The sequence below is a fragment of the Candoia aspera genome, chromosome 5 (assembly GCF_035149785.1).
Source record: "Candoia aspera isolate rCanAsp1 chromosome 5, rCanAsp1.hap2, whole genome shotgun sequence".
In the NCBI taxonomy this organism is placed as follows: Eukaryota; Metazoa; Chordata; class Lepidosauria; order Squamata; family Boidae; genus Candoia; species Candoia aspera.
The window spans coordinates 62,086,303-62,147,250 of NC_086157.1; the positions used below are offsets into that span (position 1 = coordinate 62,086,303).

At 38.8% G+C, this 60,948-nt stretch overlaps 2 protein-coding genes across 4 annotated transcripts in view; one reads left to right on the forward strand and one right to left on the reverse strand.

Moving 5' to 3' along the window:
- The window catches only part of CLIC6 (chloride intracellular channel 6), a 22,062-nt gene extending 4,239 nt beyond the window's left edge, over positions 1-17,823 (reverse strand). The window contains exons 1-2 of one of the 2 annotated variants that reach the window (XM_063305400.1): positions 16,458-17,823; positions 88-197 (exon numbers count right to left, since the gene is read on the reverse strand). In XM_063305400.1, coding sequence (XP_063161470.1) covers positions 88-197; positions 16,458-17,765 — 1,418 coding nt within the window. In that variant the 5' untranslated portion in view covers positions 17,766-17,823. Of the gene's footprint in view, positions 1-87; positions 198-16,364; positions 16,431-16,457 lie in introns of those variants that run through there. The other variant, XM_063305401.1, reaches the window with a different exon arrangement.
- A 12,429-nt stretch (positions 17,824-30,252) lies between these two features.
- Positions 30,253-60,186, forward strand: RCAN1 (regulator of calcineurin 1). Of its 2 annotated transcripts, none has more exons than XM_063305384.1 (4): positions 30,253-30,614; positions 54,255-54,428; positions 57,494-57,653; positions 59,114-60,186. In XM_063305384.1, exons 1-4 carry the CDS (start codon positions 30,318-30,320, stop codon positions 59,284-59,286), a joined length of 804 nt encoding a protein of 267 aa, XP_063161454.1. In that variant the 5' UTR covers positions 30,253-30,317; the 3' UTR covers positions 59,287-60,186. The 2 variants fall into 2 exon arrangements, with proteins under 2 accessions (XP_063161454.1, XP_063161455.1); XM_063305385.1 differs by lacking the exon at positions 30,253-30,614 and adding an exon at positions 48,739-49,043.
- Positions 60,187-60,948: the final 762 nt, after the last annotated feature.

Here is a 60,948-nt window from a genome sequence, read left to right on the forward strand (position 1 = left end):
TCTGAGTAATCTGAGCTATGAATTCTGGACCTGGAAACTTCCAAAGACAATATTAAAAATAAATAGAGAATAAGTGTTATCACTCACCGTTTCAAATCCACAGTGGTAACGTTAAAAATAACACCCTTTAGCCAGAGAATCATGAAGAGGCGTTGAGAAAATGGGCAGTTTCCAATACTTTCTCCATCACTGCCAGCCTACAACAAGAACAATGTTTAGTTAAATTACTGACATTAATTTAAGATGATCAATCATTACTGCATGATACATACAGTTCAAGTCTCACATAACTGCAGCCTCACTGATACAGTTTGTTCTGCTGCAGTTTCTTCCCTTGTTTCTTCCAGCCAAATAATAATTAAATGACAGCAATACTATAGTATTTTATCTGCCAGGTTCACCTGTAGACCTTTGCAGCTTAACAGAAGAAAGAAATCTTTCAGATTAAAATGTACAGTGATAAGCAATTAAAGTCTCCAAACAATCATAAAATTAACAGTTTGTAATCATATTAAATATATTTAATTACTTTTTTTTAATCCATTCAATTGTGTCCAATTCTCGAAGACTGCCTGAACAAGTCCCTGAAGTTTTCTTGGCAAGGTTTTTAGAAGTGGTTTGCCATTGCCTCCTTCCTAGGGCTGACAGAAAGTAACTGGCCTAAGGTCACCCAGCTGGCTTTGTGCCTACTAATTACTTTAATGTTAAATTAAATTTAAATTAAATTTTGCTTATGACTGGATCCCACCCACTTCTTAGAGTATGGCCCACAGTAGAAGTCTTGGGAGCTGAAAGGCTGCAAACAAGGTAGTTTGAGGTTGGCATGTGGGTCTAGATCCTCAGGTTGGCCATGCCTGGCTTACAGCTTAACTTGTTGGGTGAACTCTACCAGCTGTAGTTTATCCAACAAACCAGTTAAAAAATGGCTCAGTGTAATGTGTGAAGCTAGCCCAAAAGGTTGTGTCAAGGTCCAGCGGGATAGACATGGAAGTGGAGAAGGCACTAGCTATCAACAATGAGTTTTACATTTACAGCATGAAGAAACATGTTAACTAGCTGCTATTCTTTAGTTATACATTCTAAACTAAGAAAAAAAAAGTGTTCACTTTTTCTTACATATATGAAGTAGTATTTATGTATGAAATACATAAATTTCAGGGGAATATTACGCTCTTCCTTGTACTGTCTGGACTATAAGGTAGAAGTTAAATTTTCATCAATCAAGGCATTCATGTTTGTGAATTTATCAGGGTTTCTTGATAGACAATAAATAGAAATAAATAGTATCAGTCTTTGGAGCACCAGTGAATATGACCACTATCATTCCAAGTACTGGTTATATGTACAGTGGGGAACACTGCATGTGCAAATTTGCTCCCAAAAGCCTACAGTGTGGCTGGGGAAATTTATATATTGGGATGGTCAGAAATGCACTACAGGTGGATAAATAAGGGGATATGTATGAATGTATGTGTACTATTTGTTAAACTTTTGGGGATCCACTAAAACTGTATGTTGTTGTTTATTCGTTCAGTCGCTTCTGACTCTTCATGACTTCATGGACCAGCCCATGCCAGAACTTCCTGTCGGTTGTCAACACCCCCAGCTCCCCCAGGGACGAGTCCGTCACCTCTAGAACATCATCTATCCAACTTGCCCTTGGTCAGCCCCTCTTCCTTTTGCCTTCCACTCTCCCTAGCATCAGCATCTTCTCCAGGATGTCCTGTCTTCTCATTATGTGGCCAAAGTATTTCAGTTTTGCCTTTAATATCATTCCCTCAAGTGAGCAGTCTGGCTTTATTTGCTGGAGGATGGACTGGTTTGATCTTCTTGCAGTCCAAGGCACTCTCAGAATTTTCCTCCAACACCACAGTTCAAAAGCATCTATCTTCCTTCTCTCAGCCTTCCTTATGGTCCAGCTCTCACAGCCATAGGTTACTACTGGGAATACCATTGCTTTAACTATGCGGACCTTTGTTGTCAGTGTGATGTCTCTGCTCTTAACTATTTTATCGAGATTTGTCATTGCTCTTCTCCCAAGGATTAAACGTCTTCTGATTTCCTGACCGCAGTTAGCATCTGCAGTAATCTTTGCACCTAGAAATACAAAGTCTTTCACTGCTTCTACATTTTCTCCCTCTATTTGCCAGTTATCAATAAAGCTGGTTGGCATAATCTTGGTTTTTTTGAGGTTTAGCTGCAAGCCAGCTTTTGTACTTTCTTCTTTCACCTTCATCATAAGACTCCTCAGTTCCTCTTCGCTTTCAGCCATCAAAGTGGTATCATCTGCATATCTGAGATTGTTAATGTTTCTTCCAGAGATTTTAACTCCAGCCTTGGATTCCTCAAGCCCAGCATGTTGCATGATGTGTTCTGTGTACAAGTTGAATAGGTAGGGTGAGAGTATACAGCCCTGCCGTACTCCTTTCCCAATCTTAAACCAGTCCGTTGTTCCATGGTCTGTTCTTACTGTTGCTACTTGGTCGTTATACAGATTCCTCAGGAGGCATACAAGATGACTTGGTATCCCCATACCACTAAGAACTTGCCACAATTTCTCATGGTCCATGCAGTCAAAGGCTTTAGAATAGTCAATAAAACAGAAATAGATGTTTTTCTGAAACTCCCTGGCTTTTTCCATTATCCAGCAGATATTGGCAATTTGGTCCCGAGTTCTTCTGCCTTTTCTAAACCCAGCTTGTACATCTGGCAATTCTTGCTCCATGAATTGCTGAAGTCTACCTTGCAGGATCTTGAGCATTACCTTACTGGCATGTGAAATGAGTGCCACTGTTCGATAGTTTGAACATTCTTTAGTGTTTCCCTTTTTCGGTATGGGGATATAAGTTGATTTTTTCCAGTCTGATGGCCATTCTTGTGTTTTCCAAATTTGCTGGCATATAGCATGTATTACCTTGACAGCATCATCTTGCAAGATTTTGAACAGTTCAGCTGGGATGCCGTCGTCTCCTGCTGCCTTGTTATTACCAATGCTTCTTAAGGCCCATTCAACCTCACTCTTCAGGATGTCTGGCTCTAGCTCACTGACCACACCGTCAAAGCTATCCCTGATACTGTTATCCTTCCTATACAGGTCTTCCGTATATTCTTGCCACCTTTTCCTGATCTCTTCTTCTTCTGTTAGGTCCTTGCCATCTTTGTTTTTGATCATGGCCATTTTGGCCTGGAATTTACCTCCGATGTTTCTAATTTTCTGGAAGAGGTCTCTTGTCCTTCCTATTCTATTGTCTTTTTCCACTTCCGCGCATTGCTTGTTTAAAAATAATTCCTTATCTCTTCTGGCTAACCTCTGGAATTTTGCCTTTAATTGGGCATATCTCCCCCTATCACTGTTGCCTTTTGCTTTCCTTCTTTCTTGGGCTACTTCTAGTGTCTCAGCAGGCAGTCATTTTGCCTTCTTGGTTTTCTCTCTTTGGGATGTATTTTGTGGCTGCCTCCTGAACAATGTTGCGAACTTCTGTCCATAGTTCTTCCAGGACCCTATCTACTAAGTCCAGTCCCTTAAATCTATTTTTCACCTCCACTGCATATTCCTTAGGAATATTAGTGAGCTCATATCTAGCTGATCTGTGGGTCTTCCCTAATATATTTAGTCTGATCCTAAATTGTGCAATAAGACATTCGTGATCTCAGTCAGCTCCAGGTTTGTTTTTACTGACTGTATAAATGTCCACCACCTTTGGCTGCAAAGGATGTAGTCAATCTGATTTCCGTGTTGTCCATCTGGTGAAGTCCATGTATAAAGCTGTCTCTTAGGTTGTTGGAAGAGAGTGTTTGTTATGCAGAGTGAGTTGTCTTGGCAAAATTCTATCAGCCTATGTCCTGCTTCATTTTGTTCTCCCAGGCCATGCTCACCTGTAATTCCAGGTGTCATTTGACTGCCCACCTTAGCATTCCAGTCTCCTGTGATGAAAATAACTTCTCTTTTAGGCGTTTTGTCCAGTAGGTGCTGCAGATCCTCACAGAACTCCTCTACTTCAGCTTCTTCAGCATCTGTGGTTGGGGCATATATTTGGATCACTGTGATGTTAGATGGCTTGCCCTGAATTCGAATTGAGATCATTCTATCGTTTTTTGGATTGTATCCAAGCACTGCTTTAGCCACTTTACTATTAATTATGAAGGCTACTCCATTTCCTCTGTGGTCCTCTTGTCCACAGTAGTAGATCTGGTGGTCATTTGATGTGAAGTGGCCCATTCCTGTCCATTTCAGTTCACTGACGCCCAAAATGTCTATCTTTAATCTTGACATCTCACCAATAACCACATCCAATTTGCCCTGGCTCATAGATCTTACATTCCAGGTTCCAATGGTGTGTTGATCCTTAGAACATCGGATTCGCCGTTCACCACCAGCACTGTTGGCCGCTAGCCATCTTTCGGCTTTGAGCTAGCTGCGTCATCACGTCTGGAGCTAGTTGAACTCATCCTCTGTTCCTCCCCAGTAGCATTGTGACCATCTTCCGACCTGGGAGTCACATCTTCCGATGGTATACCGACATATCTCTGGTTGTACTGATCCATTTAGTTTTCATGGCAAGAATACTGGGGTGGGTTGCCATTACCTTCCCCAGGGATCGCATTTAGTCTGACCTCTCTGTCATGACCTTCCCGTCTTGGGTGGCCCTTCACGGTTTAGCTCATGGCATCATTGAGGTGCTCAAGCTCCAGCACCACAACAAGGTAACGATCCTTTGGTGAAGAAAACTGTATAGCAACACTTAACTGGCATAGGCATGATAAACTTCAAATGACATGTCACTCAACATCTTGAAGGTTATAGTACTCCTTTACAGGACAGTGCATTAAAACTACATAGCTCAAGAGCAAATAATTCCATACTCACAAATTCCCCAAAGATTTAGATCACTATTTTATGATTAACATTCAACTGAACTTAGTTGGAGTTACTTCTCTGTAACTCTAAGTATTGCCCTACCGATTTGTAGAAGGAGGAAACAGTGGCTGATGGCAAGTCCCTGTTCTCCCTCCTTCCTCTTCCTTTTGGTTTTTTTTGCCAGTGGCAGGAAATCAGAAGTGATCCAATTGCTGGTGGGGGAGAAGGAAGAGCTTCAGTTGATGCCAGAGTTCAGTTGTGGGTAGGCAAGCTGCTACAACCTTCAAGACACCAGGAAGAAGCAGACAACCTCAGCCTCCACTCAGGACGCAGTCAACTGAGGCCACCCAAATGACTGTGGGACAGAGTGGGTAGGAAAAACTAGGAAGGAAGCTGAAGTGCTCAAGAGTTAAGATCCAAGATGGAGTTAAAAGGAAAAACAGATTGGGATACTTTAAATAGATACTGTATAGTATGAAAGAAGAGACAGAGACAGAAACTTTATTTTGGTCATTGACCAATCAAAAAAAGATACTGTATTGGGAATACAGGGCCATAATAAGTGGATAGCCTGCAGAATGTGAAAAAAGTAGAACTGGATAGAAAGGTGAATAGAACAACACAGGGTGAAAATAAGAATAACTCCTGGGAATAAGAAAAAAAAAATAGGGACTAAGAAAAACCAAAACAAACTCTTTTCATTATAGAGGAATTTTTATGCTGAAGGATATTTTTTAATAATATCCTTTTTGAAGAGACTTGTTCAGTCTCTTGTCTGGTTTGGGCACCATCTCCCCAACAGAATCCACAACACCATTCTTTTTTGTATTTGTCTTAAACTCAGTACAATAAAGTCGAAAGTGCACAAGCAACAAATCAAATATTATTTGCTATTTATCCTATTACAAGAATTATGGTTCCAACAGACCACTGCTATTTCTAATCCGTATTTAATAACATGGCAGGAGACCAACTAAAGATCGTACATCAATAAGGAAAAAGAAAAAGAAAAAAATATAGATTCTTAAGGGGAATTATTTTAACAAAAGAGCATTGTATTCTGGAACACATTATAGGGCTGGGAAGAGGAGATCAACTGGTATTTTAATTACATATCCTTTATCCTTTAATTACATATCCTTTATATGTTTCCCACTATCCTTCATGTAAATATAATTTAAAATAAAAATCTATAATGAGCTGTGAACAAATACCCTTAATGACATGAGAAGTAGGGAGTTTGAAAACATCAGCAGTCATGAGACAAAAATGGAAAAAATCTAACATTGATAATCCTAACCTCTGCTTTAGAACCAAATGGTGAGGTTAAACATGAAAAGCAGATAGTCCTCCTTTTTGTGAACAGGATTTTAAAAAATTTCTACTTACCTTGGTTGCATTTTATGAATAATAGTCTTCAGAGTGAGAAATTAAGAATATATTTCATGAAAAAATTAAATACTGAGAAAGCAGCTGAAAATAGTTACGAGAAATCAGTAATGGGTGATAACTGTTCCCCACACTTGGTTTTTTTCCCCCTGCTAGGAGGATATATTTTGTGGAATCATAGAGTAGGAGCGGGCCATGTAGGCATCTAGTCCAATCCCTTGCTCAGTGTAGGAATCCAGATTATAGTGTCCCAACATGTGACTTTCCAGCCTTTGCTTGCACGCATACAATGAAGGCAAGCTACCACCTCTCTGGTTGCACTATTACTTTTGCATTAGGGCTTTTTATTCTTTCAATCCAACAAATTCTGGAAAGAAATTATGTGAAAGGGCTGGGGCTCACTCTGGCTTTCTTGCTGTCTGTCAGCAGTATAACTCTCTGGAAACCATAGAACTGGACCAGATTTGGTGTCAGGGAAGAATTTGGCAAAAGAAAGATTGACTTAATCCAACTGGACACGATGGAGAAAAAAAAATCCTGAAGAATTCCCCAAATACATTTCTATGACACTGGCTCAAAATGTTGGTGACTGCTCCATTCTGAGTTCCTCACCTTCCAGGTCATGTAGCCTAGAAGAGAGCTATTATTAAGGCATTGGAAAGTATTCCAGAAGACATGCTCTGCAGCCTTTCCCTATCTTGTTTAAACATTAAATAGAATATGTCTTTGTGTAATTTAAATTCATTACAGGTAGTCCTCACTTAACAACTGCCCTGTTTAGCAACCATTACGATGGTACTGAAAAAGTAACTCTATGACTGGTCCTCACACTAACATTTTTTAAAATAATTTTTATTGGAAGTTTTTTTAAAGAATAATAAAAGACAGACTAGACTAGACTAGACTAGACTAGACTAGACTAGACTAGACTAGACTAGACTAGGAAAGGAAAGGAAAGGAAAGGAAAGGAAAGGAAAGGAAAGGAAAGGAAAGGAAAGGAAAGGAGAAACATTTAAAGAAGTGAGTTCCAATCTTCCTCACAACAAGTACAAACTTAGTAATTCTTCACCCTTTATAAGGTTACATGCAAACCTCTCTTCTTCCTGTAACCTATCCCTTATCCATATGCAAATCCATCAATCATTAGCATGTCAATCTTGGTATCAGCAAAAGTCCATAAAGGGTTCCCAGAATTGTATAGAAACATGTCTTTTTTTAACTTTGGTCAAACAAACCAACTTTGTATTCCTTCCTTTTGCTTCTAGGAATCTTAATCTTTATTTTATTCATTGTCGTAGGATTTGATCTCTCTTCAGATTTTCTTTTTCCCATCTCAGAAGCTTCTTCAAGGTTTTAACAAACTTCTTTTGTAAATCCAGTAAGAAGACACTTCCAGGCCATTCTCTTATCATTTGTATTTCCACTTTAACTGTCATCTCTGTCTTATAATCCTTTTTCCCCCCATTTTCCAGTATTTCATCAATTGCTTTATATTCTAATTTTTCTGCATCAGATAAGGCTTGTTCAACTCTTTATCCTGTAGATCTTCCAGGGTATTCTCTTTTAGATCTGTCATTTCCTTTTTAATATCTTTTGGACATAGTCTCATAATCTATCCATAGAAGCAGAGAACATTGCTGACATTGTAGCTGCTAGTTTCTATCCCCAATTACCATTTTCTATCATTTTGTCCCAATGCTGACCAAAGACAAAGGCAAGCCCCGCTCTTTTTTTTTTCCCCTTTTATGTCCAGAATCTTTAGTCCCCTCTAGTGTCCAATTTCTGAAATCATACACTCCCAAATTTCTGTTATGAGTTAATTTAGACTAAACAATTAATTCCCACAAAGGCGCTGTTTATTTATATATTTCCAAAATCTTATAGCAAAAGTCCTAATATTCCAAATTCATCTGGTCCCTTAATTCATTTATAACTTGCTTGATTTAAAATCTTATTTAGCTTTGCCATTTATTTCAAATTCTTTAAATTCTTAAGCTTATAGTTAATTTTTCTTTTCTTCTAGAATGAAGGTAAACTCACTAGGTAGCTTTGCCAACTTGTCATTTTGAAGATTTCTATTAGCCTCATGATAGTTAAATAGGTAATTTCCAAAAGTGATTAGAAAGTGAAGTTAGCGAACTCAGTGTCCTAAAAAAGGCTCCACCGCAGTTGAGAGTGTGATGGCTTCCCTTCATCTCCCAGCACTCAAACCATTATCCTGCAGTTTCCTCATGAAGAGCAGTCATCTGGAGCACAAGTGGTCTCTTATCCTCTCCTTATCCAGAGAGGTTACGTGGGACTGATCTACTCACCAGTCTTTCGGTCACAGCCACAGCAGTGTCTCCACTCATTTGGAGACATGCTAGCTCACCATTCCTCACCCAGAAGTCCACAGTCCTCACACAATCATCACAACATCCCTGCAGCCACATGATCAAGATTCGGGCACTTTGCAACCAGCCAGCATTTATGACTATCACAGCATCCCACGGTCATGTGATCACTATTTGTGTGCTTCATAGCTAGCTTCCAACAAGCACAGTCAATGGAGAAGCTGGCAGTAAAATCATAAGTTGTAGTCATGTGATGTCTTGCTTAATGACTGCTGCGGAAAATGAGGTTATAATTCTGTTGCCATCATGTGATTTTTGCTTAATGACAGTGGGTGATTCACTTAACAACCGCAGCAGAAGTGAGGTTGTAAGTTCATCTCAATCACGTGATATCTCACTTAACAACCACATTGCTTAGCAACTGAGTTGCCGATCCCAATTATGGTCGCTAAGTGAGGATTACCTATATTTCATTTAATTCGTATTCATTATTTCACTATGCAATAAAGTGAAGGAGGATAGGTCCTGAATTGGGATGTACAAATTTGGGAACAAAAGGCCTATTTCATCCAAAATGTCATATCTGGAACACATCATTCCAGTTCAGGGGGTTTACTTCCAGAAACTGAATGACCATTTTATCCAGTAGGCACAATAGGTGCAATGCCAATACCCTACAAAGATGCTTTAAGAAAAATTGTCAAACTATCCCCAGAATGGCAAGGTCCAAAGGAGATTTGGCATGGTTAAGGTGGCATGGGGGGTGGAATAGTGCTGTGAAATGAAGGTCCTACAGAAACTGTTTTAGATGCTCCGAGGCAAAGAAAGGTTTGCCTTAAGTAAATAACAGTATAATCTCATATGTCATTTGTGTGATCTAAAGTGCTTTAAGGATACTGAAAGAACACTGGACCAATGGATCTGAGAGATGTAACACCTCTATTTCAGATTCTGAGCTAACAGACTAATAAGGATACTTCCAGAGAGTGAACCAGGAGAGCCCCACTAGCAGCATACAACACAGGAACTGTTGCACATAGACACTGTTGGGTCCAGCTTCGCTCCCTTTCCCTCAAATTGGGAGTGAAAACTGACTCCCCACTAAAGCACAAAACTTTCAGTTTCATCCCTCCGACCACGACATAAATATATTTCACGCAGGTTAAGCTAAAGAAGTAGGAATATATGCTTCAGAGTTTGATAGCTGCACATGTTTTCAATGCTCCATAATTCTTTAATATATCAGAAAGTTGTATTGGCTAAGAAGTATTAGCCAATAAACCCCTCCTGTCTCAACTGACAGCAATCTACTTCACTTATGCTATCCCTGACTGGACTTCATGCTTTCATTTTCCCTGGAGGATCATATCCTGAACACATAGATTACATTAATTACTCCCCTGCACAATACTGTATAGCCTACAGTTTGTCTCCTAAGCAGGAATAACTGAGACAGAAATATTGGATAACTATGTGGTTAGCAACATTCTTTCTCAATCATTCACAGTTTAATTTAGAAGCTACAATCAACTACAACTGCAATTTAATCTAAAAGGGCAACCATATTATTCATATGCAACAAAAACAACTATTTAGCACACAGAAAAATAACATTTACTGTAGAATAAACCTACAGGAAAGGGCTTTGCTATATTTCTAACTTGGCAGCAGAATTAAAGGACAGTATAATTAAAGGACAGTATATTTCTATAGCTGCCCAGAGTCACTTGTTGAGATGGGCGGCTATAGAAATCAAATAAATAAAATAAATAACGTGTAAAGTACATAAGACTAGGTAATCATAGAGCAAAACTGATTAAGGTATAAGGTATACCACAGTTAGAATGCATCAGACTGGAGAAGGCTGCTTTATGCCTACTCAATGAAAAGGTGAAGAAACTTCCACATGCACAAAAATGATTAAGCCTTCGCCATTTTAAAAATCTACAGGAGTATTCTACCTGTAATTAAAAAAAATGTTTATACCTTGAGATATAGTATGTTTCACAAACATTTTTGCTGCAAAAATCTGGGGAACCACTAGATGGCAGCAAAGAATTTTTCCCCATCTCTCTGCTGCCATCTAGTGCCATCTGGACTTTGATAGCCCAGATCTGGTAGCCTAAAATCTGGTGGGAAAGGCATGTGTTTCCCAGTTCTCTTATTCCCAGAAGACAGGCATAAGTAAAACAAGTTTATCAGCAGCAGAACTGATGGTTTAGTAATCTTTTGGCAAAAAATATTTTACCCTTTCATTCATGCAGGTGTAAACATAGCAAATGGAAATCCATACTGTTCTTTACTGCATCATGGGTTTTTATTATCAACACAAAAATCAGATAACCTTCATATGTCATTCTACAACAGCACTCAAAATAACTTGGCTGTAAGAACAAAAGCTGTGTGATCCTTTCAGATAACAAGATGCCAGAGTTACATGGCTCCAAGGAAATGATAGACAACTGGTTTCCTATGCAGTACATTATGACTTCAAGTGACCTTTACTCTCAACATTTTCTTTGTTTGGCACTCCCCACTGTTGGGCTAGCAAGTTCTTAAATTGCTGCATACATTTGGGGGTGGGGGTGGGAGATTATTCTTTCCCCAGAATACAGAATGAACCTATACTTTTACTTCAGGGCAGCAGAAGTCTGTTGCATACTGTAAATACTGAGTGAATGATGCATCTTCCTTAAGAGGATACCCTCCAGATACAAGCTGGAAACTATGAAGCTGACACCCAACAATTTTGTCCAGTATCAGGTTGAGGAAGGCTGCTGTAGTTTGATAATATATCTGAGAGAAATGCTAGAAGAAATGTAGTGGAACTCTTAGGCATCACAAGAGTAAATTATGGGAAATCATTTTTACCAGTGTGGATACAGAGAACTACCGAATTTCTCCTAAATACTTGTTCCTATTGAGGCATATGGGACAGAATTTCCAGGCAGTATGGCCTTTCACCTTTTACAAATCAGAGACAAGCAAGACAGCACCTGTGGATGCCACAATATCTATACTACCTCTATTTGGTATCCCAGAACTTCATAATGAAATAACACTTTTTTTAAAAAAAATGTCAAAAATCTTACAATATGTCAATGGTCAGGTCATGGCTATTTGTTTTTAAAAAAACTGATGCCCACCACCTGAAAGTTTGCTAACTCCTACTATAAAATTACTTACTAGCTCAAAACCAGAAGTATTTTCATTCTTAGAAGTCAAAGAAGTACTTTGAAATCACATAAGCCAACTTGCATAGTTCACTTAATAAAATTTCTCCATCTTCCACCTAAAGCTTGCAATTAAATACGTTCAGTGCCTCAGTGAGGAAATATTTAAGAAGTCTATGTAGTTGCCTTGACATATACTAGAGAAAAAGTGGAATTTTAAATGCAACATAATGCAAGATAAATTAGCACCAGTAATGTCACAAAGCTTGGGTTATTTTAACACAGCACATTGGAGACTAAGACCCAAGCCTTCAGATATAACAAAGCTTAAAAAAAATTCCTATGATGCATTTAACATTCTAAAAAAGAGAGAGGAGGGTTCAAACTAACCAAATATAGCATGTCCATGAGCACAGCTGTTAAGTTTTTACGTGATTTGGTTAAGCATATTGTTTAAGCCCACTTGACTAAGACAATAGCTGTAATAAATCATGTGTGTTAAATATATGGGTGGGAAAAGGTAATCCCTATCAAATCATATCAAAACTCTACTGACTTCAATGGAACTTTTGGGGGGGGGGTGCCTTCAAATCATTATTGACTCCTGGCAAGTGCGTGGACAAGTCCCTGCAGTTTTCTTGACAATATTTTGGAAGTGGTCTGCCATTGCCTGCCTCCTAGGGCTGAAAGAGTATGACTGGCCCAAGGTCACCAGCTGGCTTTGTGCCTAAGGCCGGACTAGAACTCAGTTTCTAGGCCATTACCTAAACCACTACACCAAACTGGCTCTCTCCGATGGAACTTCCTTCTAGTTTAAATGTGAACTCAATATAAATTCTAAATAAATACATCTGTAAGCATTTAAATTCTCAATTTCAAATACGTAACAAATAATTTTTAACAACTTAGTAGTTGAAAAGAAATGTCAACAGATTATTAAATAAATGACCAGATACTTTATGCATATGTAAATTGGGAAAATCACTCTATTTTAACAAACAAATGAACAGCTAAATAAATAATGCTATAGGAAGCAGCCCAAAGAGCTTAAAATACCACAGTCACATGAAGGTTATGAAAGGAATTCATAATTCCAGCTTTTCCTAAGCTACATTATGGAGCCCCAGATTTTCTGTTGGGATTTTTTCCATTCTCTAATACAGGCTTAATATTTGAGAGAGGTTAACCATAAAATTGATGTGTTTGGCATCTAGAATTATGATGTTCATTGGCTCAGTTCTATCCAGCCCCCACAGCCTCTAGGCACTGGAAGAGTACCTTGATGGTATCACTTGGATGGCCAGAGGCAGATGTACAACTAAGTATCATCAGCATACTGACATTTAACCCCTTGCTGACAAATGACCTTATCTAATAGCTTCATGTATATGTTCCATAGGACCTACACAGCCACAGTCTAGCTCTGAGCAGATCTGAGTGATTTATCCAATAAATTCCTAGAATAGTCTTAAAAGTGGCCCCCTAAAGGTTTACACAAGAGGGATTGATCCACCCTAAACAGGGCTGCTGCAGGTTATCTGCAAATGCAATAAGAGCAGAAAAATAAGCAAGTTTTACCACTTTTATCACCACAAGGAAATCCTTAAGAAAGATTCTTACCTGTGCTCAGTTAGATTTGGTCTTTGTTTTCTTTCAGCAGTGTTCTAGGCATCTTTTCTGCCATTTAACCTCTGAAATTCTTCTGAAAACAACCTCACACTGAAAGTCCAGATGGATCCAAGCAACCATCACTTTTATTCCAAGCAGTAACTAAGGCCCCAGTTATGCTGAACAACCCTGAGCTCCCTCTGAAACCTATCCAGATCCATCAAGTATCTGGGGTGGGCTAGTTGAATAGGTTCTTCCTCCTTGCAGCACAAGAAGCCACAGAGAACTTTGAGTGCTTTGTCCATGACCAGGGACTGATGGTAACATCCCCCAACTCCAGATCACTTTGTCACTTCCCTGAGTCGAAAACCAGATCTAGAGTGTGACCCCTTCTGTGAGTCAGGCCATCAGTAAACTTGATCACATCCATGGTGGCCATGAAATCCCGAACCACCTCATATTGGGCAGGTTGAAGTCTCCCAGAACCATAAATCTAGGGAACAGAATCACCAACTTGGCCACAGCATTGAAGAGCTCAGGCAGGAAAGCAGCTATGCAGCATGGAGGCTGGTACAAAAGTATCAATCCCATCTGATCCATAAAGCCCAATTTTACAAACAAGGTCTCACATCCAGTTATAAGGCACAACCTTCTCATATTGGGGTAGTTTGTGTGTGTGTGTATTTGCCTAATACTTTAACTGCAACTTTCCAAAACAAAAATATATAAGAATATATTTTTATGGGGTGTTCTGTGGAAACAGCTGACCCAGATTCTTCCTGGGAAACTAACCGTAATATATGTGCCAATTTAAATGCAAGTGTAAGATTTACTTTTGAAATAAGTAGAGTATATCTGGATCTGAATTTTTGTCAGTAGGAAATATGATTCTACAGTTACAAAACAAGAAAGTTTTTTGTTGAATGAAATTCTGGAACCAGCACTTTTATGGTCAATATGCCATGCCTATCTTTACCATTATTCACTTTCAGGTGGTCACACAGTCACAAAGGAAAGCCTTATCCTTAGGTTATTGACCTTGCATTATTATATATACTTAGCACAAACATTTTCCTACTCATGCTGTGCCAGTTACAAGTCTTTAAATATTTCTTAACTTGAAGCATAGCAATTTATGCCTCTAAATTGAAATGTTAGTCATCACCGCTGTGCCTGCCCTTGAGAAAACAATTCAGAAAAAAACGCTTCAGACCTTACACTTGTGCAGCACCTGTCTGTTCATTAAGCTGCTCAACTTTTTTCATGTTTCCAATGAGCCCAAATAAAGACATGGATGCTTTAACAAACCAAGCAGCAGTACTTTTTAAAGCAGCAGTACTTTTTACAGCAGCCTGAAAAAAATTAGAGTACTTTATTGAAGAGCAGACAGGTACTCTTCTTTCATGAGGTCCAAAAATTTTCTTCTGAACTATTGTATGTAACTTTGTATTTATTTATTTAACATATATAGTCACCTGTCTACCAAGGCAGTCTGGGCAGAAAATAGAGAAAAGCAACAATCACAATCCATAATGTTAAAAAATAGCATAAAAGAAATAGCAGTTGAGGTCCCTAAACCTGTACCCACATCAGAGCTTCATTAGCACCCGGGTCCCAGTGCCCAGGGCAATATCCAGGTCCTTACAGCCTTGAGGAAGGCCAGCAGGTTTGGGGCGGCTGTTCTACCAGACAGGTGTCATGAGAGGGGATCTCACTGTTAGTTTACAAATACTGTTCAGTCCAGAGTATAGAGTAGCAGAGTATATAAGAGTTGATTATTAAAATCACTGAAAAGTTTTCTCACTGCTACTTATGTTAATCTTAGTAGTACGGGATGACTCTGGATAATATTCTCGTGTCTGGGTAAAGCATTCCAAATAATATTCACATAAATACACAAAATGTAATTCTTTTGTAAAGCTCTGTATTGAACACCATGTCCATGCTTTTAAAATCATGTCACCCATTTGAACCATCTACACGTTTGTAAACTGTAACATCAAAAATAATATAAATCTGACAATATTTGGGTTAAAGGTTCTCATATTTTCCACTACTTTTTTGCTATTTATGAGATTACATACTCCATGCGAGAATAAATAAGATTTTTGTGTTACCATGAATATATGTCCTAAACTATCAAGTTGATGAAAAAAGTACAGATTTGTATTGCAGTCCTCTAGAAACTGATGCTCTGTCTGTTCTCCATATGTACTGCTGGCTGGCAATTCTGGAAGTTTTACTCTGAATACATATTGAAGATTGGAAAATATTGATTGGAAGATGTAATATGTAGATAAACACCCCATTTTTATGCCATGTCTCCCACAGCATAAACAGATTACACGCCTCTTATATTTTTTCCTACTATTTCTAGTGAACATTCTGATTGATGTACACTCCTGGGGATTTTTTCAACTCAACTTATTTCTAAAGGTATTCTTTGGGATTCAAAATGACAGTTATTGACACTTTAGAAAAACAAAACTAAAAACTGTTATCCGCCGTTAGATTCTTCTGAAGCTCAGCAGTAGAATTTGGTCCCAAGTTTGCTATACTTCCCCCTGCCCTGCCAAATTCAAAACCAGCAATGAAAGCCCTCAGAATCTTACTGGGAAGGTGAGCACAATCCAAATAACTACACAATGTTTAGTTTCTCACATATTTCAAATCTCTATATTTAATTCATTGAATAGTAAGTTGATTATGCCCCCCACCCCACCCAAATGCTGTGGAAATTCTAAACTAGATCCCCAGCATAAATTTGTAATCAAAGCTTTAGAGGTGATCTCTCAAGCACCGAAGCCAACAATACATAACTTTCAGGCAGGCACGCAGGATCCCCACTCAGTAGAATGCGTTATAGAACCAGCAAACAAAACACGGTTTAACGAAAGAAAATACTAACTAAAGAGAGGCTCTTTAAGTCCAAAGTCTACAGTTACCTAAGTTGCGCAAAGTTGTGGCTTATTCAAGTAGCTTCATTAAAAAGCAGCAACCTACAATATCCCCGTTTTCATTATTCCTCATTCCAGAAGCTGCCGACCCGAGAACACCATTCTGCAACCTCCAACGACGCTTATCCTGTAGCCTTACCTTTACGAAGAGAGAAATGTCATGCTCCTGTTTCTCTTCCTCGGGCGCCTCATGGAGGGGCGCCTGCTCCCCTTCTGCAGCCGCTTCTTCCTCTGCCCTTCTTCGCAGGCCATTCAGCCCCAGAGCATCTACTTCTTCAGCCCCTGCGGCGGGTCCGTCGACCGGCTCGCCCTGCTGTACGCGGCTGCTGCGCTCATCAGCCTCCCCCAGAGATCCCGTCGCCCCAGAACCCGCGGGCTGCAGCTCCTGCTCCTCTTCTTCCTCGGCGCTCGCCTCAGGATCATCCTGTGCGCCAGCTTCCTCCGCAATGGCAGCCTCCGCTGCTTGGGTCTCCTCGTTTACTTCTGCCTCTTCCGCAGAGAGGTCCTCCTCTGCTGCCGGAGTTTCTTCGACCGGGGTACAGCTACGAGGGCTGTCTCCCCGAGGAGTCTCCTCTCCGCTCGGCGCTGACCTCTCCGCGGGCGGCCGATGCTCCTCCGACTGGACGTTACCATCTACCTCGTCCTCCTCTCGTCCGCTTCCTTCAGCAACCTCAGGAGATTCTTCTTCGGGGCGTTTTTCCTCCGCGTGTTCCTCTTTCTCACCCCAGGCGCACTCCTCCCGCCCTGGGATTTGCAGCTCCTCTTGCTCAGCTGCGCTCCTTTCCTCCGGGGGCTCCTCTCCTTCAGGGGCGTCTTCTGCGTCGCCTGGCTCGGCTTGGCTTGCCCTTCGGCCCTCTCCCGCTGGCCGCGGAGGCTCCTCGGGGACAGCAGTCTCGGCACAGGCGTCGCTTTCAGACTTTTCCTCGGGGCTTTCCGAGCTGGTTGTTTCTTCTGCTCTCGGACTGTCTGCTGACCCAACTTGCTCTGCAAGGCGCCCCGCTAAACTCGCCTGGTCCGCGTCCTCGGTCTTTGGGGTCGCCTCTCCGCTGCTTTGGCTCAGGGGACTCGCCCCGTGGCTCCCGCCTTCTTCCTCCCAGGCTTTCTCTTCAGATGCTTCTTTCAGAGGGTCGCCCTTCCCGGCTGGGGAGGCAGGGCGCTTCTTCCTCTCCTCTTCGTCTGCGTCCACCGGCGCTCCATTTTCGTTCCCGCCTTTCTTCAGCGCTTCTTCACCATTCTCTGCCGGAGCTGGCGGTTCAAGCGACCCTCGCTCCTCTGCCATGCTGACCTGCTTGGGAAAAAGACTGGCCAACCGCAGGTGACAGGTGTGAGTGCCCGAGCTCTCAGCCGGCTTGCCCTCCCGCAATGGCGACTCTGTCCGCCCCGCGCTGAGTGTGGGATTAAGACTAAGACCTGCCCAGCCCCAAGGGTCACATTCTTTACTCTCCATTAGGTAGCCGGCCCGAGGGGTGCGCGCATGCTCAAGAGCAGCCGGTGAAACTGCTGTCCTCATCTTTGAGGAAGAGACCAAAAAGGAAAAGGATCAAGGAGGGCCAAACATTTATCCCCAACCTTCCTACTAAGAGTACACTTTTCTCCAAGTATTCTTTAGGGTTCTACCTGATTTTGAGTTCCTCATCTAGGAACATTGTAATATGTTCTACAGCTAGTCCTTGCTTAACTATCACAATTGGGACCTGAATTTTGGTTGCTAAGCAAAGGGGTCATTAAGCAAATCTGACCCAATTTTATGACCTTTTTTGTGGTGTCCGTTAAGCAAATCACCACAAGCATTAAGCAAACCATGTGGTCATTAAGCAAATCATGTGGTTCTCCATTGATTTTGCTTGCTGGAAGCCAGCTGGGAAGGTTGAAAATGGTGATCATGTGACTGCAGGATGCTGTGATGGCCATAAGTGCAAGGACCGGTCATAAGTCAGTTTTCCCAGCACCGTCATAAGTCCAAACCATCGCTAAATGAATGGTTGTTAAACGAGGACTGCCTATACATGGGACTGCCTTTGAAGATACCTGGAAGCTGCAATTAGTGCAAAATGCAACAGTCCACATCTAAACTGAGGCAACCCATTATTTTCATATAACACCAATTCTGTAAGAGCTGCATTGGCTGCTGGTTGGTTCCAGGTGCAATTCACAGTGCTAGTGACTACTATACCTTTAAAGTCCTACATGGCTTGGCACCTGGCTACCTCTGATACTACCTACTCCAAAGGGAATCAGTCTGGCAAGTTGTGCCTGTAGAGACTGCTTGCTGAGTGTCCCAACTCCTCATAAGATACAAAAAGAGGTGAATGTTCTCTATCGGAGCTTCCCCCCTGTAGAATGCCTGCTCCCTAGACTTAAGATCCATGCTCTGGCTTTAGAAAGGTATTGAAGACCTGACTCCTTCAAAGCATGTTTGGGAACTGAGGTGTGATTGGGTATGCAATAAGTTTCTTTACGTTCAGATGATTTACAGTACTCTGGTTTTATTATTATAATCATTATTTCATTATGTTAGTATGTATTAAATATCTGGATTATATTTAATAATAATGCTATATAATTAATATTGTTTATATAATTATTGCTTTATTGTGTATTAAGTTACAAGCCACTTGATATTGAAGCAGTATAAAAAACCTTTAATAAATGGACAAACAAATAGAATTATACTGAGCCGTGGTGTCCCCGAACACTAAATTAAAACCCAGCAAGCAGATGATGGTTTAGCACATAAATTATATAGTGGGAGTTTGCCAGTAAATCCACATCACTAAGTTCAATCTCTGTTTTTTATAGATTCCTTATAGGGCAGTCCTAGAAGTATTCACAGAAGAGAGATGTGCCATCACTGAATGATGTAACATATCACTGGATGCAGAAGGAATCTGGCTTAGTTCCTGTTGTCCTGTTTGTTTTAAAGATAAAATGGCAGGTAATGGAAAAGATTTCTGTCTGAGACCTTGGGCAGGCACTGTCAAGTCACAATGCAACAACTGGATTACAAGGACAAATATTCTGACCTGGCAGAAGTGACATCCACCAAGAAACTTTCCCAGTTAAGGGTGTATACAGTTTACTCAACAAAGCTCAGTGGGACTTCTAGGGAGATATGGAGATATGAGTGCCATTGGTTCTTTGACTCATCATTATCACCCTAAATGGAGAAACCCCTATTTGGCTGATCCTTTTGGCAGTAAAGACTGCATCTATTCTTTAATGTGTTGATTCCTGTAATTTGTGCTTAATAGTATTAATGTCATGCGTATCAGAATCCAGAATATTTTTCTCTTCTGGGAAGTTAAAGTTTTATAAAATGAGGTACAATTAGGAAATGAAACCTTTGGTAAAGGCATGTAAAAGTGAGAGGAGAGATTCAACGTGCAATTAATGCTTCTTGCACTCTTTTCATGATTGCCTCCTTTTCTGTTTTGCAGTATAAAGTAGAGTCCAGCAGTACCTGAAAGACTAACAGTTTCAAACTGCAGTTCTAAACACAGGTCCACCAAAGTAAGAAAGAGTTATATTGCATAAAAATGCACACAATTGCACAGTTATGGCAAAATCTTTTGTGGCTAATAATGTTTTATATAGTGCAATGTTAACTAGTGATGTGGCTGCTGCAACTACAGAAGTGTTACTCCCAAAATATTCCTTCACAGATGCCATCTAATATGGTATCACTGAGTTATTTGAAAGTAGAGAATAATATTGCATGCCATGGATTCCACTAGCACAGTCATCACTGAATAATTGATAACATTGTTGCTTGTTTATTAATATAGTGGCCAGTATAATCAGATGCGGTGGCACTGCGGGTTAAACCGCTGAGCTGCTGAGCTTGCCAATCGGAAGGTCGGCGGTTCGAATCCGCATGACGGGGTGAGCTCCCCTTGCTAGTCCCAGCTCCTGCCAACCTAGCAGTTCGAAAACATGCCAATGTGAGTAGATTAATAGGTACCGCTTCGGCGGGCAGGTAACAGCATTCCATTTAGTCATGTCAGCCACATGACCACGGAAGTGTCTACGGACAAATGCTGGCTCTTCAACTTTGAAACGGAGATGAGCACCACCCCCTAGAATTGGACATGACTGAACTTAATGTCAAGGGAAACCCTTACTTTTACCTATAATCAGATTGTAGGATAATTAAGTGACTCTTATTTTGTCATGTGAACATCTCAGAAGAACCTCTGTGAATAACATAGACAAGAATACTTGAAAGGTTGTAATCTTGAGGAGATAGCCTTGCAAGTAGTTGCAGTGATATTAATGCAGCTACTTAAATACTTAGAATTCCTATATGATTCAAATTAGTTAATCCATACATAAAATACAACTTAAAACCCATCTGTTTTTTTCTCTGAAAATATGAAGGCTATAACTAACAAGTAGGTTACAAATGAGAGACAGAATTTCAAGGACAGACACATACAATCTTAAATAAGATAGCAATATTTGCTTATGAATGTTCAGGAGTTTTTTGTGAAACAATAGATTAGCTTTACAAATAATTGCTAGAGTCAGGCAAAGTGTTGTTTGAAAGTAGTTTAAAAATTACCTTTGCAACAAGGAGAATAATGTAGGACATTGATACAGACATCAGTTTTCAGGAGAGGTTAGTAAACGACTTTTCAGAGGTTATTTTGGTCGTATAATATGTTGTTGTTGTTTATTCGTTCAGTCACTTCCGACTCTTCATGACTTCATGGTCTAGCCCATGCCAGAGCTTCCTGTCAGTCGTCAACACCCCAGCTCCCCCAGGGACGAGTCCATCACCTCTAGAATATCATCCATCCATCTTGCCCTTGGTTGGCCCCTCTTCCTTTTGCCTTCCACTCTCCCTAGCATCAGCATCTTCTCCAGGATGTCCTGTCTTCTCATTATGTGGCCAAAGTATTTCAGTTTTGCCTTTAATATCCTTCCCTCAAGTGAGCAGTCTGGCTTTATTTACTGGAGGATAGACTGGTTTGATCTTCTGGCAGTCCAAGGCACTCTCAGAATTTTCCTCCAACACCACAGTTCAAAAGCATCTATCTTCCTTCTCTCAGCCTTCCTTATGGTCCAGCTCTCGCAGCCATAGGTTACTACTGGGAATACTATTGCTTTAACTATGCGGACCTTTGTTGTCAGTGTGATGTCTCTGCTCTTAATTATTTTATCGAGATTTGTCATTGCTCTTCTCCCAGGGATTAAACGTCTTCTGATTTCCTGACTGCAGTCAGTATCTGCAGTAATCTTCGCACCTAGAAATACAAAGTCTTTCACTGCTTCTATGTTTTCTCCCTCTATTTGCCAGTTATCAATCAAGCTGGTTGCCATAACCTTGTTTTTTTTGAGGTTTAGCTGCAAGCCAGCTTTTGCACTTTCTTCTTTCACCTTCATCATAAGGCTCCTCAGTTCCTCTTCGCTTTCAGCCATCTGCATATCTGAGATGATTAATGTTTCTTCCAGCGATTTTAACTCCAGCCTTGGATTCCTCAAGCCCAGCATGTTGCATGATGTGTTCTGTGTACAAGATGAATAAGTAGGGTGAGAGTATACAGCCCTGTCATACTCCTTTCCCAATCTTAAACCAGTCCGTTGTTTCGTGGTCTGTTCTTACTGTTGCTACTTGGTCGTTATAAAGATGCTTCAGGAGGCAGACAAGATGACTTGGTATCCCCATACCACTAAGAACTTGCCACAATTTGTTACGGTCCACGCAGTCAAAGGCTTTAGAATAGTCAATAAAACAGAAATAGATGTTTGTCTGAAACTCCCTGGCTTTTTCCATTATCCAGCGGATATTGGCAATTTGGTCCCTAGCTCCTCCGCCTTTCTAAACCCAGCTTGTGCATCTGGCAATTCTCACTCCATGAATTGCTGAAGTCTAGCTCACTGACCACACCGTCAAAGCTATTCCCGATATTGTTATCCTTCCTATGTAGGCCTTCCGTATATTCTTGCCACCTTTTCTTGATCTCTTCTTCTTCTGTTAGGTCCTTGCCATCTTTGTTTTTGATCATGGCCATTTTGGCCTGGAATTTACCTCCAATGTTTCTAATTTTATGGAAGAAGTCTCTTGTCCTTCCTATTCTATTGTCTTCTTCCACTTCCATGCATTGCTTGCTTAAAAATAATTCCTTATCTCTTCTGGCTAACCTCTGGAATTTTGCCTTTAATTGGGCATATCCCCCCCTATCACTGTTGCCTTTTGCTTTCCTTCTTTCTTGGGCTACTTCTAGTGTCTCAGCAGACAGCCATTTTGCCTTCTTGGTTTTCTCTTTCTTTGGGATGTATTTTGTTGCCGCCTCCTGAACAATGTTGCGAACTTCTGTCCAGAGTTCTTCCGGGACCCTATCTACTAAGTCCAGTCCCTGAAATCTATTCTTCACCTCCACTGCATATTCCTTAGGGATATTAGTGAGCTCATATCTAGCTGATCTGTGGGTCTTCCCTAATCTCTTTAGTCTGATCCTAAGTAAGGATCAATAAGAAGTTTGTGATCTGAACTACAGTCAGCTCCAGGTCTTGTTTTTACTGACTGTATAGATGTCCACCACCTTTGGCTGCAAAGGATGTAGTCAATCTGATTTCGGTGTTGTCCATCTGGTGAAGTCCATGTATAAAGCCGTCTCTTAGGTTGTTGGAAGAGAGTGTTTGTTATGCAGAGTGAGTTGTCTTGGCAAAATTCTATCAGCCTATGTCCTGCTTCGTTTTGTTCTCCCAGGCCATGCTTACCTGTAATTCCAGGTGTCATTTGACTGCCCACCTTAGCATTCCAGTCTCCTGTGATGAAAATAACATCTCTTTTAGGCGTGTTGTCCAGTAGGTGCTGCAGATCCTCATAGAACTGCTCTACTTCAGCTTCTTCAGCATCTGTGGTTGGGGCGTATATTTGGATCACTGTGATGTTAGATGGCTTGCCCTAAATTCGAATTGAGATCATTCTATCGTTTTTTGGATTGTATCCAAGCACTGCTTTAGCCACTTTACTATTAATTATGAAGGCTACTCCATTTCTTCTGTGGTCCTCTTGTCCACAGTAGTAGATCTGCTGGTCATGTGATGTGAAGTGGCCCATTCCAGTCCATTTCAGTTCACTGACGCCCAAAATGTCTATCTTTAATCTTGACATCTCACCAATAAGCACATCCAATTTGCCCTGGCTCATAGAGCTTACATTCCAGGTTCCGATGGTGTGTTGATCCTTAGAACATCGGATTCGCCATTCACCACCAGCACCGTCGGCCGCTAGCCATCCTTTCGGCTTTGAGCTAGCTGCGTCATCATGTCTGGGGCTAGTTGAACTCATCCTCTGTTCCTCCCCAGTAGCATTGTGACCATCTTCCGACTGGGGAGTCTCATCTTCCAATGGTATACTGACATATCTCTGATTGTACTGATCCATTTAGTTTTCACGGCAAGAATACTGGAGTGGGTTGCCATTACCTTCCCCAGGGGTCGCATTTAGTCTGACCTCTCTGTCATGACCTTCCAGTCTTGGGTAGCCCTTCACGGTTTAGCTCATGGCATCATTGAGATGCTCAAGCTCCAGCACCATGGCAAGGTAACGATCCTTTGCTGAAGATAATATGTTAACAAGCTAGAATATTAAGCAAAATAAGCCACACATTAAAAAAAATACAGCATTATTGTGGAAACTAGTTCTGGAAACTACAAAGTGCTTAACACTGAACAAGCCCAATTTTTTTTAATAAATGTGGAATCCTGTTGAAATATGGATCTAAGAAGTATAGAAAATGATCCATATTTTAAAGAGGTCTCTTTGCAGGTTGGATTAGGATACTTATACTGAAGAGAGTGAAACACTGAAGAGAGCATAGAAGGGTTATGGCTGAAGTGCAATTCTTCTAGCACCACCATTACTATAAAGAACTTGCATATAATGATTCAAAGAGAGAGGTGAAGTTGGTAGAACACATTTGGTATAGGCAGAAGGTTACAAAAATTGTTTGCACAGCAATTCCTGAAAGATGTTAGGAGATAAGAATTTGTTTAACCCATGTGCTACCATGCAATCTTGCCAATATGATGAAGCTAGAGTAACCAACCAAACGAACAAAAAACCCTGAACAAATGTTGAACAATCGGTTGTTATGCTTTATAGTTTATGTGGTATGTGTAAAAAAAATTCAAGTCAGACTTGCTCATTAGCTTTATATGCATTGAGACATAAACATTATTTAGGATATGGAGCAAGCAATGCAGGATTTTCATGAATAAATATGCTAGAAATGGTTAGGTTGGCAGCATACTATGGCTTACTAGAGGGTACAGTAATCCAATCAAAAGGGAATGGGAGATCCCCAAAAGAGAGATATTGAAAGCACAGCCACAAGTGATCAAATGTGACTGGTTTGTTTAATGTCTATGCTAAGCAAGCGAGTAGAACAGATTATGAAGCAGCATATTTGAGACTCTTTAGAAAAGCATGCTGCCAGCATGGATTTGTTAAGGAGAAGGCACGTCAAACTAAGCTTATCTCTTTTTATGACATAATGACTAGTTTGGTAGACCAAGGGAATGTTGTGGATGTAGTGAACCTTGATCTCAGTAAGGCATTTAGATCTTACAATATGCTCATGGCCATGGATAAACTTGAGCCAGACAGTGGATTTGCACCTGGTAGAACAACTACACCCAAAGGGTTCTGCTTAGAAATAATTTTGCATCAATATGGAAAGAAGTATTAAGTGGGGTTTCCAGGGCATAATCTTTGGCTCAGTGCTATTCAATATTTTTATACCTAGAGAATGGAATGGAAGGTATGTGATAGCTTAGTGGATTCCTGCATTGATTAGTATTTTAGGACCTATAAGGTTTCTTCTGGCTCAAGCATTCAATTTTTTTATGATGTTCAAAATGTAGACATCAGAGGATTTTAAGTATTTTTAATAAAAAAGAAAACTAGATGCATTGATTTTACTACTTTGTTTTTCTTAGTAAAACCAACTAAAAGACATGTCAGCTTTAGGTTTAAAAATGGAAAATGAACTTGTGGCACTTTAAAGGCTAACAAATGTATTGTGTTGCAACTTTTAATATATTAAAGCCTGTTTAATCCAGTGTTATTCTCTCTCTTCTTTTCTTTCCATAAAGAAAGAGAGAGAGAGAATGTAAACAGTGGGATTAAAAGACTAAGAAATAAGTGCATCCCTGGTGTTTCTATGTAAAGCTAAAATATATACAAGATAAGCATGAAACCATACACAATTCACAATATCAGTACCTACTGATAGTGCTACCTTTTTAGTTTTCCTATGCTAATTTTCTGTAGTGGGACTTACACACAAAAATGCTTTTGATTGTTCCTAAATACACTCAGACCACTGATAAATTCTGATTGAAGTGTTATAAAAGTACTTAAAAATATTTTAAAAGTGGCAAAATTTGATGAATAAATAAATAATGTTGAAATACTCCTTTCAAGTTTCTTACCCTTAAAAATGTTGACTCTTAGCTGAACAGGAGAGTGTTATAGAAAACCAAACTTTTCCCCACTGGCTTCTGAATGTTGTCTGAGTTTATGCCATTTATTCCTTTGAATGGAATTCTTTTAGTCTGTGTAGACAACAGAATTAAATGTGTTAGCCTAGCATAGCAAAACTAGTAGAAAGAATGTATTATGACCAGTTACTGCTGTTGCAAATAGTCAGAATGCTTACCTTATATACAGTTTAATGTTATATAGTAATTATCAGAGACTACAACTCCACCATTTTAGGCCTTGATTGATTGATTACATGCCATCAAGTCATTGTTGATTCTGAGTGACCATATAGATTTTCTCCATGATTTCTCCCTAACCTCACCACGGGATGAGGTATCATCAATATGCTGATGATACTCAATTATACATCTCCATCCCAGGTGAAATAAGTGATGCCATGACCACCCTCTCTAGGTGCCTGTCTGGATGGGGAACAACAGGCTTCAGCTGAACCCTGGTAACACGGAGTGGCTGTGGATTAACAGCTCCTTGCTGTCCTGGAATTTAGTTCTGGATGGGGTCGCACTGCCCCAGACAGACCTGGTACAGAACTTGGGGGTCCTCCTGGACTCACAACTCCTGCTTGAAGAGCAGGTGGCAGTTGTGGCCAGGAGGGCCTTTGCTCAACTTCATGTTGTGCACCAGTTACACTCTTTCCTGGATCGAGAGGCCCTTCGAACAGTCATTCATGCCCTGATCATCTCCCATATAGATTATTGTAATGCACACTACATGGGGCTACTCCTGAAGAGTATCTGGAAGCTACAAGGGTCCAGAATGTGGCTGTGCAGGCAATTCTAGGTGCCCCAAGATCAACACACACACACACCTTTGCTGCGCAAGCTGCATTGGGTTCCAGTCTGCTTCCAGATCCAATTCAAGGTGTTGGTCATCACCTTTAAAGCCTTACATGGCATGGATCCAGGTTACCTGCAGGGCCGTCTATCCCCATTACATCAACCCATCCCACCTGGTCATGCAGAGAAGGCATGTTACAGGCCCCATCTGTAAGAGAATTCCACCTGGCGGGGTCCAGGAAGCAGGCCTTCTCTGCAGTAGCTCCCACCCTCATGAACATTCTTCCCCTGGAGGTGAGGGAAGCCCCCTCTCTCCTGAACTTTTGTAAAAAACAGAAGACCTGGTTCTGTCAGCGTGCCTGGGGCAGGGAGGGGAATAGTCATTCTTGGAGATGGCTAGCACCTTAGAATGGCCCCTTGTATATTCACAGACTGAAGTAGAACCTTACTGCCATCTGGATTTTAATGCATTTTATATTTTTACCTTCTATTTATATTTATATTTAATATATTATTTATAGTTTGTATTGAATTTTAAATTTTATTTTTATTGTAAACTGCCCAGAGTCTCTCCTTGGCCATGATAGAAATTTCATAAATAATAATAATAACCTGGTGCGTCACCTCTTTCAGTGGTGCACTCATCACTACTGTAATTGAGTCTATCTGTCTTGCTGCTGGTTGTCTTCTTTTGTCTCATAGTGAGGGATTTGAAACAATCAGATAGGGCAAGGACCCTTCCAACAGGAGGCAGGATCAGAGAAGACCTTGTCCACTTTCTCAAGCTCAAATACAGTATCTCCCAGAAAATATTATAAGACACCAATCTGTCAATTCCTTGGATTGTAGCCATCTAGTCTCCAGTTTTGAGCAAATATGAGCAACTTTATCTATGAAATGTCTGACCAGTTGTTTACAACATGCACTTGACTGTTTTTTTAGCACTTCGTCTGGGCTATAAAAAACAATGCTGGTGGCCCTGTGCAGTAAGGTCATAGAAATACCTCCACTTCACTATCTTTAGTCACCATGACATAGGTTCATATCTGTGTCTGATAATCATCAATATCAATAAAAGTGGAGCAAACAGAAGAAAAGAGGAGTGAAAAAGCAATAGGAAAAAGCATTGTGGTTCAAGCAACAGGAAAACAGGGTGAAAGTTCATGAGATTGGGATACAGAAGGTGATTTGATAATGTGTGCACATGTATCAAAATTAAACAGATATTCTCCTTTGGATATATATAGTTTGGCCATATATAGTTTGAACAGTTATATCAGGATTTTGATAATTCCTCTGCATTTTTGAAGTGGATAACCAGATATTAAGTGCGTAAAATTAAACATAGGTAGACTTATCAAACGGTATATTATTACAGATCATAAGTTTAAATGCAGATTAAAAGTTATAAGTGTAAAAGTTTAAAATTAAATTATTTTAATGGCTCCATTATCTCATAATGGAGAGCCATAAACGAATTTCCATTTGTATGTATAGTTCACTGACTACCACTAGATGGTAGTATTTTATCATCTGTGATATCCTGATATTCTGAATGTTGTTTATCCAGTTTAAGCTGCTCTCACTCCTTGCTCTCTCTCCAGTGAAATCTGTGTGACTTGCTTCAAAATAAACATATTAAAGATCATGTGTGTAGGCTTTATTAATACATTTCAAGATAATTATATTTGTATCTAGGGCATTCCAGAAGGATCAATATACCTTTGGCATTAGTATCTAATAATGCAGTATGTATTGTTCTGGGTTAAGAAAAGTTTCAGTACTTCAGATAGCATTTGATTTGATGATCAGACCTCCCATAATTATCTGGGAAGTACCTCTGCCCAGAATGTTTACTTAAGTATTAATTCAGAAATACTACTACAATGATTTATCAGAAAGAAATATTTAATCAAAATGATGCATCAGATGTAAATAAGAGATATTCCATGTCTAGAAAAGAATGATAAAATGTTGAGTTTCTGATGTGTATGAGTATTTCTTATTTTAATATCTGGAAATATTTAAAAATAGTTTCTCAGTGTGAATTAGAAAACAGCCTATTCTGACAGATCCATCTGACTGATTGGTCTTTTGTTGCTTCATTTTTCAATATCAGATTTCATTCTTTATCAGCTAAGCATGCTTACTTTGATAGTTCCATTCCCTTTATTTTTAAAAAAAAATCTATAAACCTGTCATATACATTTGGTGACTGGGGCCAATCACTTTTTCTGAGCCCACTAACTCACAAGAGTTGCTCTGCTGTTATGGGGATAGAGTTTGAGGAAAGACTGGATAGAAATCTAAGTGAATAAACTTTGTTGCTTCCATTTGTGGGCCTTAAACAAATAAAAGTATCCCTAGTTATCAGACTTAGATAAAACATTACCCCCATTTGCTGTCTGTGATGACTTTTTATACAGTAAATGCCTGAATGTGGAATCTTGAGTTGAGGGCACATTTATGTCAGCATATAGACTAATACAAATTGCCAGTGCTGCCTTCTATTATTTGTACATAAAAATGGATGGGCATTCGGTTTCCAGAGTAGCCAAGCTCACATCAGGGCTCCACGCCTGTTCCCTAGCAACTGGAAGGGAGACTTACTGCCTCAGATACTTAGACTTCATGAATTGTAGCCAGAGATAACTGTAGCCTCTATGGATTTGACTACTTGTACTTTATTTTTATTCCACTTTTCTAATTAAAAAAACCTACAAGTTTTAAAGCTATTCAAACTGGCAGCCATTACTGCCTTCTCCCTATCCTTCTGATGGTAATAAAAACTGTGATACAGTGATTATGGTTTAGACTATGACCAGGGACACCCAGGTTCAGATCCATCCTCTGCCACAGAAACTCACTAGCCAAGCGTGGATTGGTCTCTCTTAGTTCTAAGCTACCTCATGGAAGTTACTGTTGTGGGAATACAATGAAGGCAGATGCAAAGAAGGTAAGATACAAATGTGTCAGCCACAATTTGGAGGAGACACATACTACTATCCTCTTTGTGTTAAGCATTTGCTCCCAAGTGAGTGAGGATAAGGACTGCAATCTAATCATATTAATTGAGCAGCTTTACATAAAAATAAAAGCTTTGCAGTGAGCTCAATATACAGCACTGCAAGAAGGATTTGCATCGTTATAGGGGTATTTTCAGGCAACAGCCAACGCTGTGAAAACAGCCTTACAGTCTATGGAAAATGTATGTCTCAGTCTCATCAGGTTAAGAACCAGATAAATGACTTAAATGGAGCCTTAAGCCTTAGTAATATGGCCTAGGAAGGCTATAAAATGCCTTTCCCATTCACCTGAAAAAAACCTTCGGGACTTATAATGACTGCTTCTATGCAACCAAAGCTGGAGGAGGTTCTTTCTTCGGGGCCCGGGGCGGGGTGGCAATACTAGGCTCTATGCGAAGCAGGGAGCCGAGAAAGGGGCGGAGATGCAAAGTGGGCAGTGCCCTCACCTAAAATGGTTGCTGCGGAGTCGAGACGCTTCACGATAGGTCACCTGTTGAACTGGAGCCGAAGCATTTGATTGGCTCGGGACGGGCCTTGACGTGTCGCCCATTCGACCTCAGGGCTGAGGGGGTTAATTTTGGGAGGGCGGTGACGACTATAATCCGTGCTTCTTCCTACCTTAGTCGGGCCCAACCCGAGCGCGTTTGTTGCCACCCACCGACTCCTCCCCGCCCCTCGGCATGGAGGACCGGGGGGGCGGCTTGAAAGAGCAGGGGAAGCCGTACGAGGAAGAAGGCGGCGAAGTCGAGGAGAGGGCTGCGGCAACTGCAGGAGACGCAGAGGCAGCAGCGGCCGTTGACGATAACCAGCCAGGAGGCGACAAAAAGGCGGCGAAGCAGGAGGTGGAAGCGGTGGTGGAGCTTGATTCGGACTGGACCTTCATCGACATGGAGATGGTCTCGCTGCACGATCTGCCCACCGCGCTGATCGCCTGCAACCTACCGTTGGCCGTCTTCTTCGTCGATGGCCCGTGCAGGGTGGGTGAACCGACGGGAAGGCGAGCGGGCGGGAAAAGGTGGGGTGGAGAAGCTGCCTCACTTTCGAGTGCGGCGGTGGATGGGTGGTCGTGTGTATGCGCATGTTGCAGGGTGTCTGTTTGTGCCCGCGAGAGAACTGACAGACCAGGCAGAGAGGAGGATCATGGCCTCGAGAGAGCGGCCGAAAGGGAGGCCTGACCGCCGTCCAGGAAAGCCATCGCCGCTGTAGATGGCTCCACAGGAGGTGAACGTGTGGAAGGCAGTAGAGCTACTGCCGTGGCCAGGAACACAGCACTGTGAAATAAGGGTCTCTTTCGTGGTTGTGAATATTCTCTACGGGAGCATGCATGCCCTTCAGAAAAAGAAGTGTGCCAAGGACGCGTGAAATTCTTACTTGCTCATTCTTAAGGCAACAGTTTGGTTGGTTTGGATGTCAGCTGCTCATTCTACATGGATAGTGTGCACCCAAGAACATCTTACATTTTGAGTTGGATAAGAATCTTTTGACTCTAAACATAGCTAGGAAGGGAAAACAATTGGGCAAAATAGGATGCTGAGAATGCTGTGGTAGCATAATGTAACAAAGAAGCCTTTGAGCCTTTTAATCTTGGGATTCCTTCTTGGAGGAAATGCATATACAATCATCTCTTGTATGCTTATTTTTAATTTTTCCAACTAGATCAAAGATTCTAGTAGGTGAATTGACAATTTATTATGTTGCATTGGAAAGATATAGATTGGCTCTCACCTCATTAGGAATTGGAAATTAATGTTGTGCTGACCACTGTTGGATGTGCTACATTGCTACTTTTACAGATAGTGCTATAGGGGAGGGAGAATACAGTACAGAAATGCTTTGTGTTGTTAACAGTCCCATGCTGTTCATGATTTGAAAATAAAATCATGCCTGAATCTACCACAAGAGGGTGAAATAACACCACTTGTTTTGTAAGTTTTCTTCGAAAGAAGTTGCTTTAAAAACCCAGTTTTTATAAACTTGAAAGTCTACTTAGTGAAATACTTGCTTTCCTTGAAAATTATTTTACAGGAATTTCTAACCCTCAAAAATAATTACCAGTTAACTTACCATGTATAGCTATAATCATTTCTTTGTTTCAAAGAAGAAAATGGGCACTTATTCAGCTTTCAGAACTGTTCTGTTTAATATTTTTATTCTTTATTTGTATTTATTTAAAAAAAAGTAAAACACCTAATAGCAGAAGCTCTCAGCTAACCTGGAAAATATTATTTATTGGCTGCTTATAGCACTGTGCTGCTGTGGCGGGGGTGGGTTGCTCTAGAAGCAAGAATGAAAGAGAAACTAGGAGAAGTGAAAATGGGAATAGAATGAATGCTTTTTAGAGTCTTTGGTAGGATGATCAGCAGAACTGTTGTAAGAAGCATGGGGAGAAATAGTGATGGAATACAGCATGAGAATGAGGAGAGAGAGGTTGGAAATCTGATAAAGTGGGGAGCCCTGTGGGTCTTAGGGGTGCTTGTGAGTGGAGTGACTGGAGCAGAGGCTGTGGCAATGTGAGAATCAGCAGGTATGTTCTGTGGTGTCATGCCTGCATGGGTCACAGATATGGTATGGAGGATCCAGGATCGTGGCCAGTGGAATACCTAGTGTTTTGTTATATGCCCTGTTTGGACAGACTGGAACTATAAGTTAACTGCTACCAAATCCAAGCCTCAAGAATGAAAATGAGCAGCTATTTGACTTGAGTAACTGGATTATAAATATTGAGAGGAGTCATGTGCCATTTATTTGTCAGGGAATGACTGAGATGGGTTTAGACTAGCCCAGTTCTGAGGCTGTGGCTAGTGCTACTTAATGCCAGGTCTGCCTAAAATAAAGCTTCCCTCATTCATGACATAATTCTAGATGAGAGGGCGCATCTGGCCTGTGGTACCAAAATTGGATGGGTAATGGGGTGGTATTCCTCTTTGCAAAATTGGGTGGGCTCTCACTGTTTGTACATCCAGAGTTTGCCTTGATTTAATGAGGTGAAGTGATAGAAGAGACACCTGATGCTGACAGAAAACCAAAAGCGTATATGACTGGACATAACTATGAGCTTTGCTTCCAGGTCCCACAGAGGTAGTAAGAGTGGCAGCATACCAATACTTTTCTGTACTAATTTCATCCATGGATTGCTGTCCAACAGCATTGTTTAGAATTACTCAGACCCTGTTAGGAATAATGGGCTGGAAGAGCATTTGCAAAGCACATGAAGGATAAATTTTCGATTCACATTTAGGGCTAAAAGTTAGCTGGTCAAAATCTGTCAACAGGATGATTTCTTGTAGTGTCATCTGAGTTTTGTTCAAACTTATTGATCCAGGAAGTGGGTTCTAATTCTACCCCTGTGGACTAGATCCCTTCCTACATGTTTTATGAAAACTGTCAGGCAAGTGACAGGAAGATAGGTTGAAGCTGTGGTGAATGTTTCTTTGGGTAAGAAGATGATGCCACCTTTATGCAAGAGCTCATGATAACCAGCTATTTAGGAGAAATACTGGTATGTCTTTTTTGTGGGGAAGGTGTTGGGACAGTAATTGTGTAGGGCTCTGAATGAAGCAAATTATCTGAACCCTTTTCAGTTAAGATTCAGTCCTGGGTATGACTCAGAGACTGCATTGATTGCTCTTGTTCTAATGGGTCCTGAATGGGGTAACTAGAGAGAATAATGATGATGATACTGACAGAGCCATCCAAGCTCTGTTACTGAAGCAATGAAGGGAGATACATCTTAAATCCACCGCAGACAGAAAGTATTCAGAAGGGGATCACTCTGACAACTCCCTAATTCACAGGAGTATAGGAAGGGGGCAGAGGTACAGCACAATCAGGCTTGTAAGGTTCTATTACTGTAGCCACTCTCAATAAACGTAATATTAGCCTTACCGTGGAGTCAATTTCCTGGTCTGGTCTACCTGGTGGAGCTGATAGTAAGGCTATCTTGAACATGCTGGATCTCTCAACAGCCTTTGATATCAGCAACCATGGTATCTTTCTCAGCTATCTGTGAGAATTGGGACTGGAGGCACTGGACTGCAGCAGGTGGTTCTAGTCAGTGGTTTTGGGGGAAGGACAGGTCAAGATCTAGGGGATTCCACTGTGGGGTACTGCAGAGTTCTTTCTCTTCCCCTTGCTATGAAACATGTCTATGAAACTGTTGGGGAAGGTCATCCTTCAGTTCAGAATGAGATAGTATCAGTATGCGGATGATATCCAGGTATACGTTTCCACCATTGCCAAGCAGGGGATGCAGCCAAAGTCTTGACTCGATACCTGGTTTTCAGGGTTTGGATGGAGAAAAAGGGAATAAACTTAATCCCAGCAAAACAGAGTGGGTATTGATTCAGAAGTGCTCTTGTAAGGGTGGTGATCCCATACAGAGAGCAGACTCACAATCTGGAGATTCTCTTGGTCTCACAGCTCCTTCACAACTTCAGCTTTTCTGCTAATTGCAGCCCTTCCTGAAACAAGAAGCTTTGTTCATTATTACAGTAGTCATAGCCCTGTCACTTCATGTCTTGACTACAGTAATTTGCTCAACATGGAGCCTTTGAAAACCATTAAGAATCTACAGCTGGTCCAAAATATGACAGCCGATGTGGTAATTGGTTCTGTCTGTTTTACCCATGTGATACCTCTTTTGTGGGAGCACCATTGTTTACTGGTTGGCTTTGAGGTTCAATCAAATATGCTAGCAATCTATGAACCTGCCTAACTCAAGTGAATTCTATCCATCCAATGAGAAATAATAACACATCTTATAGGTGCTGCCCCAGGGCAAGTTGGCAAGAGGGAGCCTTGGAGGTAAGCCTTCTTGGTGGTGGCTCCCTTCCTCTCGTACGGTTTATCCTCAGAGACAAGGATGATCTTATCCCTGTTGGCATTTCAGAGGGTAGTAGTTAAGATCTGGCTCTCCTGTAGAGCCTTTGGGGAAGTGATGGGTGTTTGAGCTGTGGAGGAGAATGAGTCTGCCAGTTCTTGGCTTTTATTTGTTGTTCTAATCTTAATTTTAATCTTACCATGGTGTTTTAAATTTATTATATTAGGAAATTGTTAGCTGCTCAGGGACTCAGAATTGCAGAGGCCTAAGTCTTAGTAACTAAATGTTTAAAACTATAGTTTCTGACAAGTGTGTTGGGAAAATATTTTCAAATTATAATTAAAATATTAGCAGTTTGGGAATATTACAGAGCAATAATCAGTGGAAAGTGGAAATACGTTCATTTTAAGTCAACTGCTAAAATCTTTCCTTCCTTTGTAACTAAAACCTTTTCTTCCAAACTAATCTGTCTGCTAGGTTCCTCTTCTCACTTATTTTTATATACCCCAGTTTTCTTGTATAGAGTGGAAAGGGATATGTGAGGAAATTTTCCCAAGTATCATTAACATACTTTGGATTCTTGTGTTTACTTAAGGAAACAAGTTATTTATAGCTTTGCATTTTTTATGATTCTAAGTTTCCATTTGAAGTTGTAAGAAGATTATACCACTTATTTCTTTGTACCAGCTAGTCTCCATTCTTTGAAGTATCATATAACATGATAAAGATCAATGTGTTGTTAGTGGGTACAGTGAAGCTCTGTTCTCTAGGGAGACATTCCTTTAATGGCACTTAATAGAATAAATGCCATAGAATAACACTTTACTTTTTTTTTAAAATGGCAGTGCTACACATAAAAGAATGAGATTATAACTAGTTTTTTTCTGGAATGGCAAATAGGGAAGAAAAATTTATCAAAAATATTTAAAGTCTCTAAGAAGAATATTAAAAATTCTGTGGCACAAATAATAAGCAGAAAAATTACTGGCTGTGCACCAAACTATTTAACAGATATTTCGTACTGAATTCTAGCTAGAACTAATTTAATTCTAGCTAGAAATAATTTTAAATTATTTTCTACAAATATTTACTTGGTTAACATGAGTAAGAAATATATATGCATGCATGCATGCATACACACAAACGTGTGTGTGTGCGTGTGTGTGTAATGCCATCTGACTTGGCTTCAAATAAGTTCTCAAAGTCTTGTTTTCTGTAATACCTTTGGTAGAATCATGTCATTTTCCAATTTGGGTGGTAGCTTTCAGCAATACTGGGAACGAAACACACAAGCTGGCAGTTGTTGTGTAGCAGTCAATGTCCCACTTCTGGTATATGCATTTAATGAGAGATTTTAAAGTTCCTTGCCTTTTATATTCTATTGGGGGCTGTCTGGATTGATAGTATGATAATAGAAAAATAACCTACTAGTAGATTTTAAAATCTACCCAATATGGCAGCAGTGACCCAGCTGATTCATACATAAAGCTAAGCCAGAATTTAGCAGTGTATACATGAGCAAAAAATGCATCCAAGTATGCCAGGTTCAAACTCTTTTCTTGTATAGCCAGAGAAATAAACCAGAATTAGTTCTGCTTTAGTAGATTGCTAGCTTTGTGTTAAAATGTTTTGTTTAAAAAGCCAGGAAAACAATTGGCTGTGAAGTATATTTATTGAATTATTGAATTATTTCTTTCAAACAATTCTTGGTTTGCACATGAAAAATCAGGAATCAGCTAAAGCAAAACAATTCAGATTATATCTTCTCCCAGTCACAAAAAAAGAGAAGGAAGAACATGCAAACCCAGCAACTCATGAAAGGCTCATTCCTACTTATGTGCACAATACTAAATTATAATGATAAATACAATCTGAATGCAGATATGTATCAGTAGAAAACAAAATTCAACAAGAACCAAATTGGAATTAACTGAAAATAATGCACTGCTTCTTTTTGTTGTTTGTTTTATGAAATAAGTATTGCAGTTGTACATCTGCTTTAGAAGTAGAAATCAACTGTAAACATAAGATTTATGCCAGCTATGATAGTATGAGAAGAAAACTTTATGGCCTGGGAATGGATACAGGATCACTTGGAGCACTTCTGACCTAACTGCCTCTAACTCTGGTAGCAATGATGCAAGCTTCAAAATTTGATCTTGATGGTGTAATTAAGAAATTTTATAGAATTGGATGTTTATCTCAAATAGCTACTTGCTCCACTTCTATGGAAAAATATAGGACAGAATTTGAAAAAAATAGTAAATTAGATAAATGTTTAATTCTTTTAAAATTAAAATTAAGTAAAAGTTGAATTGTTTTTTAAAAACAATAAATGTATATGAAATGAATTCCAGTATATTTATATTGATGATGGATTCTGTACATCATGATGGTATCTTCTGAAGATCTAATTTTAAGACAGTGTAGTGTATTTGGAGTATAAATATTCCTTTACTGGCAGCTCTAGTAGGTTTGTATTATTTGTTTTAATTATTTGTGATAGTCATTTGGAAATTTAAAAGAATAAACTATATTTTTTGTAGAGAAATGATCTTTATCTTTTAAATTTCTGTCCAGTTAGAAAAATAGCAGAAGTCACAAAAACTCTGATTTTATTTCTAATCCCTTAATATTTGTAATTACAGAGATCTAAAATAAAAAAGTATACGTTAAAAATGATCCTAGCAATTATTATTATTATTATTTGTATTTTCAATTAATGAAGGAGAGACATGAATACTTTAAACAAATCTGGACTTTAGTTCTTTAAGTGAAAAAAATGAAATGACTGAATATAACTTATTAGATGAATAATTGTTCTTACATTGAAAAAAAATGGGAAAGAATTACTGAAACCACTGAGGTTAAGACTCTGAATTCCTTTATGCTGCTGAAACTATTTGCTAAACTATGCAAATAAGACAATTGTTATCCAGCCCACAGTAATTATGCTGGATTGAACCCATAGAACATACCAATAGGTTTCTGTGCTACAAGCTTACTATATATTACTGCTGAGATAAAAGCATTTTATGTTAACAGTAATTGGACTTTTGGAAGCAATATCAAAAATATCCAAGAAGCTGTGTCACAAATGTTATTTATACAGCTTTTGACATTTTTATTTAAAGAAGAGCCAATATTTTTGCTAAGGCCCATATGCACAATATTTGTATAATAAGAGGTGATGTCCTAACAACCAGGAAACACGCTGAGACAAGGAACTGGTCTCTAATGCTTTATTGCTAGTACATAACAGGAATCCTAACAAACTGAAGAAGCGTGGGAAAAACCCAGACATATAAAACCCAAAGGTTAAGGCGGTCCCGATCTGTGTCTCTTTGAATGGCTGCCCAATTCCTCAGTGCTACGCATGCGCTTAGCAGTCTGGATGGGAGCCCCCTGCTCACCATCCTTACTCATGACAGGTGCTGTCTTCTCAGGTGGGTAGTAGCCCTTGAAATCGATCCTCTATTATAGCCTTTCTCAACTTTTTGATCCTGGAGGAACCCTTGAAATGTTTTTCAGAGAACCCCTGCACATTCAGGCTCAAATATAGGCCAGAAGTTTCAAAATCATTATACTTGTTTCATGGGTAGGCCTGTATTACAGGCATTCTTAAACTAAAAATAAAGAACAAAACTTACCTCTTTAATGTCAAGTTGCCTGAATTTGAAATAATTTTTTAAATAAATCATGGTCTCCCAGGGAGCCCCTAGCAACCTCTTGTGGAACCTTGGGGTTCCACAGAATCCTGGTTGAGAAACCCTGCTCTCTTACATTATTCTGCTCATCTTGTATGCTATAGACTGAATCTGTCATGAGCACTGATGGTGAGCAGGAAGGGGCCCCTATCCAGGGGGGGAAACGTATGCGTAGTAGCGAGAATTTGAGTTGTCATTCAAAGAGACACAGAACAGACCCGCCTTGACTGCAGGGGTTTATCTGTATGGGTTTTCTCACGCTTCTTCAGTTTGTTAGGATTTTCTGTCTAATGTAGCAGTAATAAAACACTAGAGACCTATTCCTCGTCTCAGCGTGGTTCCTGCTTGTTAGGACAGAATCACTGTTTTAATTTGTATTTATTATTCTTGGATATTATAAATGGAAATGTAGGATATAACAAAAGTGATGAGCAAATTTAAAGCCTCCCTAGAGTTGACCTCAGCTTCTGCTGACTTTATGGATATACCCATGTAGTTTTTTAGCAACAGTACAGAGAGGATTTCCTTTCCCCTTTTTACCTTTTATTGGGAACACACACACACACACACACACACACACACTCACTCACTCACTCACTCACTCTTTCCTAATCAGGATTGCTTCATTATCTTTCATCCAAGTGCTACCTAGGTACATTCCTGTTTTTTGAAATAACCTGAGTTTGGCTAGGTGCCAGGGTGCTGCTACTAGTTCTGAATTAATTAATGATGTAAATAAATCTAAACAAGTTATTTTTGCTTATTGTTATTTATAATGTTAGCCTGTTTTAAGAAATATTAGTGTATGAAAGGCCTAGTAGGATTGATATTTATGCTAGTCCACTTGTAATGGGCACACTAGTATAAGCTAGTTGCCTTTTTACAAGCTAATTTTTAAAAAAAAATCTTCTCTAAGAGCATTGTGAAAGCCAAACAAATTAATGCACAGTGTTTTTATATTATGGATGTAAGTAAAAGAGTATATTCTCTGTGGCTAGCACAATAACTGCAGGTGGGTGAGGAAAGGAAAGGGTGATCTTTCCTTTCCATGGCCCGTTCACTTGAATTCATGGCACATTCACCTATGTGGAAATTCACATTGATGAATTTCTCTTCACCTATAACAACTAGCTTAGCACCTGAAGAAAGTTACAAGGGAAAAATTATATAGTTGTTAGATTTATATCCCATCTTTCGCTCAGGAGTTTGGGAGTAGCACTCCCTCCACAGTAACAAACCTGTGAGGTAGATTGGGTTAAGAGAGAATGACTGGCTCATAGTTACTCAGTGAGCTTCCATGGCTGAAGTAGACTTGAACCTGGCTCTCCCTGGGGCCAGTCCAGTACCTTAGCCACTGCACCACACTGGCTTTCCCTTTTTTCACCTCATTCTTCAGGCAAGAAACAATGGTAGCTACACACACCATCTCACGTGGTACTAATTCTTAGAGCTGCTATTTGTGACCTGGAGGGCTATGGTCTTTTGCAGCTAGCCCACAGTGAGACTGGAAATACATAATACAAGGCAAACAACCTGTAATCCTGCAACAACCCAATGGCATTGTGCCACAGAAATTTGACTGCACAATGATTGTATTTCTTCAGTACAACTTTCAGTTGTTTTTTTGTTAGGAGAGGCAAGTTTAAGATTGAGGAAGGAAATGTTTTCTCATGAAGGCCTCCCATTCCCATTCCATCCTGGAAAAACAATGGACTGAATAAAATTTAGCCCACCCATTCCAGTGATATCATAGAATCACTGAATGACCTCCTTTGGCCCTCTAGAAGATCAAGAAGCCAGGTTGGAGCCCCAACCCTTCATATATTACTCTTCACATAAAATTTAGGGAACAGGGCAAATTTTTCTATTCAAGCAAAGTGTAATGAATTGAAACAAGCTATTTGTACACCATAGTTTGTGAAACTAGTTTGTTTCAGCTAATCTGAATAAAACGTTAAACTGATTTATCTTTATAAATAAAAGCAGAGGGGAGAATGCCCAAACCATGCTGATCCTCATTCTCAAGCTAGAGGGGTGCAATGTGTTCTCCAGTTGTTGTTAGACTTCAGTGCCAATCATTCCTCATCCTCAAACTGCCAAGGAATTAACAAGATCTGAAGGACCACAGACTGTCCATCCCTGCATTAAACAATGGATTACATTACATTCAAATGCAGCTGTGGTGTTAGTGAAACAGTGGAATCTATTTGATCCTTTTATCTAGAAACAATATGTCAGAGATGTATTTACTGTTTAAAAAATTATGTTTATAACTGTTAGCCAGGGTGAACATGAAATAGACATTTGCTTCTTTCAATATATTGTTTACATCAACTGGGACTATTCCTGGATTGGGAGGCCCTACTCATAGTCACTCATGTCCTAGTCACCTCCATTTTGGATTGCTGTAATGTGCTCTGCGCAGGGTTACCAAAGGCCCTTTTCAAACTACAGATTGGTAGCCCAGGAAATGAGGGATGTGTTCCAATTTCCCCAACAATGGTCATGCTTCTTCTGGAACTGCATGGGCTGCCAGTCAGCTGCTAGTTGCAATTCAAGATGCTGATTGTAAATCTCTCTATATAAAAAGCAAAACATACATATAGTACCACAAAAATTCACAATAAGTAATGGAAATATTTTTAAATATTAATAAAGAATAGCTATGACAGTGGGAATAACGAGTCTCTGGTTAATACTTTGGAGGATTTGTAATTGGAATTAGGGATGCATCTATCACTCCAATGAATGGTCTTAAAGGAAAGACTTCATGTTTTTTCCATAGAGCAGTTTCTATGAGAAGATTTCCAGGATGTCTGGAAACTGGAATATAATGTAAAGCATGTACGGAAAGTGATATGCAATTCTGTTGTTATCAGGCAACAGAGAGACTTTCCATAGTATTATTATGCCATTCAGGTGACACATTAGAAAAAGTCATTCACAAGTTATTGGCCAACTTTCCAATTTATTACAATTTTCCAGCAAACCATTCTTGGTTACAGCTTCCCATGCTTAATTTTTTCCTCAAACAGGAAACTTTTATGAATGTAAAGGAAAGCACATACAGGTTTGTTTGTTTTTTAACCTAGGAAAATTATGTGGAAACTATTTTTAAGAACGTGAGATAAAAAGCTTCTGAGGCTGTTTTTTAAGCTCCACATAGCCAGAGAGCCAATTTGGTGGTTAAGGCACCAGACTAATATTTGGGAAATTGTGAGTTTTAGTGCAGTCTTGGGCACAAAGCTAGCTGGGTGACTTTGGGCCAGTCACTCTCTCTCAGCCCTAGGAAGGAGACAATGGCAAACCACTTCCAAAAGTCTTGCCAAGGAAACTGCATGGATTTGTTAATTTAGCCACCAGAATCAAGACTGACTCAAAGGCAAACACGCACACAAAAACCCTCCACATCTAATCTTACACTAGAGTACAGACTCTGTGTTTAGACTACCTTCTTTTGTAAAAATTTAAGCATATAATTATTATATATTGATTAAATTGCATTCTTCTCTGGCTTGCATGTAAAGGACAAAAATAGTTCAGATGTCACAAGTTGGGGGGGAATATTCTGTGTTAGTTTTAGCAAACAGAGCTCTGCATTGTGTTTGGTATACATTTTACTATTACAAGCAAGGTTGCTTGGAATGATAAGTTAATGAAATTCAGATTGATTCTTCTTATCATTTCAGCATGTAGAGATATCCCTTGTTGCATTTCTTGCTCATGGACTGCTTTTGTATACATGTGGCAAATTTTGTGAATGTGTCCAAGTAATTAGGGAGCTTTGGATCAGGTATATCTACAGCCATCCATACAGACTCTGGAGTGTCATTTTTTTTAACTTGCATAACTAGCATAATATCTGCAGAATATATCTGGCAACATATAAATGCAAGCAGCTTTTCATGGCTATATTGGGGTTATCATATGACATTCCATACATATCCTGTATGTGGATTAGCATCTATGTTCTTCTTAAGGCCCCTATTTCAGCCTGAAAATATTGATTATAATTTTCTGACAGCTCACCAAATAATTTAATGATATTCAGCAGCACCTGGAGGTGTAATCTGAAACTTGATTGCAAAATAAGTGTAAAATGGTATAGCCTAATTAGTACAGAAAATAGTTTGTTTAAAGCTTTATATGATGTCTTTGCTGTGGTATGTATTAATGTTTCAGAAACATTACATTTTGCTTTCCTTTAGAATTACATATAGTGTTGCAATTAAATAACATGAATTTGTGATAAAAAATATTCACAGTTTTTAAAACTATGGTGACATGGCTGTAATTAATGTGACTTAATTCAATTGTATTTAATTATACATATTTACAAGCTATCATCTCCCTGGGAGTTATATATAGTACCATTGAACTTAGTAGTTAGGTGTAAAGGTGTTTATGTAGTAGAAAAAATGTTTCAAACCTGGAACAAATTGCAGCCAGACATTCTGCCAAACCATTTTGGGTTTACCAAACTCCAGAATACCTTAGTTGTTCCAGCAAAATCCAGATGGGATGAGTAGACCAAGGTTGGTGCATGTCAACACTTTCTTTTCTCCTCTCCCCAGCAATTCCCTAATTAGGTGTCCTTGAGTCAGGCTGAGCTTCTGGTGACTGCATGCCTGCCATCATAGTGCTACTGCTTTTGCAGTTTAACATCTCTGTCAAAGGTAGGAAACCTAAGGCCCCTAGATGTTTCTGAACTTTATTTTGGGAGTCCCAATCAACTTGACCAATTGTAAGGAATGTTGGGGGAATAGTTCAAGCAGCAACTGAAGGATCTACTCCAATCCTTTATTATGAAATTGTGGATCAAGTTTTTATTGAAAAGCATCTTTCTCTATGATGAAATCATATTTGCATGAGAGAGTGTTTATATTTAAGTGGACTAAATCCATGGTAAATCCCCAGTGGTGATACTGGTGAAGAACATCAGTCCTTGATTTGAACTAGGTACATTGTGTTAAAGAAGACTAATATTTGATTTTTAATCACTGTGGTTCAGAGAACATTTGCTACCTATGATGTCTTCTGATAAGATTAAATTCTGTGAATACTTCCTGATCTGGTGCTAAATTTGAAAAATCTGATTGGAGTTAGGTTCCCCCCCCCCCATGTTTGGCTCATTCATTTTGGACTTTTCTGTTGTGATCCATGTAACAATAGGTTCCTAACTTTATTTGCCCTTGTGGACTTGCTCTTAAGTATAATTCAAAAGGATGGGCTGGTACAGAACAAAATTCAGGGTGTTCTGTGCTAGTTATACTAGTTAACTGTTTCTTCCAGGCCCAGTCCTTAGTGCTGGTTTTAATCTTCAAAGCTTCTCTTGATTTCATATCTCAAGGACCATCTATGCTTACTGTTAAGATTAACTTGATAGACTGTGTTGCTAATGCCATCTTTTGGCAAGTACAGGCAGCAGTAATGTAGATGAAGGATTTTAACAACAATCGCTTTGAAACTGTAGAAGCTTCCAGTAGAACTGCCAACTCTCTTTTTCTAGGAGCTAAAAGATCTATTTATTTAGGTTACTTTTTTTGGCAAAAGTATGTTTGAGGTTGTTTCATTTGATATGCTGGATTTTTTAAAATATATTTGTTCAGTGTGGCTTACAAATCAATTTTAAAATGTAGATAGCAATGATAAAGAACCTAACTATCAATCTACAACTGAAAATTAATTAAAGAAATGCCAGAGCACAGTGTAATGGCCCATGATACATCATTCTTCCAAAGCTAATCAATCTGGATTTGATAAGAAATCACATGGGAGACCACTTCAAAATCCCATGTAGTTTATCTCGGGTTTCATGATAGAATAAAGATATAAAAGTACTAAATGAAATGATAACATGATTGTATTTTAAGTTTGTGTGGTAGTTGATAAGATGCTGCTAAGCTTTGTGTTATTTGTATAAAATAAATTTCGAGCAGTCAGTTTTGTTTCATTTTAAGAATTCTTGAAAGGTAACAAAGATTGTGAAAGATTGGTTTGCTGTTGATTGTGATTTCTCATAATAATTCTCAAAGCTAGTATACTTTTGTAATAATTGAAATAGTCTTGCTTGCTTCATGGAACTGTGGAGGAGCTGGGTCACCAAAACAAATGGAACTTACCATGAATCATTTGCTGAGTTTCTCCATGAAACCAAGCTCTTGGTTTTTAAATCTCCTCCCCCCGCCCAAATAAATAAATAAACCCAGAAAAGGTAACATTCTTTTAATGCATAAATATTTACAACTCATTTTTGCATATTAGCTATTCATGTTACTGAAACAGCATGCTAAATTCACAAAATGGTAAACATTTAAAGCTTACAAAGCCTGAAGTAATAAGATATTTGCCTGGTTCTGAAAACATATTAAGGTAGGCACAAGGTTTGCCTCTTGAGAGAGCGGAGGGCAGCTGATGGGCCAATGCTAAAAGAGCTATCACTGAAACCCACACTATTACATTTGAGAGCATTCAAAGAAGAGGCCTTTATTTCAGGGCTTGAAAAAGTAAATATTGAAAAAATAAACTTAAAGCTTTAAAGGTTATCACAATTTTCTTCTGTTCTGATTTAAAATGGGACTTGTGAGTTTAGATCAACGTGGAAAGCAAAACCAGTTGATTGTTAGCTTATATATTTTCAAAGGGCAGTAACCCTGATTTTAATTGTTCTAATAGCTCTTGTGCAACCTGAAATTTGTTCTGCACCTAGAAAAGTCTCATTTGATCACACATAGTGGCAATAGCATTAAATAGTATTGTGTCTAACAGATTTACCAACTTTAAACTTCGGGCTTTTCCACCTTACTCAAATGTTTCTGTCTCCACATCCCTCCGCGTGTGTGTGTGTTTTAAGAAATATAGAAAATAATTTTGGAAAACTAAAATAAATAATAGCTGGATTTTCACAGCTAGCTTCACTTTTCTTCACTTTTTCTTTTCCAAGTTGAACAGAAGACCAGAGAAAAGAATCCAATGAAAAGTCACATTTTTTTCTGTAATTACTGAATGTGGCTCTGGTGTTTTTTTTTTTAGGTCTGTATTCTCAATTCTTAAGTGGTAAGTGTTGCTTCCTATACACTCCATAATTGTCCTTTCATATAAAATATTTGGTATCTTGAATTATCTTGTCATTAAATCTACATTCTATAAACTGTCTCCAAATAAACATCTCACAATCTACTCCACAACCATAGAAACACAAACAGATTTCACATTGTGACTAAGGTTCGGAATCTTTCTGCCTGGGGTATCTGTGCATTTTGATACCCAGTGCTTCATAGATGTGATTTGATGCATTTTTCTGGCAGCCATTAATGCCTAAATCAGGAGTGTCCAACCCACAGCCCATGGGCCGCATGTGGCCCTGAACGGCTAGTAATGCGGCCCCCCAAAATCGTAAACCTTTAACATTATTTTGTGATTTTTTTCAAACCGCCGGAGCCTATTGTTGGAATTGCTGTTCCCACTGCCACTGCTTGGGAGTGAGAGCCAAGCGCAGACCAAAAGTGGGAGAAAAAAAGAAAAGGGGGTGGAGAGGGAAAGAAAAAGGGGTGGAAAGCGAAAACAAGAGGCAGAGAGAGTGGAGCGCAGAGCAAGCTGCTTCCTGGGGGGAACAGGGGAGGGAAAGAAGAGTGGGGAGCTGAGCCTCCTCCCCCCTTGCGGGGAGCTGCTGCTGCTGCTGCTACTCCTGCGCACACAAGGCGCCAGCAAGTGTGGAAGAGGGAAGAGGAAGGCAGGCACGCAGGCAGGGGGCTGGCCTGGGTGCGGGGCAGGCAGAGCACGTGCCCTCCCTCCTTCCCTAGCTGCTGGGAGGGAGCGCATGTAGCTGCGGCGATGGCCCTTCAAGCCCGCACCCGCCATGCTGCATTTCCTTGCCCCACCTGCCTGTCCTTGGAGAGAGGTGACACTTGCCTGCTGGTTTTCGGGGCACATGGGGGGCTGCATCTGGACAGTGGCAGCTGCGGTCCCATGCATGGGGAGGAAGGCCTCAAGCGTTTTTTGGGGCAGCTGCTGAGTTGGGGCAGGGAGGGGGCAGAAGAAGGTGGGGGGTCTGGGGGTGGATTAAAACGCACGGTCCCGGCATCCATCCATCCATCCATCCATCCATCTATCTATCCGCCTATATTTTATGTGTGGCCCAAGACAATTCCTCTTCACTCAGTGTGGCCCAAGGAAGCCAAAAGGTTGGACACCCCTGGCCTATGTGGTACTTCTGTTTTTTACCATCTTGGATTTATATTTGACCTTAACAAAGGTTTTGTCTGTTTGACAGAGAAGCTCTACAGTGGTCAGTTAACAAACTCAAATAATCTATCTTTCATAAAAAGTTTTGAAATTTTTTATGAAGTGTATGTTTTGCTTTTTATATATTGAAGATAATAAATCTAGTTTGGGTAGTCTTTTAAATGGGGCAACCTTGTTGAATTAAGCTTTTTTCCCATTTGTGTTCCGTATAGTAATATGTAAAGAAGGGAATGAAAATGCAGAACCATGGATTTGGAACCAAAGGTGCTATTCTGCTCATGAAAGCAGAGCTTCCACAACCTGTAGTGTTTTGTATACATTGGGATGGGTATAGAGAGGGGAAATAAATATTATTTTCTTAGCTTCACGGGTTATTTCTAGCCATTTGCAGGGAAGCTCAATTTAGTCATCAAATCAAATTAATGTGTTTACAATAAGGCTCAAAATGTACAATATCATGATAATGTTAATTAAAAGTAATTCCTTCTCTCCTTCATTTTTAAAATTATTGTTTTGGGTTACTATAATTCTGAAAATAGCATGCTAGGGCTGTCTAATGAAACACAATTTCAAGTAATAGCTAGATTCTGTATCACATGATTCCACTAATAATAATTTCCTTCTTCAAAACCAAAACATGCTATTCTCTGCAGTAGATCAAAGGACTTGTAAGCAAAAAATTGCAAGGATAGTAAAATAAAATAGCTGCTAGCTAATGGATCACAATATGATGTGTAAGATTTCAAGTTACACATATTTGCTTAGGCTGAATATAATAAAAATAGATGTGGTATCTATTTCAGTTTTGAACTTTTTCTAGAGAAAGCCTAGGTAGGGTTTATAATATTTAATTACAGTTATCTGTGCATTTTTTTCCTTTTAATAAGGCTCATTTTTGTAATCAGTCTACTTGATCAAGTACACTTTAAGACTGTGATTTATTTTCATAAGTAAACTTGAGTAACAAGAATAGGGATGGAAAATGTCCTCTGAAAAACATGAATTAACATGTCATGAATGTTTGGATTTCAAGTGCAACCTATGAGGATAAGTATCAGAAGTGAATGTGGACAAAAGTAAATTACAAAAATGTGTTATCGCTGTTTTTAGAATAAAAGGTTTATTCTACAAACATTCTAAGGCATTCAGTATAAGCTATTACTTTTACCTAATCTTCAAATATGCTAAGATTTATCTATCTAAAAGTACTTCCAGAATCAACAAACCTGAATTTCAACAGGCAAGTTTGGTACTTAAGTAAGGTAATATCTGTCCTTCATTCAATCTCCTGCTTGGAGGGATAAAAACAAAAGTCTACTATATTGTGGACTCTAAAACTTAGGCTATATGAGAACCTTAAATAAAATAAAATAAAGGTATAATTGACAACTTGGGAAAATGCATTTGTGACCAACTAAAGAGGGTCTCCACACAAATTCATTTGTCTTATTTTTAAATGGGTGGTGAGCATGCTGAATTTGTCTACCTAATTCACATCAGTGATCTAAATCCTGTAATGAAAGCTTTAACATGACCTTAATTAGAGCTGATGGGATGGAACTATTTCCTGTACCTTCAAGTTCCCTTTCTTGCATATGATGGAGAGTGTTTGAGTGCTTTGACAGTGCTAAGTCTTTACCTTTTAATAATTGTACAGAAGTATATGATGGGATTTAAAAGCAGGTGAAGCATTCCACTATTTTCACAACAATGAAGGGCCATGGAACAGTAATTGAAAATAATGGTTAAAATGTTGGAGTGATAGACCTAGACATGAGTTACCACTTGACCACAGAGTTCATTGGATGATGTTGGGCCAGTAACTTAAAGTAAAATGAGGCTCTTAGCCACGAAAAAAAACAGCACTACCTTGCACTGATTTTTTTCTAGAATTCATTTTAAAACTAGCTCAATTATGGAAAATACAAGTTTAGGAGTGCTATATTTGTTTCATTAAGACCCATGGGACTGAATTCTGAGTAAACATGTATAGGCTTGGACTCCACAGTGACTAAGGTTTGTTCTTAGTTTTCCAAAGTCTTGAAATACTTCCTGCCAGCTAATTACTGTTTATTGCAGCTAACCTTAGTCCTCAAATAGTAACTTTTTCCATCTTAAAGTGGGTTGTCCTATTCAAGTGAAGAGTATGTTGTCTGAGTGCTAAATGGAGTTACTAGCCATGGAAACTATGCTGCAAGAGGAGTTGATAAAGCAGCTGCCTATGAAAACCTCAGCTGTTTTTTCCATACTCCAGAGCAAACTTAATTAGCATAGGGAAACTGACTAATGTGCTTACGTCACCTCTTTCCAGTCGAAGCTTACATTTTGTCCCTGACAGCCTGAAACTATGTGGCAGGACTTTGTTCAGGAATTTGCTGTCACATACAGGATGCTCTAAAACCTGTTTGTTTGTTTGTTTGTTTGTTCTTGCTGAGGGGCCAGGCTTAGTCTCCTTTATAAGCTGTCTTTCCAGTACTGAACTGCTTTTTCAAAAAGTGTTTTTCTTGGTCTTGTGCTGAACTCCTGGCAGTCTTTACAAGAAAGCAAAAATGCATTTCAGGAACTTTGATTACATTTTTGGTTCTTTAATTGCTTCTGTTGCAGACAACAAGATTTTCAGTCAACCTGAAATTAGGGTAAGACTTTTGGGGACAAAAGCTGATTTAAGGAAATGTGTATACAATACTGGGAAATACTGGGAAATGTGAGTGTGTTGAGAACATTGAATTGGTCAGAAAGTGAAGCAAAATAACAGATGCAATGTTAATTTTCAAACTAGAGAAGCTGATGTGCCTTTGATGTTTTTGTGTGATTTACAATTCTTCATGTTATTAGAATGTAAGATCGTCATGACTCTCTCAAAATATTTTGTTAATTATTTGCAAATTCTCAAGTATTTTGGGATATAAGATAAAATCTTCAAATGCTTCCATTGGTTATGCACACAGTGCTTCTGAGTGTACTGGGAATGCAATAATATGTAGTTGGCATTGTACAAATAACTGGAATAGCAGTTTTGTTTGGGGAACTGAAGATTAACGGTGTATCTGTCTACATAAGATAAAGCAACAATGAGTTCAGTGGGATTTATTCCCATTAAGTTATAGGTTTGTAGCTTAGTAATATTAAAAATTCTTCAAGCAACTTCCCAAATTCCAGCAGAGATGCATATGTATCTGAGGACATAAAAATAAATGATGTTTTCTAATTATAACGAAGTTTTTAGTATATGCAAGAACAATATTCTGAAGTTAGCCTTATTTTCATTTTAATCTTAGTTGTTGCTAATTTTCCCATGTTATATTTTATTTCTTTTCCCATATTTTATTCTATGCTTTATTTGTTTTTAGTTTCATTTTTCCTCAGTTCTCGTTGGTGAAAATAAGATGCAGGGACACTTTGGGGTGGGATGGGGAGTTAACAAAACATGGAAATTGTGATTTTAACTTTAAAGAACAATCATCCCTTTCATCTATTTCTATATTCTTTGGGTCTTAAGTCAAGTGGCAGAACTTGAGTTCCTTTAAATTTCTCAATATTTGATGTTTAAAATTTTTGAAATACGAATTAAAAACCCTCAAAGAATTATAGTGATAAAGAATAGGGAATGGCCTTGCATTTTCCTGAATGTTTTAGTTTTTAAGAACGTTCAAATTTTCATTTAAATGCTTAAATAATTATAATAATTATAAAATGAAATAATTATTAAAACAATTGCAATGATTATTTCAAAATTTGAATTATAAATAAGTATATAAATAAAATATCTCTTTCATGCTAATAATTGTATTATTGACATACTGAAGCAAACTGCATATCCTCACTAAACTATATCAAGTTATACCCTCCATCTTCACCCTGGTTCTGCATACAGTATTTTTTATATTGGAACATGTGATTGGGACATGCTGAATAGCTTCTCTAGAGTTGTTCATACAACCAAAACAGCATTACTGTCTTCTTGCCAGACACCACCTAGGGGTCTGTTCACAACTGCACAGCAAGCAAGAAGAGGGACCGTGAAGCAGCTTGCTTGCTTGCTTATTTATTTAACACATTTATATGGCTGCCCAACTCACACACGGTGACTCTGGGTGGCTTATAAAATTAAAAACCATAAAAACACAATAACCCTACTGCAGCAGCAAACACATTCATATCAACCACTTGATCGATTCCGAAGCGACCGATGATTTCTGATTTTCATGCAGAAATCACAGGCTCGCTCTATGATATCCCAGGGAAGACTAGGAAAGATAAAGGCCGAGTTATAGGTATCACTCTTCTGATTTTGTAAGAGGCAGCTAGCTATGTAGCTGAGGCCGATTTTCTTGGCACAGGATGATGGTGACAAAAATACATCTGTTGAACATTTTCCATAGATCTGTTAAAGCCTATGTCAGTAACACATTCAGTACAGCTCCGTTCTCTTTTTATATATTATAATGCTAACTGCTGTTTGTTTGGCTAACAGCATAGCTCATTAGCTAAATTATACATTTTAGTTACTGTTTTAGAAATAACTTTCATTTGAATGGATAATGTAAGTAAAGTTTGCAGCCCGGCCAAATTGGAGGTAATCTTCCAAAGCACATTGAGCTGATTTTACAGTATTGTTGACAGTAGTGGTATTTCATAACACCAGCATGTATGCTGCTTTATTGACTCCTCCTTTCTCCCCACCCGGGATTAAAAATTTAAAAATTTCAGTTCAATAGCTTGTTTTTTGTTGTTGCTAAGTCATGGAATAACCATATAGCCTCTGTGTATTACGGATAACATAATTAGAGGATTTACTTTCCTCCCAGTGATTCTGTATTTGGTCTGTTCCCTACTACAAGCAAACAAAGACACGTTATATCACAGCATGAGTTTTAAAGGGTCACTGGGCTTGCAAGGGAAGCAGTGACTTTAGAAGGTCATTTTCAATCCCTTCCTGGCATTCTGGCTAAGTTTGCATGGAGTAGCCCAGACCCTGTAGATGCAGTGAGTAAACTGTTCATGTATAATTAGTATGGAAACCTGCCACTGGGGGCCTATATTACTATATAGTAACGAAGGGAACCTTTAACACTTAAAAAAAAATGAATGTGTGCACCTTAGTCCTGATCACATATGTTTTTAAGAGAAAACATGGTAGGGAAATGATACAGAGCATGGCTTCTTGAATTCTTTCCAGTCCTTTTGCCAGCAATGGCAGTAGGGAGCATTTTTTTTTCTTCTGTATAACAATGTACTGTGTTATATCCATATGTGTTTCTGCTTTCCTGTTGTGTCTGCCTCTGTCTTTGTGTATGTGTGCGCTGAAAACCACAGGGCAGGGAGCATATGCTCTGGGTCATGCAAACAGAAGGGAGGGAGGAAGGGTGGAGAGCTTAGAACAGAAAAGTTGCAGCATTCCAGGCTGTTCCTCCAGAGGGTTGTAATGGGAAACTTTTTTTTTTTGCAGTCCCAAGCTGAATCTGGCTTGAGAATATGGTTCTTCTTTGCAGTATTATACATAGCAAGGGGAATTTGGAGGCTGGGGGTGGTGTCTAATGCTGAGTGCAAGGCACCAGGCATACAGGCAGGTAGGGAAAAAAAATCTAAACTGCCTGGGAGCACCTGCAAGCTGACATGTAGACATTTGGGAAATAATGTATAGAAATAAAGCAGTGTTTTTCAACCTTAGCAACTTAAGATATGTGGACTTCAATTCCCAGAATTCACCAACCAGCAGAGGTTGAGAAACACTGAGTTAGAGGCTTCTGGTGGGGACATGGCAGACTGAACAGCCTTGGCCGTGGGCTCAGTGGGCAGAACTGACAACGCGGCAGGTTTTTTGGGCTCGGGCAGGTTTTTCCTGAAGCCCAGGAGCGTTTTTCTGGAAAAAGGAAAACACCTGGAATCACCCCATCTGTCCTCCGGACGGCTGCCTGCAGCCAGAATATACGAACAGCATTCACGCTTGACTGGGGGGCTGGGAAGTCACCATTTCCAAACCGCACTGTAGCCTTAAAGGGACACTAAGACAGGCCACTCCATTTCTAAATCACCCAATTTGTATTTCTTTTAAGTATGCGTATCCTGAGAGGCTTTCTACAGCAAGGAGAAGCGGGTTCTCTTGGTGCTTATTATTTTTGGGATCAATTTTTTAAAAAATTCTTTTTATGTTTTGGACTTAGTTTTCCATCCAAATATTAAGGAGGATTGAGAGTAAATAATTGTTTCCCTGTTATTATTTGTGTATTAAATTTGAAGATATTAGCATTTTCCTGCACGTTGAATTGGCTGTTTTGAACTTTCACTTTTCTGTTTCTACTTTCCCTGGGGAGCTGTCTGCATATCTCACTTTCACTTATGTAAACACGTTTCAGAATTCTTTCATATCTTTGACTTTCACTGGTTAAGCTCCTAGGGGTCACCATAATCTACTGCTTGAGACATGGAGGATTTTAAACAGACTTTCTCTGACTTCTAGCAAGATTTTAAACAGTTTCTTTCTGATTCCTACCAAGTTTTTATGCAAGGCGTTCAGGACATTGTGGAAAATACAAGGTCCAAAATGTGTCATCTGGTTGGGGATGTCGTGGATGAAACTGAGGAATTTAACAGAAATTCTTTTCTAAGAGTGAGATCGGGACTTCTGTTGAAATACTGGATGAAGATCGGTTAATCAAGTTGAAGAAATTAAGGGAGAGATCAAGTTGCAAGCCATAAGTGTAATTGATCTTCTGATGGAATGCCATGGAAAAGAATGGGTTATTATGTATGGGAGGTCTCCTGAAAAGAAGTCGGAGTTTTTGAGTGGGGCAGTTGGGCTGTTTAATTTTTTTTAAGAAAAAAGCTCTGTGCATATTGTGCGGATATGTAAATTTTCTGGTTTATTTTGAAGTGGGATAAGGGTTTAAGAATACTTATCTGGATTGCTTTTAGGGTTTGGCTGATTTCATTTATCTTTATTGATTTGGATTAAGATTAAGGTATAATAAAAAATAATAAATGTCTGGTTTGGGGTTTAATATGATTAAGATTATTAAAATTGTTGTATTAAGTACAATGGCAGACAATTTATATGTTTTTTAGTTTGATCTTTATTATAGTAGACTGGAATGTATAGAATAGTAGTAGGAAGGAAATAAATAAATGTTATCTTGGGGGTGGGAGTTGATTAGGAGGTTGGTTGGTTTGTTTTCTCTTTTAATATAAGGGGAGGGAGCAACTGTATTTAGTGATTTCTATAATGTGCCAGTGGAATGATTTATAGAAATAATGTGATTTTGCTTTAATATCTTTTAATAAATAATGGAAAATTGTTGTCTATCCTTGCTGTTAAAAGTCAGAAGTCGCCTCTGTTTGTAATTTTGAAAAATTTTCTCTTGTGTTCCTACACTTTTAGTTTTTTTTTTCTTTGTAGTTTTTTGTTTTTCTATAGCTTTTATCTTTGCTTGAAATTTAATCAAATTCTTACTAAAAAAAACACTGAGTTAGACGAGCTTTCTTTTAGGTTCTGCAGGAGATTGCTGCCTGTGAGAGAGACAACTGCATCACTAGATTACTTTTATCTGCATTTGTATTTAATTAATATAAAATACAGCTGAATATATAGTTATTAACATTTTCTCTGATGATCAAATTAGAAATTATAATCGAATAACAACACTTGGGCAAGCTCTTGGTAGCGGAACTCAAAACTTTGGAGGCATGGGAGCCCAAACATACAGAAAATGTGCTTGTGTTTTGGTTTTGTAGATGCATGATTTATGAATTGTAAGTTCAGATAGTGAAACTGTCTGTCTGTATTTATGGATCAATAAGCTTCAGACAGGAATACTGTATTGTTAACTGTTCATGTGTTTATTTTTCAGGCCAGATTTGAAGCTCTGTTTAGAACGTATGACAAAGATGTCACCTTTCAGTATTTTAAGAGTTTTAAAAGAATAAGGCTGAACTTCAGCAATCCTTTGTCAGCAGCTGATGTTAAAATTCGGTTACACAAGACAGAATTTCTTGGAAAGGAAATGAAACTATATTTTGCTCAGGTAAGACAAGGGAATCTAACTGGTTAAAGTTTAATAGCTTTTTATTCTTTTGCTCTGTTTCCTATTCCTCTACTGCAGTTAGAGTACATCCCTGGCTACACAATATATGAGCTAGAAATCAGTGAGACTTAACATTATTTATAACTAAGTTCCATTTATTTCTGTCTATTTTAAGCAGTGAACCTATTCATCTATCACAGTTCTACTATTTATCTGATTAGCTGATATCTGTTTAAAGAATTCAGAGATCCTTCAGAAAAAAGGAACATGTTGCATAGTCTGCTTTTCCAAAAACACTTATCCATTGACTCTCTAGTGATATTAATAGAGACTTCTGTAAGTAGAGCTTCCAGACCACCAGGTGAGAACTAAGCTGTGTGTAGATCTGGCATTTGCTCTCCTACTTCAGGAATTGAAATAAAAGCTGGTCATTAAAAGTTGCTTAACAGATTATGGATTTTGGGAAATGCAAAATTAGGAAAATTGAACTTGATTTGATATGAGTGTTATTCTCCTTTCCCCACCTCAAGGACACAAGTATACCTGAAGTGTTTGTTTGTTATTATTATAGGCCACTCAACAACACATGTTCTCTAGATAGCATACAAGCAATAAAATAATAAAATGCAATATTAAAATACAAGAACAAAAGCAATAAATAAATCAATAACACTGCACAAAAGCTTGTCTTCCATTTTGTGCATGAATAAAATAACAATAACAAAAAACCCACAAACCAAGAGTTGTGGGTGTGCGAAAATGTCCATCACGTATAATACAGTTTGGGCTCCATTTAAAATTATGGGAAACAAAGGTCACCTATACTATGATGTTCGAGGGGTCAGCGTATTGCATCAGTTACAAGGGATCATGTAATCCAGATTTTTTAATGTAAACCAGCTGTAACCAAAAGGATTTATATATAAGCAGATTTATCAGTCAATGCCTTGTGTGTTGGTACTGGTGGTGTAGTTCAAAATGCTTTATCAGAAGCAATCACCAGTTGGCTCTTGGAATTGTTTTTCTAGTTTGGACTGTCCTCTATATAAGCACATGTAAGATACTGACTGCAATTTTCATTACAAAGGCGGGATAAAATTAATTTTTTTTAAAAAATGTGTTTTTGTGCCTGCTATGGGAGAAGACAAGCCTGTTCTACAACTAGCATAATCAGCAATCTTAGTATGTAGGCTGGTTGTGGGACTGAATCAGCCTTTGCCATCCTGACCTATAACATCTCCCAGTCTTCTTGATCCTCCTCAGTGATTCATATTGACTGTGGCATTCTTCTAAAACAGCTTTGTGGATTGGGAGCTCAGGTTGCAGTGTATGATTTCTACCTTAAGGCCCTGTCTGGAGGATAATGTTGTTCTTAGCATCTGTCCTCTCTGGTTGCAGGGTCCATTTGTTTTTGAACTGCACTTGCCTAGTTCTTACAACAAAGCTACCAAATTTGGAAGATAATGTTGGATCATTATACTACAGCCACAGGACAGTTAAGCTGTGAATTTCTGCAGGGTTACATTTTGTCCCTAATAATATTTAATATCTGTATGAAATAATTGGGCAAGATCACTAGGAGATTTGGAGTGAGCTGCCATGATGAAGCCCAGCTCTGTTTCTCTTGATTGAAGGTATTATATAGTCATTTGATCAGTGTCTGGATGCAGCGGTGGACTGGGTGAGTGCCAGTAAGCTGATGCTGAATGAAAACAAGATGAAGGCACTATGAAATTAGAGGGATTGCCTGTTCTTGCCAGGGTTGCATTCCTTCTGAAGCAGCCATTAGTCTGGGGTTGCTTTTGGAGGAATCATTATCCATGGAGGCATAAGTAGCAAAGGGTGACTTTTCAGCAACAACCAGCTTGCCAAACACCAACAATTAGTTATAGACTGGCCATAGTGATCTGTTAGCTGTTAGCCTGGAGATGAGATTATTACAGTGAGCTTTACATGGAGCAGCCTATAAAGTTGGCCCAGATGCCACAGCTGAGTACTAAGAACTGAAGGAGAGGAGGTTGCTTTGAACATATGATATCTGCCATAAAGGAAGTGCTACCAGGTGTTACCAAGCCAAGTGATAGAAGGCTTGGTATATTTATATTGTATTTATATAGAAGAAGGCTGGAATATTTATATTTTTGACCTTTTATTTAATTGGTCAGGTTTTTAACTGAAGTTATGATGCTCTATTCTTGGTCTTATTTCCCTGGTTTTAAGATGCTGTAATTTTTTGGTATGAATTGGAATATGTATTCTTTGGGATTATAATAGTTTTAAAACATCAAAATATAATATTCTATTCCATATCAGTGGTTGCTAAGCATTTGTTTTAATAATGAAAATCCCTGCCTCCATTGCTGGCATATCCTGGGAAGAACCCACCTCTTGGCATGTAATGCTAGATGACCAGGAGTCTGACTTACTTCTTTGGCAGCTCTTTGTGTTTTTAATGTTACCTGGTAATTTACTGTAATAGGGTGTGATGGTCAGAGACTTGATAATGGTATTTAGCTAATCAGTTTCCAGAACCTCTTCCATTTTAGCTTCAGTGGATGACCTGGAAGGGCTATAAAAGAAGCTAATGTACAAGCTGTCTTCCACTTGGATGAGTTTGGAATTTCAAAATTTTAGTTTTAATATTGTCAGGATTCTCTTCTTTTATGTCCTGAGTATCATCTTTTCTGTTCTCAGTCCATGAGTAGCACGGCAGCACTGTATCAGCCTGATTGTTTCCAGTTTTCCACACAAAGAGAAAGGTGCCACTGCTGTAAGAATCACTTTAAATTTAATGAGTGGATTCCTTAAAGCAATGGCATCAACCTTTCAAGCTCCTACAGAAGCCTGAAAAAAGGTCAGCTCTTTTCATAAATAGAAGAGAGGTGCAATGTTCAGGATAAAAATATAAATAAATAAATAATAAATGTTCATGTCACATCCAAAGCACTTCTTCCTAATAATTTTGACACTATGCACAGCCCAACTATATATACATGCCATCTTTTCATTTCATATATATGCCAGAATCAATATAAGAATGCTTATTTTTCTTGATAACTTTATAGAGTTTGCATATTGGAAATACACATTTAGCACCACCCGATCCAGAGAAACAGTTCCTGATTTCTCCTCCATCTTCTCCCCCTGTTGGTTGGGAACAAGCAGATGATGCTACACCAGCCATTAATTATGATCTTTTATGTGCGATCTCCAAATTAGGACCAGGTAAGAGATTATAACTCAGAACTCTTAATAACTCCAATTCATTTTATTTCTCCTATTTATTTTGTAATATTCCTGTGTTCACCCACTTTTCTGGGCATATATGTGCATATGTACAGTATATACATGTTATTATGTATACTCCAGAAAAAAAAAGTGCTTCTAACCTCATGAGGTACAGAACTTTTTTCTAGACTTCTTTGTAAGTGTGGGGGGAAAAAAGGATGTTGCTGCTTTAAGGAGTTGATCCATTATCATTAAAGTACATGCAGCTCTTAAAGAGGTTGCATATTTTCTTCAGGATCATACGGAACCTGGTAATATGTTGGACCACTTTAGCAGACAGTTACTGTGCTCGCATGAGGTCCAAAGCATCTCTAAATCATTTTCATCTTTCATTTATGTTTTAGATACTAGCAATAACCTTAAATGTTCAATGTAAAGTACAGATATTTAGATTGGGGAAACAGACGGATGGGAAAAGGAGAACGCATCAGTAAAATGTTTTTTCCATAATGTTTTTACTTACTGTTTCTTTTTTACTTTTAGGGTTTTTTAAAATCTTTTTCTGGTGTAGCTTTCTTTAAAAATCGTTAAAAGCGTAAGCTAATTAAATAAATAAATAAAACCTCCTTTAAAATTAAATCATTTTCAAGGTATACATAACTCTAGAAGTAACAGTAGTGTAAAGCAATATAAATATTTATGTTTAGAATAATTTAAAGGAAATAATTAGGAACAGGGCTAAGGAATGGGAAAATTAGGAACTAGCAGTACAATCCTTAACTTTTTTTGGCCTATTTTTTTTTTTATTCATGAAGTATAACAAATGAGAGCCAGTTTGGTCTAGTGGTTAAGGCAATGGGCTAGAAACCAGGAGACTGAGAGTTCTAGACCCGCCTTAGGCATGAGAGCCGGCTGGGTGACCTTGGGCCAGTCTCTCTCTCTCAGCCCAACTTACCTCACAGGGTTGCTGTTGTGGGGAAAAGAGGAGGAGGAAGGAGTAGTAGGTACGTTCGCCACCTTGAGTTTTTTATAAAAATAATAAAGGTGGGATAAAAATTCTAAAAAAAACCAAACAAAAAGAAAAAAATAATGCATCAATTATAATGCAGTAAGAAATCACATTTCCACAATTAAACTAAATATAAAGGAAGGGAAAAAAAGAATAAGATTCATATGAAACAAACAAAATTAATTCAGTCAATTTTAGTGCAATCCTTTACTCAGAAGTAATAAAGTATTTCATGGCTCTCCCAAAATTGAGAAGCTGCAATGCAATTCTTTATTGGAAGTCTGGGAGCAGCATTCTGGATTCAGAGAACCAAGCAGCAAGGTGTCATACACAGCATCATGTTGTGACTGTTTTAACCAGTGCCCATATGCAATAAATTCAACTGAGCAAATGTGTGTTTTGTTCTTAAGTGTACAGTTATCACTTACTGTTTTTAAATACATTTTAGGGGACCATTATGAACTTCATGCTGCAACTGAAACTACTCCTAGCGTGGTGGTCCATGTATGTGAAACTGATGAGGAACTTGAGGCAGAAGAAACAACAGAAGTAGTCAAGAAACCAAAGCCAAAAATTATTCATACTAGGCGGCCTGACTATACTCCAACTTATCAGAGTTGAACTATATAAAGTTCTCAGTTCCAAACTGACATGCTCCCAGGAGACTTTGAAGAGATGGCAGGTCACAAATTTGATGACGCTAGAGGTGGAAGCAGAAATTCTTACGGGAAAGGGAAGCTATCATTTGTTTGTTTAATGGCTCATGAGACAGATTCCAGTACGAATTTCCTGAATGGTTGTCTTGGAGACTAATCAAACTGGGGCATTGGGAGCAGAAATATATACTTTGTATTTAGGGAGATATTCAGATACTCTAGATATCTGTTACAAAGCACGATGCCTTCCCTGTTTATGTATACATCCTGTGATAAATTCCTCTAATTCATGAGACAGTGTTGTTGTATTTCTAAAATACAGTCACTAGTGAACACATTGGAATCAATGAGTCATACAAATAAGTGTGTTAGGAATTTCAGCTGTCATATAGCATCTGGAAATACAGCAGAAGTTTAAAACATGAAGTAATAAATTGTTAGTCATTTTTCATACTAGATTTTGTGCATGCATATAGATCTTAGAAAGTAAACTTGTTCAACTTGATCTGTACTTTTAATTTACATTGTAAAAAAATTATCTGAAATTTTCATCTTTCTTTCTGGATTGTTTCTATTGGCATTCATTTTTCAGCAGGGACAGACTTTCAGTAAAACACTTTTAAGCTTAGTGAAATAATCTTTCTTAATGTTAACTGCCATTGTATGTTTTTTGTAGAAAATGTATAAAATATCTGTGCATATTTTCAGTGGACGAATTACTTTAAATTATTCTAAAGACAATTATTTATATTGGTTTAAGGTATCTTGACTTCTTTATTGACCAGAAGTAAAAGAAATTGCAAATACTGTTACAGTTCTCAACTGTTGAGAGAATAAAAGCTGTGTTGTCCTAGTCACAAATGTATACATTTATAACTGTTGCTGTTAAGTGTTGTTAAAGTTGCTTGAGCATATTTACCTTGTTAAGAAATGTGAATTCTGGCATTTGAGAAGATGGAGTGCCTTTTTTTCCTTATGAATTTCAAGAGAAATTGTCGCAACAGCTGAACACTTCATCCCCCCCCCCCCCCAGTGGCAGTAACTATTGGATAGAACTGTATTCTGCTTAAATGTCATCAACTAAACCAGAGGTTCCCAAACTTCCTTGACTCACAGTGCCATTAGTGTCTCAGTAATTTTTTCACGGCAGCTCTAGGCCAAAAGAAATATCTAACAGTTCCATTTATTAAGTAGTTAGGTTCAAACAATAAGTATTTATGTCCTTACAACCTAGTAGCCATTTGAAAAAATAATACTCATAAATTGCAAGGAAAAATAAATATTTTTATTTCATTCTTAAATAACCACAATTACTAATGGGATGTGTGTACCTGTTGGGCACGGCCCAACTTCTCAAACCTTGGAATCAGATTGGACACCTCCACCTTCATTTCCTGTTCCACATTGATTTTCACACAGTACCTGCTTTTTATCACAGCAACTGCCAAAAACCCAGCTTCACAAAGATTGAACGTTGCAAAAACCAACTTTGCAAATAGATGGCACAAAAATTTAAAATATCCTATGGTGCCCCTGTGAGTTTGCTACAGCACACAGTCTGGGTACCGTGGAACTAAACTATAATTCCAAGTACGTCATTCAAAGTCACAATGCTTTTCCTTAGTAC

Excerpts from the sequence above, each read along its gene's own strand:
- RCAN1 (XM_063305384.1), top strand. The coding sequence starts at position 30,318 with ATGGAGGACCGGGGGGGCGGCTTGAAAGAGCAGGGGAAGCCGTACGAG. Across the intron at positions 54,429-57,493 it reads TGAAACTATATTTTGCTCAG|AGTTTGCATATTGGAAATAC; the intron begins GTAAGACAAGGG and ends ATAACTTTATAG. Across the intron at positions 57,654-59,113 it reads GATCTCCAAATTAGGACCAG|GGGACCATTATGAACTTCAT; the intron begins GTAAGAGATTAT and ends AATACATTTTAG.